At 38.0% G+C, this 72,089-nt stretch overlaps 4 protein-coding genes and 1 pseudogene across 8 annotated transcripts; 4 read left to right on the top strand and 1 right to left on the bottom strand.

Annotated features, from left to right (window-relative positions):
- The first annotated feature begins 4,724 nt into the window (after positions 1-4,724).
- LOC306864624 (3-mercaptopyruvate sulfurtransferase-like) lies at positions 4,725-9,264 on the top strand (annotated as a pseudogene). Its single transcript, XR_013785801.1, has 2 exons — positions 4,725-5,314; positions 8,419-9,264. The product of XR_013785801.1 is annotated as a 3-mercaptopyruvate sulfurtransferase-like (transcript).
- On the top strand, positions 9,226-12,623 carry LOC306864632 (SUMO-conjugating enzyme UBC9-like). Of its 3 annotated transcripts, none has more exons than XM_079408755.1 (7): positions 9,432-9,765; positions 10,008-10,090; positions 10,199-10,282; positions 10,675-10,747; positions 10,916-11,025; positions 11,637-11,716; positions 11,807-12,358. In XM_079408755.1, the coding sequence occupies exons 2-7, from the start codon at positions 10,025-10,027 to the stop codon at positions 11,868-11,870; spliced, it is 477 nt and encodes a 158-aa protein (XP_079264881.1). In that variant the 5' UTR covers positions 9,432-9,765; positions 10,008-10,024; the 3' UTR covers positions 11,871-12,358. The 3 variants fall into 3 exon arrangements, with proteins under 3 accessions (XP_079264883.1, XP_079264881.1, XP_079264882.1); XM_079408756.1 differs by having other exon boundaries at positions 9,432-9,787; XM_079408757.1 differs by lacking the exons at positions 11,637-11,716; positions 11,807-12,358 and adding an exon at positions 12,508-12,623 and having other exon boundaries at positions 9,226-10,090.
- Positions 12,624-33,975: 21,352 nt separating this feature from the next.
- On the top strand, positions 33,976-51,138 carry LOC306866167 (interleukin-2 receptor subunit beta-like). Of its 2 annotated transcripts, XM_079411239.1 has the most exons (11): positions 33,993-34,109; positions 35,507-35,757; positions 41,523-41,607; positions 41,872-41,983; positions 42,078-42,162; positions 42,246-42,333; positions 45,867-46,000; positions 46,195-46,414; positions 46,511-46,604; positions 47,127-47,211; positions 48,069-51,138. In XM_079411239.1, exons 2-11 carry the CDS (start codon positions 35,719-35,721, stop codon positions 48,789-48,791), a joined length of 1,665 nt encoding a protein of 554 aa, XP_079267365.1. In that variant the 5' UTR covers positions 33,993-34,109; positions 35,507-35,718; the 3' UTR covers positions 48,792-51,138. The 2 variants fall into 2 exon arrangements, with proteins under 2 accessions (XP_079267366.1, XP_079267365.1); XM_079411240.1 differs by lacking the exon at positions 35,507-35,757 and having other exon boundaries at positions 33,976-34,109.
- Positions 51,139-53,397: 2,259 nt separating this feature from the next.
- On the top strand, positions 53,398-63,845 carry LOC306866151 (complement C1q tumor necrosis factor-related protein 6-like). The gene is made up of 3 exons (XM_079411213.1): positions 53,398-53,460; positions 56,398-56,583; positions 60,578-63,845. The coding sequence occupies exons 2-3, from the start codon at positions 56,406-56,408 to the stop codon at positions 61,123-61,125; spliced, it is 726 nt and encodes a 241-aa protein (XP_079267339.1). The 5' UTR covers positions 53,398-53,460; positions 56,398-56,405; the 3' UTR covers positions 61,126-63,845.
- Positions 63,846-68,009: 4,164 nt separating this feature from the next.
- On the bottom strand, positions 68,010-70,535 carry LOC306868091 (beta-1,4-mannosyl-glycoprotein 4-beta-N-acetylglucosaminyltransferase-like; the record flags this gene model as incomplete). The annotated part of the gene is made up of 2 exons (XM_079414109.1): positions 68,010-69,239; positions 70,311-70,535. The coding sequence occupies 2 exons, from the start codon at positions 70,533-70,535 to the stop codon at positions 68,010-68,012; spliced, it is 1,455 nt and encodes a 484-aa protein (XP_079270235.1).
- Positions 70,536-72,089: the final 1,554 nt, after the last annotated feature.

The following is a 72,089-nucleotide window of genomic DNA, read 5'->3' as shown; positions in this document are numbered from 1 at the left end:
AACCATCGAATTTGCCCTTCAAACAGCCCTAACTCTTGGAGCACAAGTGCTCTTTCAGGGAGGTAGTAGTCCGGATGCAGTACAAAGAAGTGTCACTGCATTGGAGGACTGTTTCTTGTTTAATGCTGGCAAAGGATCCGTATATAACCGAGATGGGGTGCATGAAATGGAAGCCACCATTGTGGATGGAAATGGAAAGAACTCTGGATCCGTGGCTTGTCTGCGACGAGTGAAAAACCCAATAAAAGCAGCCCGATGTGTTATGGAAAAGAGTGTGCACTCGCTGCTGATTGGAGAAGGTGCAGAAGAGTTTCTAGATGGTCTTGGAGAGAAAGATACTACACTGAAATCAGAGTACTTTGACACTGACATAAGATACAAGGAGTTGCTTATGAAGTCAAGTGAATGCAAGCATAACCATCCTCAAACCGTAGGTGCAGTTGCGCTGGACAAGTGGGGCAAGTTAGCAGCAGCCACATCTACCGGCGGTTTAGTTGGCAAGTGGAAAGGCAGAGTTGGTGACACTGCTATAGTTGGGGCAGGAATATATGCTGATGAGAAACTTGCCGTGACATGCTCTGGTGATGGTGACGCTTTCTTGCGCCAATCAGTTGCTCACAAGGTAGCCAGCTTATACAACCTCAAAGGTTACAGTCTCAGACAGGCTTGTCAGGAAGTTATCCATAATGATCTGGAGGGAAAGTGTGCAGGAATTATTGCTGTGGACCATCAAGGTGAGGCCGTTATTGAAACCAGTGCTGGGGTCATGTTTGTTGCTTCAATGATCAACGGCATTCCTCGAACTGAAGTTTTGAGACCTATGAAGGGGTTTTCAAATGTGATTTGGGAGACTGATGAATTGGTAGCTCACCTACAGCCTAATCCTTTGACCCCAGTAGCCACTATTCTCACTCGAAAAACCATTAATGGACCTAGAAGCATCTTTCAGTTAGTGTTATCTGACTATGTAGCAATGATGCAGGGGGCACGGACTGTTGCTAATCTACTTTGCGAGAAACTTGGTGTGCATCGCTGTGCCCTTGTGTCCATGCCAGAATCTGACAAGCCAGCTTACATCAAAGTCTTGCCTCTCCATGGCCTAGAACCAAACTGGAAATCTCAACTCTCTGAGGAAATGGAGTTCAATCCTTATGACCCTGGATACTGTAGCTCCAAATGTGGTCCACGATGTGAAGATGTACATCTTGACCAGGTGCAGGCAAAGATTCGCGCTCTACTCCCAACACCCAATGCCCCTTCTTGCTTTGACTTCCATGGGGATCCCTCTGATGGTGGCCTTTTCCCCCGCATTATTCGTGGTGAAGAGCAACAGTGGCGTGTCTGGGAAGACAAAGAACATGTAGCCTTCCTTACTCCTTTTCCAAATACACCAGGCTTTACAGTTCTAGTGCCAAGAAAACCTCTTACAAGTGACATCTTCCGTCTGAATGAGAGTGACTATACAGCCCTAATTGTGGCCACACGAAAGGTTGCTCTCCTTTTGCAAGAAGGAATGTATGCCAATGGTGTAGCTCTCATATTTGAAGGCCTTGAAATTGATTATGCCCATGCCAAACTGATCCCATTAGTTCCTCAGCCTAATGCCCTTAAACCCCCATCCGTGGCTTTTCAGTTCTGCCCAACTTATGCAGGATATGTAACCTCGGCAGATGGCCCCCCAGCTAGCAAAGAGGACCTTACAGCGATCCACACCAAGATCACAAAGACTACACCCCCTCAGTCCTGGAAAGACCCCCAGACTCACGCTGCATCAGCCATTAGAAGCAAATGGTACCGCAATCTCTTTCAAATCCAAAACACCCTATTTCATAGCACAGTAGAGTACTTCAACAACAAATGCAAGTATGCTTATGCACTGACACCCATCACCACTGAAACTATCTCCTCTCCAATGGGTCTGGGGTCCGATTCGGAGCCTGTGTTGGTCAACATGCTGGGCCAAGATGTATATCTGGCAGACTCTATGCAGTTTGTTTTGGAGTACTTTATAAGGTTTCACGATGGTCTTCCCGGGGCTTACTACGTGTCTCCCAGTTTCAGAGGGGAAGATCCTGATGCTACACATCTCAACCAGTTCTACCACGTGGAATGCGAGGTCCTGGGCGACATGAATGTTGCCATTAGTATAGCTGAAGGCTACATTGCACATTTGACTCGGGCAATGCTAAAGCAACATTCCAGCATTATCTTAAACACAGCTGGCACACTATCTCATGCCCAAGAACTACTGAAGAACTTAGAAAAACCCCTTCCAAGAGTAACCTTGGATCAAGCCATTCACATTATGCCTTCCTCTGATTGCATTGAATGGGTTCAGGATGGACAACCGCAGTTTGGCAGGAAGGTAACTCGAAAGGGAGAAAAAGTTCTAATTGAAAAGTATGGAGGTGCTGTTTGGCTGACAGAAATGGACCATCTTGGTGTGCCCTTCTACCAAGCATATGTTGAAGGCTCGGGCAGGAGCAAAGCCAAGGCAGCTGACCTTCTCATAGGGTTAGGGGAGACACTTGGGCTTGGGGAACGTCATTCTACACCTGAAATGGTACAAGAGGCCTTACAGCACCATGCTGTACCAGAGGACTCCTACAAATGGTACATCAGCATGCGCCAAGTCCTCCCTCTTCTTACAAGCGGATGGGGTATGGGCACCGAGAGATACCTATGCTGGCTTCTGCAGCACAATGATGTCAGGGATCTGCAAATCATACCCAGACTGAAAGCCAAAAAGTTCTTGCCTTAAATGGTATATACTTGCCCTCAAATGTTATCTTGTGCAAGAATTTTCTACAAGCATCTGATACTCAGTAACTATATTGACGGTTATAGATTTATAAAAAAAAAAGTTTCAAAGTATAATAAAAAAAATTGCAGATAAATTACCCTTTGTGTCTTTTTTTTTTTTTCATTTAAACACTGAACTCCAACTCGATGTTCCCAGAAAATAAGTGTCATGGCCTTACAAAATGTGAAATTCAGTTCTTGTCATGTAGGCTAACAGGTCAAATATAAAATTAATTTTCAACTGGTTAACAGGAGAGCACATTAAACACTATAGTAATTAAATAGATGGTTAATTATGCTGATACCATAATAGAATGAAAACTACTGAAAAGATAATTATCAAGATCAGTGGGCAACAGATATGCCCTTCTGTCACCATAACTATTCAGGCTAAAACGGGATTAGAGCTGTGTTAAAGACTTCATTACAGACTATGTAATTTTATTCTCATGTCCAACACTTAATCTCACAGAGCTGCAAACCTACTAGAAGTCTTAAACTGACAACACTGATAAAGAAAACTGTGCCTCTTTCTCCAACTTACACAAGTCACAGTGTGTCTAACCAACAATCTTAAAATGCTTCTATAGGTTCTTTAAAGCAATGCCATTTTTTTTTTTTTTTTTTTTTGGATCCACAAAGTACCATTCAGTCAGTTTCTTTAAAGAACCATCTCTTTCGAAGCTGGAAAACCTTCTTTTGCCACAAAGAACCTTTTGTGACACACAAAGGTGCTTCAGATGTTAAATGTTCTTTATGGAACCATTTAGACAAAGGTTCTTCTATGGAGGCGTGAAGCACCTTTTAGTTTTAAGAGTGAACTAAACAAACATTTGGTCTCCCTTTAGATTGGGTAGCCTTATGTACTTGCATCTAAATAATTTGATACAATGCACTTATTGTGTACATGTTTTTACATGTACTTACATTTTTAAAATACCTGCAGGTAAATACATAATTTCTGTAATTATAATTACACTGTTGACCCATAACCCACTACCCATACTTCCATACCTGTCACTAACCTTACCTGTATCCCACCTCAACAGCAGCAAAAGTGTTTTGCAATACAATATGAACACCGTAAGTACACTGTTCTTATTTTTATGTAAAAACATAGTTGAGGCCATCTGATATAAAGTGGGAACAGAATTTCTGCTTCCAGATCATGCTATTGGGACATGACCGCTAAACTGAGATTAATCCAATGAATGAAACCGAGGGCTTTTGGAAAAGCTAAATCATATGTGTCATATATTCATTACAATGCAGACACTTAAGTAACTGTTCATTGATTTCAGAAACCTTGCACTATTTGCACCCATTAAAACAACATTTGCATGGCTCATGCTCAATTATTTCTAACATTGATTAGCCTACTTTAAGCATTTCTATACTGTTTAGGAAATTAGGCTATTTATGTTGCAATGGAGTAAACGGTCAAATCCAATCATGTAGCCTATGTAGGCTATCTGTCAAAAACACTTACAAACCAGTATTCCTATGCAATAATATATTAAGCGTGTCTTCTTTACTAAATAGCATTGCAATCTATAAGGCATCAGAAACGCACTGGTATCAAAATACAATATAAATACTGTTGCGAAGCCATGGAATTCAGTTTTGTACTAAGATAGATCCTAAAAGAGAAAACAGGGGGCACCCGGATTTGAACCGGGGACCTCTTGATCTGCAGTCAAATGCTCTACCACTGAGCTATACCCCCTTGTGGTGCAAGAATATGATTATGTCGTACCTAGAATACAGATAATGATGATTGTAAATCTTAATTTAAATAAAGATAAATAATTTATTGATATTTCCCCTTTCCCATCGCACAAAATATCACACCAACGTAATATGTGAGCTCTTGATTCCTTGCCCGGTATTTGCAACATCGACTGAGCGCCAGAGAGAGAGACATGGCTGCTCAAGCTGGAGCTCTCGTGGCGGCGTGGTGGCTCGCGGACGCTGTCAAAAGCAACCGAGTGGGACCAAATCTGCGGATATTAGACGCATCTTGGTATCTACCTGAACTGAAACGCAATCCCAGGGCCGAGTTTGAAAAAACCCACATTCCCGGAGCCTCGTTTTTCGACATCGACGAGTGTTGTGACACAAGCTCCAAGTTTGACCACATGCTGCCTACAGAGGGCGAGTTCGCAGACTATGTGGGTAACCTGGGAATAGGGAACAACACTCATGTCGTCGTTTACGATGCCAGCGACTTCGGCTCGTTCGCTGCTCCTCGGGTGTGGTGGATGTTTAGGGTGTTTGGGCACAACGCGGTGTCGGTTCTGGACGGTGGATTTAAGAACTGGTTAAAGGAGGGGTCATGCAGTTACCGAGCAATACGGTAAAGCAGAGCGTGCCGAGTTCAAGGCGTCCTTTAACAAGTCCTGGGTCAAAACTTACGAAGACGTTTTCAACAATATTAAAACCAATGCATTTCAAGTAGTTGACGCCAGAGTCAATGGAACATTTCGTGGGGTTGAACCAGAGCCGATGGAAAGTGAGTATGAATTGTTAGTTGCCATACACAAATTCTCTGTAAAACAGTGTAATATTGACTATGATCGTGAAGGCAGATTAAGTCTGGGAACGTATCCATGCATGTTACCCCATTTACTCTTTAGCAAAGACTTTGCACTTTGTACAAACAGTAATTTTTAACTACTGATAGCCTTTTAATTCTCTGCATTAATACAGTGAGTATGCCTACCGTCATACAGTGCCACTTCATCCAAAACACTTTTGTATACTATAAACTTTTTTGTATAATTATTATATCCTCCTGAGACCCAGCTATGGAGTTTTTGCCTCTGTAGTGGACATTATATTTTATTAAATTTCTCTGAGACCTCACATGTCACAGTTTTAAGTCAGGATGTCCTGTACAGAGCACATTCAGGGCTTTTTAGAGATACTAAATGTTTGGAAGTTCCCTCTCCTAGGTCTTTAAACCCTCTGATGGTTTTAATTTCTGTCCCCTATTGTTTTTTTTGGGGGGGTCTTAGACCACTAGATGGCTATAGAGCTCCACTATATGCTATTTGCGAGACCTGAAAGATATCTTTTCACAAGTTGGATTCAGTTGGATTCATATCTAAATATTATAAAATCACAATTATAACAAAAATAAAATATTTTTTGTCAAAGTTTAGTATTTTTTGTACTGAAAACCCCCCAGTTTTTCAATAATGTTACATTATGATTAGAATCAAACCTGAACAAAATGTTACAAAGAGAAATGTTGGAGTCTTAAGATTTTATTATCTATTTTTAATATAATTCTACAATTTTAATCAACATTTTAGTTACTAACTGTAGCAGAACGAAAATGAACAGAAATGAACAGTTATATTACATATGAACACATGAACTGAACAGCAATAACAAGTGAGCAAATAAAGCAGTAAAAATATACAATTTAGTAAAAGAAATCAGTAAATGGGGAAAAAATCAAACAACGAGGAACAATAAGTATGTGTGTGTGTGTGTGTGTGTGTGAGAGAGAGTGTGTGAGTACACATTGTCGGTGTCAGTGTCACCACTTTATATTTGTGTTGGTTCTGCATTTTGGATGATTTTATTTGACAAATTATAGCCTTACAAATGTGTGTGTGTGTTGTGAGCAATATAATTTAGCATTGTGGATGTTGTTTGCATTGGTGGAAGTGTGCCACTTTATTTGTGCCAGTTCTGCGTTGTTTCTGATTTTGATGATGAATTTTGTCTATTTTGATTTGCGAAAACCACGAGTGTCACAAATTTTGTCACGCTAACATAAAAACAGATATCCTTCCAATTTATTTATTTTTTTGTAGATCTAGAAAGTGTTGAGAGCCGTAGAAGGTTTCATACCATTTGGACAAAGGGAACATTTTTAAAAAATTGAGCAAAAGTCATTTGGGGTCAAAAAGACCCCGCAAACCATCAGAGGAGATGGCTAAATTTAATTTAGTGAAACATTTGACATCCTTATGGAAATATGATTATATTTTGTAATTGTCATTTAAATCAGAATAATTTTCAAGTTGTTTGTTTTAAAGCATCAGCTCAGGAAAATGTTATGGGTTTTCAAATTCAAATATGACTTTGTGTTATAAAATGAAACTTTATGTTCTGTGTTATGGGGGGTCCTCAGGAATATATGCTCAGGAATATATGCACTTTTGTGACCATATGGAATATCTGAAGAAGAAAAAAAGGTTACCAATAACAGCAGATTTCATGTACTACAAATGTATATGTGACCCAAAAATACACTGTATGGCTCAGAATTATCGATTTTTCTTTTATCCCAAAAAATCATTAGGATATTAAGTAAAGATCATGTTCCATGAAGATATTTTGTGAATTTCCTACTGTAAATATATCAATACTTAATTTTTGATTAGTAATATGCATCGCTGAGAGCTTCATTTGAACTACTTTAAAGGAGATTTTATCAATATTTAGTTTTTTTTGGCAAATATTGTCCGATCCTAACACAGCATACATCAATGGAAAGTGCATTTATTCAGCTTTCAGATGAATTGTGGTTTTGTCCAGGGTCACATATGTTGGCTTATCTCTTTGTTACACAATATCTCTGTGGAATGCGATATTGATTTAGCAGTGTTATTTAAATTTAATATAATTTATAGTTTCACTTTATATTTAGCTTAAGTGTTAGTGTTTGTGTTTTTGTCATTTATATAGGCCTACATTTTTTTATGCCTACAAAGTTTTTGTTAATCTTGTTTTATTGGTTTTAAGTTTATTTATTAGTTTTGGATATTTTAGTACTTCAAGTTAAACTAAATGGAAATGAGAAATGTTGCCAAAATAAAATGTTTTTTTTAAATATATATTTTGTTTGTTATTTTTTTAACTTTATTTCAAGTAATGAAAATGTTTTTATGGTTTTAATTTTAGTTAACTTGGACTTGTGCATACAGTCATTTTCAACTACTGATAGCCTTTTAATTCTCTGCAGTAATACAATAGATGGTAGTTAACATAAGCTCTGACAGCAGTGTCACACAGTGCCATTTCATACATACTTTTTATAATTAGTATACATGCATTTTGTGACCACATTCCTATGTGACCCTGGAGCACAAAACTAGTCTTAAGTCGCTGGGGTAAATTTGTAGCAATAGCCAACGGATACATTGTATGGCTCAAAATGATTGATTTTTCTTTTATGCCAAAAATCATTAAGACATTAAGAAACGATCATGTTCCATGAAGATATTTTGTACATTTCCTACCATAAATATATCAAAACTTAACTTTTGATTAGTAATATGCATCACTAAGAACTTCATTTGGACAACTTCAAAGGCGATTTTCTCAGTATATCGATTTTTTTTGCACCCTCAGATTCCAGATTTTCAAATAGTTGTATCTCGGCCAAATACTATCCTATCCTAACAAACCATACGGAAAGCTAATTTATGACTTATGACTGGTTTAGTGGTCCAGGGTCACATATAGATTTCTAAGCTATTAGTGAAGTACTCCTATAGAATATAACACACCGAAGATTTTATGTACCACACTGTAAGACATAAACAATGTTATCAAAAGTGCCATTAGCTTATTTCTGTATCTTTCTCTTTATCTTAGACATCGAGCCTGGTCATATTCCTGGATCGATCAACATGCCTTTTCACAGCTTCCTGGACTCGGCATCAGGTCTAGTACTTCCTGTGGAGGAACTCAAGAAGCTCTTCCAGCAGGCTGGAGTCGACATGCAGAAGCCCTTCTGGGTCACCTGTGGCTCAGGTGTGACAGCCTGTCACATCACCCTCGCTGCTCACCTGTGTGGCCACCCGGGGGTCTGTCTTTACGACGGGGCGTGGGCCGAGTGGTTCATTAAAGCTGCACCTGAACATGTGATCTCTGAGGGAAGAGGAAAACAGCCATGATGAATGGTTTCTTGGTGTAGTATAGCCTATACTACATCACTTCACTGGAATAAAGAATTGATGACGAACAGAATCACAAAAATCAACAAAACAAGAGTTTCAGTTGTATCAGAAATTATTGCGTAAAATGGCTATTAAGTACTGCACTATTCTGCTACTATTGCATATGCATTAAAGCCCCTTTTCTGGTTGAAATAACAGTTATATAAATCTAGGAAGAGCGTTACAAGAAGTTTATTATGAGATTACCATTTCATAACTCAAATCAGATGAAAACAATACTTCAGAATAAGCCTCTAGAATTATACGATGTTAAAATGGTATCATTATATTAATATAATTGAATTATTTTGCACTTTAATGTAATTGCAGACCACCACCTTTACGAGGGAAAAATATTTTAATTTGTAGGCAATAGAAATGTGATCTTTACTGTTTTAAGTTTAAAAATTTGCTAAATATATTTAGTGACTGAACTCAGTTGTTCCTGTTCTCTTTATATTTCTGAGTTTATGTAATAAATACACAATACTGTAAACACAAACTGCTCATGTCTTGTGTGCTAGTGTTTAAAACAATAAAAAATAAGCCCTACACCCATGAGGGGCATTTTTATATTGCCCTCACCGTTAAATTATCTCAACGTACACTTAAATATATATATAGCTTCTGCATAGATTGTCAAATGTCTGTTTGTCTGTCACACGTGCCACACTTAAAATGGGCGCCTATAGTCGACTGTGATATTGCCTGATGGTCCTGAGAATAATAACAAACAGACGCTCGTCTCCATTCCACCGCCTTCATGGATAAACGTTGTTTGTCTATTTCCTCGACGTTTTAGACCAAATCTGGATGTAATTTTAAGCCTATTATACGACAAATTCACTTGGATGCCGAATAACTTACAAGCTTTCATAATCAAACAGTTGAAAATCAAACGCTAGGTTGGGTCGCGAGGTCTTTTCCTATTTTTTAAACGTTTCCCGTTTTTATTCTAGAGCTCGTTTTTTTTCACTGAAACGGTTTTGGATTTGCTGGAAAGGTATTTTAAACATTTATTTAGGGTAAGACAGTAAATGTATTTGACAACGAGTGACATATAATGCTAATGGAGACATGATGTACGTTAGCGCTGAAAACACAAAAGTCGTTCACCTAAATCCTTGTGTGTTCTTTCTAATAACGTTGTATTCACACAAGCCCTCTTATAATGTGTATTTGTGTCTTTACGGACACGGTTGATGGAGTATATATATATATATGTGTGTGTTTTTCTGTCCGCAGGGTGGCGCTGTTGAGTCATGTCTGGAATTGCTTTGAGTAGACTGTCACAGGAGCGCAAAGCCTGGAGGAAAGATCATCCTTTTGTAAGGGACACATCAGCCCAATGTTTGAGCGTAGACTTGCAAATCAGTCTGTAATTGCGACTCAAAATGACTGTTTTGAGCTATGATATTTTGGTTGTTTCTCTGTAGGGTTTTGTGGCTGTACCAACCAAAAACCCAGATGGCACCATGAATCTCATGAATTGGGAATGTGCAATACCAGGAAAAAAGGGGGTTGGTATCCTTCTGATCAGTATTACACCCATTTTTAAATCTAGTTACACAGAGCTGTAAACAATGTCTCAATCTGTATATTTGTTTTTGGCTATTTTTTTATGCTTGTATGTATTTAACATTTATACTTGCATACTCTCATTCTTATATCATGCATGTAATCTTTTCACTTATTTCATTTTTATTGTCTTTCTCTTTTTCTGTACTTGCCAGTACTTTTTAAAATGCATAAATTATGCATTTTATGTTTTGATATAACATCTCCATCTAACATGACTGTGGACAAATCCGTGGTCTCTTGGATTAGTTCATAGATTCATATTTGAACTGTGAACCAAGTAATGTTAGACGACAGATTTTAACACCTGTATCTGTGTTTCTGTATCCTGTAGACTCTTTGGGAGGGCGGATTGTACAAACTGAGAATGCTCTTTAAGGATGATTACCCATCTTCACCACCCAAGTGTGAGTTTTCTCTTCTAAGAGAAATGTTAAACCCTATTTAATGCTTATCACTACACTAACACACACATTTCCTGTATGGCTCTTCACTAGTGCCTAGACACTGAAAAACTGAGAAATAACTGTTGTAAAGCTGAAACAGTATGTTTGACTTGTTCATTTTCTTCTCAGGCAAGTTTGAGCCTCCAATCTTCCATCCAAACGTCTATCCTTCAGGCACAGTGTGTCTGTCCATACTGGAGGAAGAGAAGGATTGGAGACCGGCCATCACCATCAAACAAGTATGCAAAAACACAAATGTGTGTGCTTATACGCTACTGTTCAAAAGTTTGCAGTCAGAAAGATTTTTGAAAATGGTTTTGATGTTCACCAAGGCTGCGTTTATTTGATCAAAAATACGGTAAAGAAATAATATTGTGAAATATTATTACAATTTAAAATAACTGTTTTCTATTTGAATATATTTTAAAATGTCATTTATTCCTGTGATGGCAAAGCTGAATTTTCAGCATCATTACTCCATGATCCTTCAGAAATCATCAAATTTGCTGATTTTGCTGCTTCAGAAACATTTCTTTATTATTATCAATGTTGAAAACAGTTGTGCTGACCAATATTTTTGCGTAAATCAAAAATCTGATAAACACGAAGTTCAAAAGATCATCAGAATTTTGTTACATAACAAATGTCTTTCACTTTTGATCATTTCAGTGCATCCTTCCTGAATAAAAATATGAATTTCCGAAAAACAACATACTGACCACAAACCTTTGAACGTGTACATTTTATCCATTATGACAGGAACGTTAAAGATCACAGTTGCTCATAAGGCATTTGAACAAACCTTTTAAGCAGTAAGCTTTCGTATCTCAATGTGTTGTTGTGGCTGTAGATATTGTTGGGCATCCAGGAGCTCCTGAATGAGCCCAACATTCAGGACCCAGCGCAGGCAGAGGCCTATACGATATACTGGTAAGTGCAGCCAAATATCGCCTGCACGCTTTTATATATGATTTTACTATTTCATCTGATACCAAAATTGATCTTATCTCTCTCTCGCAGTCAAAACAGGATGGACTACGAAAAGCGTGTGAGGGCACAAGCTAAGAGATTCGCTCCTACATAGAGCGGCATGTGCACAATCTAGTAAAGATATTCTGCACCGATGCCATTCTGATGCTCCAGAATCCTCCACCACTCAATGAAAACCCCAAAACTGCAGTTGAGAGTTGAAATAAAGATTTGTTCAAGCTGGCTTCAGCACAGAACTGAATGAGAATGGGTGCAAAACAATTGATGAAAGCAACCGAGACAAGTTAATGTTGGCCGCTGATCACTGACCAGTGTTTTATATGGTGATGGTGAAATCTTGTTTTGTTTAGTTGTTGTTTTTTTTTCCTGATGAGGAAAATGGTTGGTGATCAGTCGCTAAGAAACAACTTTTACACAGAGCAGAGATGGTAAAGGTTTCTGTGTATATATAGTATAAATATATCAAATTATTTACTTTTATTTACTTTTTTACGGTTTCATTATACTGATTAAAATAAGTGTGGCCATAATATATGTATTAAGTGTATGTATAATTTGAAATAAAAAGATAAAGTGGTTGCTAAAAACATTGTTTTTTGTGTAGTTTGTTAATAACACCCTGTATCGTCTTGTTTTTGCTGTCGTTATGATGTTTGTGTGATGTTCATCATGTGGTCACGATTTGTGACCACCGATACTCTGTAGAAGTCAATTATTTATTATTATTGCAGGTAGAGTTTCGCCCACACCAAACAAAACGTGCCCAACTGCTGGTCGGTAGGTACAAACGTCCTCTTACTTTATAAGTCTTGATTCTGCTAGTTTCACTTTGGTTTCAGGAAATGCGTCCAGTCTCTCTTTGATATTATGGGAATATCATTGGCTGACATTCCTAAGGACATTCCAAGGTCAAGGCTAACTAAACTTATCATGGCAAACCAAACCTGGCATGTTTTCATGTAGCCTCAGCAGTTTTAATGAAATTACTAAAGTGCTATGTTTGTATTCAATGTTGTTTGATCGTTTTAGATCAAATGTTAGATCCTATGTTTGATCGTTTTAGAGCACCGAAAGGCTGTTGCATGAGGATTACGGTACTATGGAACTCTTATCATCACACAAATGTGTATTTATGTGCATGTCAGGTCTGCAGAGTGCACTACCCGCAGGATTCTCCGCTTTGTACTCCTCACTACTCCGATACAGGCTCAGACTGCACAGATGAGCACATATATCTTATAATATATGATGGGCAACTATCTGCGTGTAAACATCTCCCAGGTGTGTCTATAGCACATAGAAAAACTGAATCTTGTACTGTATCGGTCCACTATTAAAGGGCCTCCAGTTGTGTGGTCATCGCTGGTTATGGACTCGTATGCTCATCATCCTCTATCATGATCCAGAGTACTGGCATGGGCACAAAACAGATCACTTAGGTAGGCTTGAAGACTACAATCCTATTCTCTCATTTCTCATGGGGCCACAAGATATCAAAAAACAAATGTTATTTTATAAATTATATATTTATTATATTAGTATTGTTTATTTTTGTGGGCTAACTCAAAAAGGTTGAAAACCTCTGCTATACATAATTTTTGTCATTTTTGGGAATAGTTTAATCTGTTCCTCCATTATAGGAATTGAATGAAGATCTGGGCCTGTATTCTTGAAGCTTCTAAGAATCCTCTCAGAGAACTCCCAATTTAGCTTAAAAAATTCTAACTAGGAGTCTTATTTTAAGAGTGATTCAGGACCAATCTGAGAGCAACTCTGAGCGAGGAAAAGAAAAACTTAGCGAGGAGGAGGGGCTGACCCCGTTGCTAGGTATGACACATTCTTTTGAAGACTGTGTTGTCCTAGATGAAAATAAATAAATAAGAGAGCTATTAAATAGGGTCTATTTTTTCCTATTTTACCCTAATACACACACATACACTAGTCAACATTTGAAGTGGATCAGAACCTTTCAAATTAGCTAAAACCAAAATGCATTCTTTGAACTTTTTTGATTCACTTCAAATGTTGAATACTGTATATGGTGTTGAAGAAAATTCATTTTGGTTGATTTTACATGATATTCTATATGCTCATGAAATATAGTGGAGTGTTTCTTTCTAGTTTCTTACTGTGAGTGGAAAAGTACAGCTGTGAGCTTGTAACCTCGAGTGCCTAGAGTGTGGATATAAGGTGGAGGAGCACCCTCCCTGTTGGTCACACTCTGCTGCAACCTGTGTGTCTGTATGACTGTTGACCTTCTTTGCAAAGAATAAAACCTTTTTAAAGACTAAGAGTGAGTTTGTCTCTTATGCTGATGAGAGTCAGTTAAAATTGCCACATAATCAGATTCCAAAAATCAAGTACCTGTAATTAGATTAAATTATATTTTAAATTACTCGTAATCAGACTACAGTTACTTTTTTATTGATTAAATGACTTCATATTATTCATAATTTATTGATTCTCCCTAATTCCTCCTTTTTCATCTTAAAAATATTCCTTCCTAAAATAGCCTACCGCTTATACATTCAGAAAGTCTTCCAGTTTTGTGGACATTCACACAAATACCAGTCATTAGTCAGGTGGATATAATTACACAGAAAATTGAGAGGCCACACAGCATTTGACCACTGGCTTTACAAAAATCTTTTCAGGTGTAAGAAGTGCTTCAACATTACATCAACTACTGATAAATCAATTTTTATTTATTTACTTTATCACTCAGTGAGTTATTTAAGTCTTTGGAAGGCCTTTGTCTTTGAAATACATTAAAATGCACAAATTCACACGATTGCTTTTTTTGTCATTTGAACCTCTTTCCCCTAATATATTTGAGTTTTTAAAATAAATATTTTAATAATTAGGTGTCACATTATCATGTTCACAGTTTTCTGACGTTGGTTTATGGTCACATGACATGCAGGTAAACAAATAAAGTGTTTTATTTTGATTGATATTATTTTCAAATTATTATTTTACTTTCACATTTTTATAATTTAATTATTAGCTGTTCATTAATCTCACAAACCCCCTGCAGAACCCCAGTTTGGGAAATCTTGACGTAATGTAATGTTTAATGCACATGTGTGGTTAATAACAATGAATGGAATATATCTTCTTACTCTGTCAGTGAGCTTCTTATAAAGGCAACATAGCAATAAACAGGGAAGCTTTATTTCATAGTAACACTCCATTCATTGACTGAGTTTATTGAAACAAAATTAGTGGATTCATGAGCTCAGTATATTAAGTGAAAGAGAATGCTAGATAAATAATGCATGGCACATCATTTGCTATCATCATATCATTATCACCAATCATCATAATTTAGAACAGCGAGCTGCAAGAACAGCTTATATTTTAAAAAACCTGAAATGCTCCGACAATAAAAAGTGCGTACGTCTGTTCAGACCCTGACGTGATTCTAAGCACTTTTCCATGTTTTTATAATTATGCAATTTGGTGTGGATTTAAGCGTACGCACACTCTAAGATCAAATCTGAGCGTACGCACAATTTATAAATGAGGCCCCACCTCTCTTTGTGATGATGGTCCAGAAAGTGAAATCCTTGTCCACAACTCTCCTCCCGGTAAGACTGCAATGGGTAGCCAGGGTCCACAACTGCCAAGCCCTGTTGGATTCCGGAGTGGAGGGTAATTTTATGGACTTCAACTTGGCACAAAACCTTCAAATTCCCATTGTTCCTCTAACCCATAACATCTCCGCCAACACACTCAATGGACATACTCTTCCTTGTATTACACACACTACTGGCCCTGTCAACCTCATCACTTCAGGAAACCACACTGAGAAGCTCAGACTTCTGCTCACAGAATCCCCACTGGCTCCAGTCGTTCTGGGCATCCCTGGCTGGTCCGTTACAATCCTAGGGTGGATTGGGGCCATAGCTCCATATCGGCGTGGAGTGATCAGTGTTATGCTTCCTGTCTTATGTCTGCCTGTTTGTCTGTGTCTTGTTCTTTGATGCAGAATGAGCCGGTGAACCTGTCTAACGTGCCCAAGGAGTACCTCGACCTGAAGGAAATGTTCAGTAAGTCCCGGGCTGCTTCTCTTCCTCCGCATCGTCCCTATGACTGTGCTATAGATCTAGTACCAGGTATGTCTCCGCCTAAGGGCAGGTTCTACTCGCTTTCTGCTCCAGAAATGGAGGCCATAGAGAAATATATTTCTGATTCTCTAGCAGCCAGGCTCATTCGTCCTTCCTCTTCTCCCGCTGGGGCAGGATTTTTTTTTTGTGGGGAAGAAGGATGGTTCCCTGCGACCTTGCATTGATTACCGAGGGCTGAACAACATCACGGTAAAGAATACTTACCCTTTGCCGTTGATGTCTTCAGCCTTCGAGCGGTTAAAGGGAGCATCTGTCTTCACCAAATTAGATTTGCCCAACGCTTATCATTAGGGAGGGGGATGAGTGGAAGACCGCATTTAATACCCCCAGGGGGCACTTTTAATATCTTGTTATGCCCTTCGGGCTGTCCAACTCCCCCGCGGTTTTCCAAGCACTCGTTAATGACGTGCTGAGAGACATGGTCGATCAGTTCATACATGTCTATCTTGATGACTTATTGATATTTTCTTCCTCTCTCCAGGAACATGTTCAGCACGTCAGGTGAGTGCTCCAGAGGCTGCTCGAGAATGGGCTGTTTGTCAAGGTGGAGAAATGCGCGTTCCATGCACAGTAAGTCCCGTTTTTGGGTTACATCATCTCATCCGAGGGGATGCGCATGGATCCCGACAAGGTTAAGGCTGTGGTGGATTGGCCAACCTGAGATTCCCGTAAGGCCCTGCAAAGGTTTCTGGGGTTTCCCAATTTCTACCGGCGTTTTATTCGCAATTTCAGCCAACTAGCCGCTCCTCTGACTGCCTTGACCTCCACCAGAATGATGTTCAGGTGGTCTGGTGCACCTGAAGCTGCATTTACCAACCTCAAGAGCCGCTTTGTTTCAGCTCCCATTCTCATAGCCCCTGATCCCACACGTCAGTTTGTGGTGGAGGTCGATGCATCAGAGGTGGGTGCAGGCGCGGTTCTTTTCACAGCTCGAGTTTCTCTTCATTGTTGCATAAATCTTTCACCTTTTACTAAAGATTTCTGTGGAGGGAAACTTTTGCGAGTGATCTGTATTTTTGGGGGCTCTGCACCTACATTTCACTGCTGGTTATACTCTGTATAATTGTGTATGTGACAAATAAAAAAAATCTTGAATCCCAGCGCTCCTCCTCCTTGTCCGCTGAACACAATTACGACATTTATAACAGAGAGCTGCTGGCAGTCAAGTTAGCCTTGGAAGAGTGGCGTCATTGGTTAGAGGGTTCGGGGATACCCTTTATTGTCTGGACCGATCATAAGAACCTCGAGTATATTAGATCCGCTAAACGTCTTCACTCCAGGCAGGCTCGGTGGGCACTTTACCCACTTCGGCCATTTTGACTTTTCCCTTTCCTAACATCCGGGTTCCAATAACATCAAATCCGATGCTTTATCTCGTATTTTTGATCATTCCGAGCGCACGTCCACTCCCGAGTGTATTATACCTGAGAGACTCGTTGTCTCTACACTCACATGGGAGGTCGAATCGAAGGTTCACACAGCTTTAGAAGGGGCAATGCCTCCGTCCGGGTGCCCATCGGGTCGGTTATTTGTGCCGGAGAGATTACGGTCCGACGTTATTCGGTGGGGTCACTGTTCCAATGTGGTTTGTCATCCAGGAGGGAATCGTACCAACTTTCTTGTTAAACAGCGATTTTGGTGGCGTTCCATGGCTCGTGACATCCGAGATTTTGTTTTGGCTTGCTCAGTTTGTGCTCATGGTAAGACTTCCAATCGACCCCCGGAAGGGTTACTTCAACCGCTGTCTGTCCCTTCGAGACCCTGGTCCCACATTGGGGCAATACGGTCGTTTTGACCATAGTGGACCAGTTCTCGAAGGCCCATTTCATTCCCTTGCCCAAATTACCCTCTACAACGGTTACTGTCGTTGATCACGTCTTTCGCATTCATGGCCTCCCGATGGACGTCGTCTCTGACAGGGGACCCCAATTTGTTTCCAAATTTTGGAAGGAGTTCTGTTGCTTACTGGGGGGAGTGTCAGTCTGTCCTCTGGTTTTCATCCTCAGAGCAACGGCCAAACTGAATGGGCCAACCAGGACCTTGAGAGAGCGTTGCGATGTTTAGTGGCTCAGAATCCCACCTCCTGGAGCCAGCAACTCTCATGGGTTGAGTACGTTCATAACTCGTTACCAGTGTAAGGTCCACCCATCTGGCCCAAAGAAGGTTTCCGATGGTGGATGAAGGTTTCCTGTGTGTTCGGTCTTGCAAAGTGTGCAAAGTTCTTCAATATAATCTGACTCCATTTTATTATTTAATCTGACTCCATTTTAGCTTGAAATACAAATTGATTGCTTGTCTATTTCTAATTTGTATTCTTCTGATATTTGATTATTCTAGTTAACTCTTGACTTTATATTTACTCGTTCATTCGGTTGCTCATGTCTTTAACAAGGATGCAACGTAATCTACTAGAGTCAATAATTACAGAGTAAAACAGAATAAGGTCAAATGTAACAATTTATTCTCAGTCAGGTAAATACTGTATGTATTATCTCAATTCCACAGCAATTCAAAGAGATCAAATCATATCAATACAAAACATCAAATTCTCAAAGATAAATCTATGAGTAAAGAATGCAAACCTGACTTTATAGAAATACATAGTGTGAGTATTGACACAGCACACTACGGGCTTCTGGCTACAGAAATCGCCCTGATCCTTTTGCCACATTTTCCTTAAGTACCTCAGACCAAGACCAACACCCCTGAAGTGTAGGCAGGAACTCACAATTTGAATTTGCTTTGATCAAGCCGAGTTAGCACCTTTTGGGACAGAAGGTAATTTGCATGAAAACCACTGGGAACTGACCCACCCTCTACAGTATGCAAAATATCTCTGAACTCTTAAGATCTGTATTACCTTTTAGTTTACTTCTTATAAGAATGAGACCATTGTACCAGTCGCCCTGAGACAATTCAAATGATACCAAACATGACTGTAAATATCACTTGCATTAATGTAGAACTTTACATTCTACTATCGACCATTCTGAGTGAGATGAGTGAATGAAGGATCAGTGGGGGGAAGAAGGGGATGAAAAGGAACTGATGCATATTTCAGAGAGGCATTTTCCCGCATTTTCTCTCAGTGGGATGTGGAGACAGATGTCTGTATGTTAATGCACTGTGTGTGTGTTGTCCATCTCATGAGTTCAAAGTGTCTGAGGTTCTGTAATTCTTACAGATTCCTCCCTTTGACCATGTGGGTCAATTCCAGATGATTCCCAAAGAGGTCACTTGTCAGACACTTGTTGTGGTCCTTGTGATGTAGTATTTGCAGCTGTGGATGCCTTTAGAAAGGCCTTTGTGTACACCAGTCTCAGCAGGTGCATGTAGCTTGAACTCAGCAGGTAGATGAACGGGTTCAGGGTTTCACCTGTCTGGTTGAGAACAACCTGTGTGCATAGTTCATTCAATCGATCCAGTCCTTTCATTACTTGAGTCGTTCCATCATGGAGAAACCTGTCTCTAGTGACACCTTCCCTAGGACTTCCTTGCCTCTTTTGTTGAATCTCGTCACCTCCAATTGTGCAGATTTCTGGGCAGACTCCAATAGGTGAAGGGTTCTCGCTGGTTACATACTGCTTTGTGTGAGACACTTAACAGCATCTTAATGGCTCAACGATTGAACAATGATGAACTCGATGTAGAAAGCTGTGAGATTTGGCACAAGAACATATAACAAAGCAAAAAACATAACATCATGTCAACAAGTGCGAATGGTACATTGGGTCTCTGGTGTCATTTGAGGTCTCATGTCATAAGGTGGTCCCATTTTAAAACAGCCAATTCCTCACTACCACTCTGATGGATTTTTAATGGTAGTGGAATTAAAGAATGCTTGGTCTGAGTGGCTTATATGAAAAGTAGCAAAAAGTCAGTGTACCTTACATGTTTATAAAGATGCTATGCATCATTAAAACATATGACAATAATAATAAACATTCAATCTCAATTACAAAGGTATAGACATATATATATAATTCTCCAATGCAAGTCACCTAAGATTTCAAGGTAGTGATCTAAAGTGTGCTTAGGTGTTTATACAAGAATCCTTTGTAATAGTGTGTGTGTGTGTGTGTGTGTGTGTGTGTGTGTGTGTGCGTGTGTGTGTGTCATGCAAGCTAAGTCACATTCGATGGCATAGTCAAGTTGTAAATTTTGTAGTTGATGAACAGAAGTGCCCACACTTCATATTTAATCATTTTGATAATATTTCTGTTATTAGTGATGTGTTGGGAAACCAGCGGGCCCTCTGGTTTGCCAAAACATCCCAATAACAATCAGAAAGTTTAAATCTTTTGAATTTTCATGGCAGATTTGACTCTGCATTCAGAATTATACATCATCGATTTGTGACAGTAGCCATGCAGATGTATTATGTTTTTCATGAGTTGGCAGATGGTTGTAAATCATAACTATTATGTGTGTCTTTCTGAGACAGCCATCATGGGATTAAATAAGTCCTATGTGTGAGAATCTATGTGTTTCTGTCAGTGTGAAGATGGACAATAGATCTTTAGTGGGGTACCACATTTGGAATCTAAGCCATCATTGTTTTCTGTGATGTGTAGTGTTCAGACTGGACAGTCTAGATGAGGTGATGATGCGATGGAGGAAGTTTGTGTTCTGTGCTCATGTCTGGGAGATGGGTGGAGTCTAATCTATAACAATCTGTGTTGCAAAAATTTAGTTCCGGTGCTAATCCGGAAGGCCATGTAGATATTTGTGTGGTAGTGTGCTATTGTGATGTGTGAATGGCCTCTTGAAGTGTTATTGCACCCATCTCCTGCAATTTCAGGTTATATTCTAACAATTCCGCCGTCCTGGCTTGATGTATCTGGAATCAGGTGCCTTCCTGGTATCTCACTTTCAAGGAATTGCAGTGGTCAACCTGAAACAGAGCCAAATACTGAGAGAACCACAGTTAATTTTTGAGTATTTTTCACCTCCCTTTCATTATTCTTCTAGCAAATTTAGAAGATCATGTGGTGTTATGTGGCTGCATTTAACTGTGGAATATTAATGCTAATCAGTCCTTCTGATCAGATTAACATTTTGGTTGGTGCTACCCAGCGACGAGTGAATTGGTTTGCATTCGCTTGTGCCACACTATTAAAATGAAAACCCAACTCCTCCCTCTTGGCACTGGGTAGCATATCAATCTGCAACAAGATCTAAGTTGTCACAAATAGAATTCACGTGTTAATTCATTTAAATATGGAAAGGCAGGTCAGAGCTGATGCAATGCACAATCACTGTTTTTATGTTTCAAAGGACTATTTATTTCATTTAGTCTTGCTGATCATTTTCATTAAGACAATTGTGAAATCACTCTGTGGCCACATGGCAATTCTATGCTCTTGTATCTGGTTTAACTGCAGCTATATGGAGAATAGCACAGTGTACCACTCAAGAGACAAACAAATTCAACATAGACACACACATGTAACTTAAATTGCTATGCAATTCCAGTATTACAGTTATTCTAATTTCACACAAGAGACACGGTCTAGCATGTATGTAGCATCTACAACCTTAAACCTAAGTGTACACTTACAGTAAATCAGTCATGTGTTTCATAAAGAATAAACTCAACTAGCCTATGTGCACATGTAGTAGCACAAACAACTATAATGTGTGTAACATACGCACATTGTGTTCAGCACAATTACAAATTTGAAAATTCAAACAGGATAATTGAAATTGGGATGTTTACATATTAAAGTCATCGCTATTAAGCTGCTAACCCACTAGCAAGTGAAGTCAACATCTGGAGGCCTTGCATGAGCAATGCAGTTACCTCACAAAGAGTTTTACATGAGGATGACTTGTTACATGTAAACAATTGATCTTCGCCTTTAGAAAGTGATATCCTATGTTTCAGAAAATAAGGTGGAGGTCTACCCCTTCCCAGTGACCAACATTTTTCCTCCGTATGGCCTGTTTTGAGACAGGAACTACAAAACCTGCTGTCTTCACCATACGGTTGTCTGCTGTGTTCTCCTGGAGTTTGAGGTTTTTTATGACTCCCTAATGCTTCCTTTACACCATGCATTCTGGTACATGACTCTGTGCTATTATGGTGTTACATCACCTTAAGGACTGAAACTGGCACGCTATCTTGAGCAGTAGCACATGTTTTCTCTGAACTAAAAGTTCTAGATTTCCATCTGTTTTGTATCCTTGAACCCCAACACACTATCGTTCTGAACGTGTTTTCAGCTGGATCTACTCCATTTGACAACGCATTTTGGACTGGAGTGCCAGCATTGTTCTTTATGAGTTGTAATAACGGTTCGTCATCACGGCTTGCATTTTCTAGACCGGAATGTTCTTTGTATGTCACCCACAGACGTTCAGCGTATGTTTCAAACGGCTCATTGCTGCCCTGTTTAATTTCTAGTATCCTGCCCCAATCCGCGCTTGTTGGTCCTCTCAGGTCTAGCAACGCCAGTTTTAATCTTTCATATATAGCCTCGTCAGATTCATTATTGTTTCGCTTGACTACGTCTCCAGATTTCATTTGAGGGGTTAATTTTGATCTGAGTTCTTCCGGAATGGTTAATAGTGCGATTTGCCATACATCTCTAGTTTCTAATTTGTACACTGTGGCTTGTAACATCAGTGCTTCCCAGTAGGGTTGAAATGGCCCTCTTTTGGGCATCATTCCCACGATCTGCTTATGTTTTGAACACTCTTCACATGTTAATGGGCGGCTAATCGTGGTTATTTCATCATTCGCGTTTGTCATGGTTTTGAGTACAGCAACTCTAGCTGACGTGGAGGGCTTTTCGCTGAGTTTAACGTTAGCTCTTGTTATAATCGGACTTCGCTGACTTTGTTCATGTCTCTGAATGGGAGCTCGGTTACGAGTTTCTCTCCGTGTTTGACTCTCTAATGTGGCTACATCATCATCGTCACTATCGCTGTTTTTATCAGCATCAAAAGTCTCATCCAGTGCTGCTTTCTTAACTGCGGCCACTGGAAATCCGACATTGTCGCAACATTCTTCAAGAGCAGATATATAATTACTGCCTGTTTGGAGTTTCTCCTGAAGCGCATCTATTTTTCTCGCCATGTTTTCACTTTTCCTTGCCCAACCTTGTCTTTCGTATGTAAACGCCTCGACCTGTGCTCTTAGCTTTTGCAATTCATCCGAACGCGCTTTCTCAATTTCTCTGAGACTCACCATTATGCGCTCATTTTCGGCTAATGTTTCTAGGTCGTTTTTCCGAAGTAAGTAGACAATGGCAGCTGTTGTTTCTTTTGATTTAGATGTCAATTTTTCTCCTGCCAAAAACCAGGATATGATTTCATTGTTTTTCCACGTAAGGTTTAGTCCTTTATCGTTTAAATGAAGAAGGATATTTTTTATATGCACAGCGTGAATTCCCATGATCTCCTGATCTGCACTGCTGCTGTACTGTCCCTGAAAAGCCATGTTTTCTAGCTAATTATTTTGCCCACCGGATTTTTCGGCTCTGGTCTAAACAGAGGGTATACCGACCCGTTCTAAAAATGTGTCTATATGTGAGATGCAAAAAGCTTTCCCTCAACACTCAAAAATAAAATGAAGGAACTTACCGCAGCAGTTGCAGACAGGGAAGAAGAAGCTCAAACCTCATGTCCTCCGTCAGTGAGAATCAAACCGAAATTCGCGCTGGAAAGACGTCACTCGCCTGAGTAGGGAGATCACGGAGGCTGGTCACCACTTTGTAAGGTCCACCCATCTGGCCCAAAGAAGGTTTCCGATGGTGGATGAAGGTTTCCTGCGTGTTCGGTCTTTCCAGTGTGCAAAGTTCTTCAATTTAAGTTAAACTCTAATCTGACTCCATTTTATTATTTAATCTGACTCCATTTTAGCTTGAAATACAAATTGATTGCTTGTCTATTTCTAATTTGTATTCTTCTGATATTTGATTATTCTAGTTAACTCTTGACTTTATATTTACTCGTTCATTCGGTTGCTCATGTCTTTAACAAGGATGCAACGTAATCTACTAGAGTCAATAATTACAGAGTAAAACAGAATAAGGTCAAATGTAACAATTTATTCTCAGTCAGGTAAATACTGTATGTATTATCTCAATTCCACAGCAATTCAAAGAGATCAAATCATATCAATACAAAACATTGAATTCTCAAAGATAAATCTATGAGTAAAGAATGAAAACCTGACTTTATAGAAATACATAGTGTGAGTATTGACACACCACACTACGGGCTTCTGGCTACAGAAATCGCCCTGATCCTTTTGCCACATTTCCTTAAGTACCTCAAACCAAGACCAACACCCCTGAAGTGTAGGCAGGAACTCACAATTTGAATTTGCTTTGATCAAGCAGAGTTAGCACCTTTTGGGACAGAAGGTAATTTGCATGAAAACCACTGGGAACTGACCCACCCTCTACAGTATGCAAAATATCTCTGAACTCTTAGGATCTGTATTACCTTTTAGTTTACTTCTTATAAGAATGAGACCATTGTACCAGTCGCCCTGAGACAATTCAAATGATACCAAACATGACTGTAAATAACACTTGCATTAATGTAGAACTTTACATTCTACTATCGACCATTCTGAGTGAGCTGAGTGAATGAAGGATCGGTGGGGGGAAAGAAGGGGATGAAAAGGAACTGATGCATATTTCAGAGAGGCATTTTCCCGCATTTTCTCTCAGTGGGATGTGGAGACAGATGTCTGTATGTTAATGCACTGTGTGTGTGTTGTCCATCTCATGAGTTCAAAGTGTCTGAGGTTCTGTAATTCTTACACCAGTGTCGTCCACGGGCCTCTCGCCTTTTGAGTGTAGTTTAGGTTACCAGCCACCTATGTTTCCTAGCCTGGAATCTGAAGTCGCGGTCCCTTCTGCCCACCTCTTCGTCCAGAAGTGCCGTCACACTTGGAGAAGAGCCCGTGAGACTCTCCTCCGGGTGGGAGCGCGCATTAAGGCTCAGGCTGATCGCCACCGGTCAAAGCCTCCCGTCTACGTCGTTGGTCAAAAAGTGTGGCTTTCTTCCAAGAATATTCTTCTCCGCTCCGTCTGTAATAAACTAGCCCCCAAATTCATTGGCCCATTTACTGTCACTAAGATTCTTAGCCCAGTGGCAGTCCGCCTCAAACTCCCTCCGGCGCACAGGAGAATTAATTCCGTTTTTCATGTCTCTAAATTCAAACCCGTTTTTCATTCACATATCATAATTATATTTTAGCATTAGAAACACTACTATGACTAAAGAACTTAGACATACCGGTGTGAATTAACTATTACAGAAACATAAATTATTTTGGTGGTAATCAATACTGTTAGTTTAGGGCAGCTGTGGCACAAACCTTACATTGGTGATGGTGGTCTAAAAAATTTGTTAAGCACTGTATACATGCATATATAGATTGTTGTGTCTAAGAAGATTGTTCACAAACATTATCCCTGCACGATCAAATCTAGCGTCTTAAGTCTTTTTTTCTTCCTCTTCATCTTTCGACCATTTACGCCTCTGCTAAAGAAACTCTTAAGCCTCTTAAAAGTCCTCCTTCCAACTCCTAACATTTTTTGACCTTAAGGGCTATTTTAAGGGTTAAGATACCTTGTAAATAACTTTTTATCTTTTTACGATCATCTCTTTAATTGTAATGGGGAAACATCCAATTGTCTTAGAATTTTGTCACTAGGAGGAACTCTTTGCACTAAAAAATGTTCATGAATATGGGCCCTGATCTAAATGTAAGTCAAATGTATGCAGAAATACACCAAATTTACAAATGTGGGTGAGACATAAGTTAGGAGCTGATAAACATAATTTGAAAATATTCCATAGGGAGAGCAGGGTATCATATAGATTTGTAGTTGTAATCTTTTGAAGTAGGCCAGTAAACAATCACTTAGCAACTACTCAGTACACCCTAGTAACTGCACAGCAACACACTAAAAACACTCAGAAAACTATAGCAACCACAGAATAACAGAAATTAAGTTTAAGTTCTGAAATAGAAGACTTAGAATACACACGCGTACACATATAATTATGGGAAGTATCTTAAATGGCCACATCTTTGTTCTTCCTTCTCGTCTCACCCTGCAGTGAAGTGTACAGAGCAGAACTTTCTCGATTAAAGACTGAATAAGCTGCTCAAGGAAATCGAGTTCAAGGGTGTGTCCAAATGAGCCCGACAATGTCGCTCGAAAACCGCAGCAAATAAACATTCGCACCTTCAGAGAAGTGTCATTACAACACCCACACACTCTTGGCATATATATATGTATATATCCACACATGAGCCTCTGTATTCATGTGTGGACCCTCCTATTCACACTCAGCTGCTAATTCTGTGTAATTTATATCATGAGTCAAATGCAGTGGCAGAAACTGACCCTGTAACAGCTGAGGGAAAATATAAGATGCTATCTGGTAATGGGTGTGGGTGAAATATTAAAGAAAAGTGTTATTTGGCACTTGATTACTGACTAAAGCTCTCACTGTTAAGTTGGTCCTTATATTGTTCACTGCAGTTAATTTCCTGTTGTTGTTTTTTTATGTACTGTATACCTGGAAATTAGAGTGTCCAAGAACTGAGAAATTTATATTTCTGTTTTTTGACATATAAACAATATTATATCTTATATAATTTAATTTGAAGAAGAACCAGAACTTAAACATAACCAGGCCATGAAAAACTTTGACTTGTTTCTGGCTACAGAATTTTGAACAATATATTTGATTTAGTCGCAATTAGCTGTACTTAGTAGTTTACTCTGTAAAATTAAATCAAACTCATGACCTTGGTCATTGTCAATAAAATAAAAATAATTATATAATTATATATATACAGTGGTGTGAAAAAGTGTTGGCCCCCTTCCTGATTTTTTATTTTATTGTATGTTTGTCACACTTTAATGTTTCAGATCATCAAACAAATTTAAATATTAATCCAAGATAACACAAGTAAACACAACATGCAGTTTTTAAATGAAGGGTTTTTTTTTATGAAGGAAAACACCCATCCAAACCCACATGGCCCTGTGTGAAAAAGTGCTTGCCCCCCCCCCCCCATTAAAACATAACTGTGGTTTATCACACCTGAGTTTAGTTTCTCTAGCCACACCCAGGCCTGATTACTGCCACACCTGTTTGCAATCAAGAAATCACTTAAATAGGACCTGCCCTGAAGTAGACCATAATATGCTTCTGCTGATGCAGAACCCGCATGCGCTGCACCTTGTTTACGAGCAGAGGAATGCACATGCATGCGTCATGGTGCTCTCGTGAATGGCAGCGGAGACTGACCCGGAAGAGAAGAGAATTGACAAATAAAGTCATTATTTTGTCACACAAAATGTATTCTCATAGCTAAATAACATTACGGTTGTCACATGGTGTCACACTCATGTCACATGGATGGATTAATCAATGTCCTACCTTTCTGGGCCATAAAACATTTGGGTTATGTTGCAGGGTCAGAAAGCTGTCAGATTTCATGAAAAACATCTTAATTTGTGTTCTGAAGATGAACGAGACATGAGGGAGAGTAATGACAGAATTGTCATTTTTGGGTGAACTATACCTTAAGTGCACTTTTTGTAGCCTTTGAAAAATCTTTGATTATTGCTATACAATTCTTGTAGTGTATACCGGGGTCTGGTCCGGTTTCGGATCCTGCAAGACTGAAAGGGTAGCACCATTTTACCGTTTCTAGTTTAAATTGTGCAGCGAGTCAAAGCAATGGAGCTGTACACTCCATATGTAATCAGGGTCGCGCAAACCTTTTTAACACCACAGGCCAGTTACATTTTGAAAATATTCTCGCGGACCAGCTGGAGGGAGGTGGGGATATATAAGGAGACATGAAAGAGGAACAGTGTTGCCAGACGTACTATAATCATTGTATTTGTACAGTAATTTTGACCTCTGTATTATGTACGATCAATAACGAAAAAATCCCGTAATGTACGATAACTTCAGAATTTTGTGGCACTTCAAATGATGGCAGTTGTAATCATAGGGCTTCTATACTCGTACACGAAATTGGCTCATTACACTCTAAATGGGCTTGTGCACACCGAGTGTGTTAATAATGCAAGAGGGTGCCCTGGATTTAAGCCAATGAGCACTATGTTGCGGCCCATGATGGTGCAAAACAACCCCCTCAACATCTGGCAACACGCAGGCTTCCGGTGACAGTGACTCAGAGGAGGAGTTTGGACCTTCCCACTAACATCGTCGATTTCCCACTAACAGTGTGCGATTTTGGCGACGATTTGGTCATGTGAGACAAATTTTGAAAATCCTAAAAGATTCCTGTAATCCTAGGCTAAAATCTGTAGTCTTTAATCGCTCATTTAACATGTTCACAGACAGCCGATTAGTGGCCGTTGTGATCCAATTTTACCTCCGACGAAATTCTGGCAGTGTCAGAAGATTTGGCGCACAGTCCTGTAGTGTGATTTCTCCTACGACGAGTGTCAAAATGTCTTCATTTTTCAACACTAGCCATGATCAGAATTAATGCTAGAGATATCTTCTAACCACCATAAACTCCGGCGCTCCCATCCTCTGCTTACGGAATTCCTATGATATGTTGCCTTTGCTACGATAAACACTGGCTGACGCCGCTGTTTTGGTTTGGGTGTGTAGAGCTGCTTACACAATTCTTCTTAAATACTCCAGTATTGCTGCCATTCATGTACTTTCAGCCCGATCTCACGGCAATTCCTACATATTTTACAAGGTGGCTAATTCGTACGACCTCACTCGTACAAATTCATACGATTTTTGCTAAATAGTACATATTTTACGAGTTGGCAATTCGTATGAATTTGTATGAATGACCTACACCTAACCCCGCCCCTAAACCTACCCCTCACAGGGGTTTATACAAATCATACTAAATCATACGAGTGAGGTCGTGTGAATTCGTACGAATTAGCCACCTCGTAAAATATGTACGAATTGCCGTGAGATAGCGTTGATAATTTTCATGATAGCTAATATTTCAGCCCCACGTGTAATGCAGCTCATAGTCACTGACCGTGTATGGGTTGATAATGCAAAACTCCGGACAAGTTTTCTTGCGCACATCTGTTTTTAACGCATCTTGACTGTCGTACAGTCAATGACATTAATGACAACTGAGATCCCACAGTGTGACATGGTCATCATGTTCATACTGTCTGACAAGCAACAATCGTTTAAAGGACTATTGAAAATCGCACAGTGTGCACCCGGCAAAGCGATTGTTAAAAATCATTTGAACTTTGTGTCAGTATATCATAAATAGAACGAGGTATCAGTTCACTGTTGAGGATTTGTCGTGTCGCGCCGTATCGCATCTAGTGTAGACATGGTCACTGATTATAATGGATTCTATAGTTTTTTGGCGCGTCGCTCGCATCCGTTGGCAAGCAGCAAAACAGATCGGTACTTTCGCTAAGACACTACAGAAAACAAGAATGCAGCAAATACAGCTATTTTTAACTGTCATACATATAGGATTCCAACCGTTTAAATAAACCAGGTTTGTGACAAGACTTTTTTTAGTAATATGAATCAGCATGTTAAGACCTATTCATAAATGAACACTGTTATAATTGGGGAAATTATTTGTAGATGGCAAGGAAAGCCAATTAAACTTTGAAATTACTAGTTAACTTTGTTTTCTGCTTATGATGAGAGCATTTAGATGATTATGATACTTATTTCAAGCAAAATATAAAAATATAGACTTAAAAAGAAAACCCTAAACCCCCGTAGTGTCTTTAAAATCACATAGTCCTCTACCATTCATAGGTATCTAAATATAAATATAAATGATAATACATGATCTTATGTTTTAATATTCATATCAAATTGGACATTTATTGGAAATTTATAACTATTCCAAAAAATATTGTCCTGACATAATACTGAGAAGGAAATATAGAGACCGGACCTCTTGAAACTTTAACTGAATACCCCTGCTGTAGAGCATGGTGCGATAGCAATGCCAAGATCATGGGTTCAGTTCCCAAGGGAATGCATGAACTGATTCACTTTGGCTGAAAGAGTCTGCCAAGTGTATCATTATATCTATTGAAATGGATTGTGTGGCAGCTGAAGCACTTTTGGATAAAAACAGATGATATATGTCAGATATAGACAACATTAAAGACATTTGGAGAGGTGTTGTGGGGAAAGTTTCTGCGACTGATGTCTTTTTTTGCTGTAAGATGTGGTATGAATGTAACGTAAAACTGACAGCCTCACTTGCGTGCTTTGATCTTAAAAACCACTGAAACCTGTTTTTTTTTTCCTCTACGGTTGTGATGGCTTGATCTTTTCATGTAGAGCTTCCTTAAAATCCTGAGTCAAATTGGAGGCATAATTAAAACAACACTTTTTTTCAAGTGCGCACTCAGCATAAAAACATAATAGTATAGTGCACTCCAATACGAAAAAAGTACTGTGGTAGTAGCATGTTTAAGAGATGATATCAGGTGGTACATAAAAAACAAAACAAACAAAAAAACATGTTAGTACCACAATAATGTTTGGTGCTAAACATGCACAGATGCATAAAAAGAAAAGAAAAAATGTTTGGTGTGTAGAGATTTGTGTTTGTGAAATCTCTACATGCTCACTTTCCCCGTCCTACCATTTTTATCTCTTTATCCTTCAGTAAACACCACAACTCATATCGGATCATTTTTTAAACAAACAACAGCAAAAATCACTATCACCACAGACTGTTTTTTTTCTAACTCGATAGTTGTTGAACCACAGGTTGTTTATACCTCTGTTTCTGTGGTTTGTACAACTCAGAATCCAGGACTGATTGACGTGTTTGCGGCACACGACGAGTGCATAAATACTATTGGGTTCAAATTTTTGTTTCTTTTTGTATGACAAGCGGTTGGTAAAAAGTTTCACAATGATGACAACTGTCATTTGCACTGAGTCTTGTCAAGAATTCAGTTCATTTTAGTAAATTGTGGTGGTTACGTATATATTATGTAAGATCTATGCTCCATTGCATCATATTTTCCTCTATTTTCTGTCTTCCTGCAAAGAGACAACTGCGTAACACCTCTGTGTAGAAAAGCACATCAGCTTTTTAAATCATAAAATTGTTGTTTTGTTTGTTTCATTATAATACTCAACATTGTTTTGTTTTTTTTCCTTAACCAAAAAAAAGAAAAAAGATTTTTATTTATTCTGTCTTTTTTCTATTTATTCTTTTAATATTTTAAGCCTGGTTTTTCTAATACAGCTTAGAATTTTAAGTTTGCGATATAAACAATATGTATCACAATTTACGAACAGAACTGGGCATAATCCAATCCATATTCTGGAATATTAAGTTTAAGGGTTTATTTGATAAAAAGAACGTCTTTATAGGCAACAATAATAATTAGAACTTAATGAAATCTCAGTCACATTTTGCTGTGCAATTGACTTTTTGGCCAAAAAGATTTATTATTGATCATTTAAACATATCACATTCCATATTGCTTAAGTATGGATTAAAATCACTGCAAAGTTTATGTAATATGTATTTTAAAAGAAGTATCTGCCATTCTGGAATAATTCCTTTGCTGGGGAAAGAAAGGTGAGACACAAAATCAAACTTAAATTTTTTTTATCAGTTTTGTTCTTTTATTTTATAGATTTTATTTTGATTTTTACAAGTATATTCCTGGTTAAATATAATATTGTTTTCAGAAAATAATTTGTGAAAGATTTGAGCAGTTATTAACAACTAACAAAAAATATTCAAACTTATAACAGGCATTTTTCATTCTGTGCATTTCTGTACATGTTTTTTTTGCATAATTCCGATGCAACATGAGTTTCTGAGGTAACGGACAGGATGTCACGGATGCCGTCGAAGTATGTTGTTTTCTGTTTTCTGTTTTGAGAGGATTGTACATGGAGTATTTCTTCATTTTCATTCTTGATTTTTTATCTAAAGTGTCATACAAATGAGGACTATAATCACAAGCAGTTTGTCGTAAGAGCCAGCAATATTTCTTGTAAGTATTAGCTAGATTTGTGCATTAGTGAAATGCAGAATAGAAAGAGAAAAGGTGTTGTTATTGATGTAATAATTAGCTAAATTAGATCATGAAGGCATATAAGTTCTTATTCAGATGGTGATACTTTACAGTAGCTTGGTTGAGTAGATTTAAAATTAGTTAATGCTTTAGGTATCTTGAACTAACAATAAACAGTCATTTGTACAGCACTTATAACCTTAATGTCAGTTCATGCATTATGTAAACTTCGAGAAATCTACTAAATCTATAACCAATCTATTAGTATAAATGCTATAAAGATATTTTTCTTTGTTACTTTATGGGAACGGTTGTGTTGTGCCTTGTTGAAAAGTGATACATAGATGATAACGTCACTCTAATGGTAATGTGCTGACACTTTTCCACTGTAAGTAGCTGTAAAAAGCAGGATTTGGTTTATTTTGGGTGTTACTGCTCAAGTTACAAAGTGCTTTGAATGTAGGTTGTAGTTTCTACCCACACATATGCACACACATTTAACACCTAAGACCCCTCAAACACCCTGTCTTTGCGGTTTTGCAATTTGAGGCTGTTTTCTTGTTTTGCTTGAGTGTCAGTCTCTCCCCCTTTCCTTCACCGAGACAACTGACCTTTACCAGATAAGCGCATCACGCGTCTCATCGGCCCACCTCACACTTTGAGTTCCTGTTCTGATATAGCATCAAATGCTGCTTGTAAGTTTTGAGTTTTTTTTAACTCTGTGCTCTCACCTGAATCATCTTGCATCATAGTACAAGACTGCTAACTGTAAGATACCTAACTGTTAACAAAAACAACCCTCGAGGTTGTGAATAGCTGTGGGCTTGTAAGTGAGGCTAAATTGTTGGGCAATCATTAGTGTTCATTCAATTTTTTCTTTCATGATGCAAAAATATAAATAATGACCTAATGTGGATTAGGATGTCATTACATATCTTCTATTCCAGCTAAATCTGCAGAGATCACCCGCACCTTAAAGAAAAATGAAAATGTCCTCACTCTCAGGTCAGCTAAGATGTAGGTTACCAGATTTGGAGAAATTTAGCATCACTTGTTCACCAATGGTTCCTCTACAGTGAATGGGCGCCGTCAGAATGAGAGTCCAAACAGCTGATGAAAACATCACAATAATCCACAAGTAATCACTCCAGTGATGGGATAAATTGTGTTTGTAATATTGAGATGCTATAACTTAAAACTGTTGCTTCTGGCTAAAATACAAAACCCCTTGAATACACTTGAAACCTTGTTTGATACAATGTGAAAACATCATTGACTTGTGGTATTTTAATCCTGGAGCCTTTAGCAAATTTTGTCATGCACACATGGTGTTGCTAAGTTTCTAAATTAAAATGTTCTACATTCTAAATTAGATGCATACTTATAAAAACAGATGTTTTTCCCTCAGTTAATTTTTTTCTATATAATTTTGGATATCCTTACACTTCAGCAGAGCCCTTTTGTCAATGCATGTGGATTCTTGCATGCATGCATGCATTTGTTTATATGCATGTTTATGTATATGTGTGTGTGTGTGTGTGTGTGTAGTCTGTGGGTAAAGAAAGCTTGTATGAAACAGGATGTGGTCCTCATCAAACTTTTGTGCTGTGAGCACTGCACAGGCACCATGTTGAGCCCAGCTTGGGGCCCAGGTGGCTAATATTTACTCTCATCAGAATCCAAGGAATTCAGTCTTTCCAGGCCTTCCCAATAACTTGTAAAAATCTACGCATGCTCTAAAATCAAACTTCAGACGGTCACAAAACTATGCATACTCAAAGACAACAGGTGATTATAAATAATAAGATTAAAGAATAACACCCTTTACATCAACGTCTTGAGCCTGTCTTATTTCTCTTTCTTATTTTGATTTTAATGTTTCATGCTTTGTAAACTTACAATATAACGAGTCATATAACGAGAAGAGAGGAAGAAAATGAAATTGTCAAAAGAGAGAGAGAGAGGAAGGAGGTCGAATGAGTAACAGAAAGGAAAGAGTAGAGTGTAAGAGAAAGAGATCCTCCTGACAGATGGAGGTAGAAGGGGAGGGGCAGAGAGAGCGAGAGCGGTAAAGGGAGGAGGATGAAGGTTTGGGGGTCAGATAGAGAGACAGACCTCCGTATCCATGGTGCCTGCGCAGACAGCTGTTTAACAGACAGCTGAAAGTGAAGGGTAAGTCTTATACTTCCAATATTAAATAACTGCTGGGCTGAGCAATGATGTATTGTCTGATAAGAGCTGACCTATACTGATGTAAAAATAAAAAATAACGTAATGTACACTGACCCTAAAATGTGTCTGAACACTTAAGCTGCTAAAAAAAAATTAATGGCATTGCATGTCAAACCAAGCAGCATTTATTTCAAATAAACATTTCACGAGAGGGAATTTGTTAGGTTTTAAATTATAAATCGATAGATGATCTGTTGAAGACTCGATGTGTTGTGACCTTTTGTAGTTCTAAATCATTCTGGAACATGATGAGAACCGACTTCATCTTCTAAAAATCACCCTGCTTCTTAAAAGTAATCGCAAAATGACTCAAGAAGTGAGTAGAAAGGTAGTTCTGAGAAATATTCTAGCATAATTTATTCCTAAATGTCACTTTTAACCAGATATTTTGTTGTCTAATGCAACAAACTACATTTTAAAGAGTGACTTCATGGCCTAGATACTTTCCGGTCACTTTATGGGTTGATTATTAGTTGTCGGTCGTTAGTAAATAAATGAGTGGTGAATACTCATTATGCTTTGATAAACAAACTTTTAACTGTGCACTTGGAATGTACAAGTTAGTTCATATTAATCTTCTGGTGCTAACTCAAAAGGTAGGAAATGCTAAAGCTTTTTGTGAAACCCAGAGTGTGAACCATATGTTTGCAGCGATCACTCAGATTAGGAGTTCAGGTTCAAACTTGTGTGTCAAATAACCATATCCATATTACTCATCGCTCACTTTTAAAAGTGTTAAAGTAAAACCGCACTGTCAGTGTTTGCTGTGGAGTGTCCTGTCACTGTTTGATATCTCTCATCGCTTTGGGCGTTAGTATACATGTATGCCTTTTTACAAGAAGTAACCAGCTGAGGGTTTCTGTTGTTGTCTGTGGGTGTCGTTTTGTAGTGTTAGTGGAAATTGCCTATATACAGGTTGACCACCCACTCACAAAGAGGGGTGCGCTGCTGACAATGGCCCACTCAGCAAAAGAGCCAAAAGTAGCTTGCGTCATATACGCACATCTAAAACCCATCTAAAGTTCATGTCAAGAATTTTGCAATGGAATTCAATATGCGTGCTCTGCAGTTTACCGTTTTCTTTGGGCAACATCCTGTCAGGTAAAAAAGCCACAGCGATGCCATTTAAAAGTGAAAGTCTGAATTTTAAAAATTAAAGCTCCTGTGGGTGACTAGCTGATTGCATTATTATGCAAAAATGCAACATAAACCAGTCAACGATTATGTACAAACATTAAGAATCACTTGAAGGGAAATATAACCCTAAAATTAAATTCTGTTATAATTTACTCACTCTCATGTCGTTCTAAACTTTTTTCACCTTTTTTTCGTTCTAGACATTGTTCAAAACATCATCTTCCTCATGGGCAGAGCGCCGACATATATCGCTGTTACGCTTCGGGCATCCCGAGTTTGAGTCCCGACTTGCAGACCTTTCCCGATCCTTCTGTCTAATAACTGTCCTATCATAATAAAGCAAAAATGCCAAAAAAAAATTTTTTTAAAAAGTAAGAAAGAAAATTGTACAGGTTTGGAACAGTATGACAATATGGAAGCCTGTTTAAGCCAGGAAATTAAAAATAAAAAGGTAATTGCGACGTTTTATCTCACAATTCTGACATTTTTTTCGCTCACAATTATGAATTTATATCTCAGAATCTGTATTTTAGTTTTGTTTTTGCCATTTTGTGAACAATTCTGTTAGAATTGCGAGATCTAAATTTGCAATCCTGAGAAGAAAAATCAGAATTCTGAGATTAAAAAAAGTTGCAATTAAAAAAAAAAAAAAAAAGAGTTTCAGAGTTGCGAGAAACAAAGTACGAATTGTACAAATATAACAGAATTGACATTAAATTAATAGTTAATCCAAAAATTAAAATGTAGTCAATTTTTTCCATACTTCTGAAGTTAATGGCTACCGTCAGCTGTTTGGTTACCAGCATTCTTCAAAATATGTTCTTTTGTGTTCATTAGAAAAAGAAACTCATACGGGATCAAGCCAAGCATGAAAACTATAACAATTACGACAACCAGGCTACTGGCAGCCAAACAGCATTTCAAGCGTTAGACGACATAGGCCTAAATGCGTGCACTATATTAAATGGATAAAATATTATTCTTTCATTGCATAGATTGCATTGTTTTACCATTCCAGTTCAGTGTGACTAACTTAGTCCTCCTTCCCGGGAACACTATGGTCTATTTTGTGCTTTTCTACATGTGTCACTTTCAGCCACAGGTAAAAACCAGCTACATTTGCGGTCACGCTCTTAGTCATATCTCCATAGCAACAGCTTGTGACCTCATAGCACTTTGCTTCTGAGTTATTAACAGATTATCTCATTACCATACAAGACATGATCATAGAAACTGATATTTAGACAATAGATTACGACAACCACGGTTGTGCTGCATTGAAACCAAGTGGTAACCTCATACGCTCTTGTAAATAAAGGGGATTTTAACAGTGAATGAAGCCATAGAAGCACCATTTGATTCCCTAAAGAATTGTTCGCTGAAAAGTTCTTAAAAGAGCAATTGAATCATCTAAAGAACCTTTTTCCACTTTCTTTGTACAGTAGAAAGGTTCCATGGATGTAAAAGGTTCTTCCTAGAAGAATAGATGCCAAACAGCTTTAAGAATGTAAGGCCACGTTCACACACAGCAGCAGAATACGGTTGTCAGTCCTTTGAGTTCTTATGGCTCTGTTCACACACAGTACGGTTATGACAACCGCATTCTGTAACCGAACTCACACACGTATATTTTCAGGACTCACAACCGCTGTGTGAACAGAACAGGACTGGACAACTATACTCGTCTGTCACGTTATACAGCGCGAGAGAGAGCTGCTCTGCTGCACAAACACGCGTTTACCATGTGTTGCGAGTTTTCATGTATGGTTTTTCAGTAACTTACAGTAATAGAGAAATGAGCGGTGTGTCATCTGAAAGATTTAAATTCAGTAAGTTTTTCTCCAGCGACGCCGCTCCCGTCAGTTTTGTGTTCGAGCGACTTAAATGCGCCGCTCTCCAGATTTGACAAATTAACTTGCAAACACCGACCAACTCTCACTGACTGGGGAGAAAATGGATGATCCTATATCTACAAGCATGTTCAGTCGGGTGAAAACAAACTCCTACAAATGCCAACAGGGGTAACACACTGATCCAACAAACTCCAACAGACTAGTTTGTTGGCGTTTGTCTGTGCGGTGTGAATTGGCCTTAAGCTGCTGCAAAGACTAGGGCTGTATCCCAAATCGCCCCCTATACCCTCATTCACTATTCCCTACATTAGTCCACTCATATAGTTCACTTGAAGGAGTGAATGAAAACGAGTGAGTGAATTCGGACACTGAATGCACCGGAAGAACTGCCGCTTTTGCATAGTTTGCTTCCTGTTAAATAATCATTTGAAACGGGCATCTCCAATAGTAAGATTGAAGGATTTATCTTGAACTCTGTCACGGAAATTATGTATAAACCCTAATAGTCAATTTACAATTAATTTTGTACCTTTGTTGTATTCCACTGTATTACGCCGTGGACCAGCGCTTCTAAAATCAATGAATGGATGATTCAGCTGCGGGCGCCATCTTCTGGTGAGACGCGGGAATTGACTCGGCGCGTGACTCTCGCAGTGCATTCTGGGGATTCTCTAGCCGTTGAGTGTACATCGGTTGTACACTCGTTTTTGCGGTGCATTGTGGGATTGAATGAGTGCACTCGAGCACATCCACTATGGTTTCGAACACCACTTAAAATGGCCGTCCCCTCAAATAGTGCACTATTTGAGGGTATAATAATTCATAATAATTCATTACATTTATATAGCGCTTTTCTGCTTTTTTTTTCTAAGCACTCAAAGCGCTTTACATAGTAAGGGGGGTATCTCCTCGTCCACCACCAGTGTGCAGCATCCACCTGGATGATGCGACGGCAGCCATAGTGCGCCAGAACGCCCACCACACACCACCTTACTGGTGGAGAGGAGACAGATTGATGAAGCCAATCAGTAGATATGGGGATGATTAAGAGGCCATGATGGTCAGAGACCAATGGGAAATTTGGCCATTATTATAAAAAACAAAGATCGTATAGGGGGCGATTTCGGATACAGCCTAGGGCTGGGAATCGATTCAGAGGCGTTGGGAATCGAGAGTCGATTCCAAAGTTTGGAATCCATCAAGAGGACTCGACTCCTCATTCAGAGGTTTTTTTCAGTTCAACAAAGCTTATCTATTGGTGCCTCTTAAACGGAGGGCTGCATCCTACGAAGGCTGCACACATTTAAATTCACAAAAATAAACTGAAAGAAAACTTGGTTGGAATTGAGATTATCTGAATTTGAGGATGCAGCCTTCCATTTGAGAAGCACCATTCGCCTCCCTCATGCTCGATAAAAGCCGTAATTACAAGAGTTGTGAGATCAAATATAATTATTTTTTATATATAAAAGATCTATATCCGGTGGGAAGCGTGCGTGCAATCTGTGATCGCGTGCAGTTTCTGACCCTCGCTAAAGCGTGCAATCGCTTTCTTATGTGCGCTGTTTTATCGGTTTCACTTTCGCTTTCGAAATCGATCACGTTCAGTAAGGAGGGGAAAGGATGGAAGGTGGTGGGTACAGTAATTCGTTTGGGGGGGCATGGCCCACGAATGCCCTCCCCCTTGGCGCCGGCCCTGGGTGGAACTGGCTTATGTTGTCCACAATTTTAAGCGCTATAGGAGAATAGATCATGATGTGATCGAGGGTCTTGATCTTATTTCAATCTAAAATACAAATTTTTATTTCTATCAGCCAATGATAATTCTAAAAGAAAACGTCACGAGCATCAGTGGCCGAGAACGTATCTGATTGACAGATAAACCACGAGCTCTGTTATTGTCAATGATCTGGTAATTTTGTTTCAATGTGCAGTTTGTTAATTTTGTGCAAAGCATACAGTCAAAGTAAACTTCATCATTCAGCTAAACTGTGCACATTTATTTTAGGCACTTCATGTCTTGTTCAGTCCATGCGATGTTCCTGCTGAGCAGTGAGCTATGACTAATTTCACGGGCAAAGCAGACAAAATTACAATTTAAAAATCAATCAGAGCTATAATAATATATAGTCATTTATTTTTTTTTACAAATAAAGCTTCATATTATGAGCAGATACTTTCTACGACCTTTATATTCTGCAGTCATGGCGAGATTAGGTTCCTTCATTCTAAAAAAAAAAAAAAAAAAAAACAAGAATCGAAAACAAAAGAGGAATCGATTCTTGGAATCGAATCCCATCGATTCCAGAACCAGGAATCGGAATCGGACTCGATTCCAAAAATTTCGGAATCTTAGAGATGGTCCTCACTGCAGAACACAAGATTCAGGGGGTGTGGTTGGATCTAGATCCAACTCCTCCTACCTTACATATACCTAAATCTACCCGTCTCCACCCCCTGATGCCTAAACCCACCCATCCCCATCTCCACCCTCTAGATGTGGATCCAACCCCGCCCCCTGGATCTTTGTTCTGCAGTGAGGGGCTACTGGAATCTTACAGCCCTAGCAAAGACTATAGAAATACAAAGATGGTTCACTCTTATACTTATGAATGGGAGAAACTGAAACATGCAATACTGCGAAATAGTCCCACCTTCTAAATCAAAGAACCAGTTGCTGATTGGTAAAGTCATGGCATCACTGTAGCGGCCACTCACAAAGAATGGAGAGATCTGTAATTTTCATCGTAGGCACACCTCAACTGTGAGAGACAGAATATAAAAAAAATCCATAAAATCACATTGTATGATTTTTTTATAATTTATTTCCATTTTATTGCATGAAATAAATATTTGAGACAATAGAAAAATAGATCTTAATATTTGGTACAGAAACCTTTGTTTACAATTACAGCGGTCAGACGTTTTCTGTAGTTCTTGACCAGGTTTGCACACACTGCAGCAGGAATTTTGACCCACTCCTCCATACAGGTCTTCTCCAGATCTTTCAGGTTTTGGGGCTGTCGCTGGGCAACACAGAGTTTCAGCTCCCTCCATAGATTTTCTATTGGGTTCAGGTCTGGAGACTGGCTAGGCCACTCCAGGACCTTGAAATGCTTCTTACGGAGCCACTCCTTAGTTGCCATTGCTGTGTGTTTGGGGTCATTATCATGCTGGAAGACCCAGCCACGACCCATCTTCAATGCTCTTACTGAGGGAAGGAGGTTGTTGCCCAAAATCTCGTGATACATGGCCCCATCCATCCTCCCCTCAATACGGTGCAGTCGTCCTGTCCCCTTTGCAGAAAAGCACCCCAAAGCATGATGTTTCACCCCCATGCTTCACGGTTGGGATAGTGTTCTTGGGATTGTCCTCATCCTTCTTCCTCCAAACACGGCGAGTAGAGCTTATACCAAAAAGTTCTATTTTGGTCTCATCTGACCATATGACCTTCTCCCATGCCTCCTCTGGATCATCCAGATGGCCTTTGGCAAACTTCAGACGGGCCTGGACATGTGCTGGCTTGAGCAGGGGGACCTTGCGCGCGCTGCAGGATTTTAATCCATGACGGTGTAGTGTGTGACTAATGGTAACCTTTGAGACTGTGGTCCCATCTCTCTTCAGGTCATTGACCAGGTCCTCCCGTGTAATTCTAGGCTGATCCCTCACCTTTCTCAGGATCATTGATACTCCACGAGGCGAGATCTTGCATGGAGCCCCAGTCCGAGGGAGATTGACAGTCATCTTGAATTTCTTCCATTTTCTAATAATTGCGCCAACAGTTGTTGCCTTCTCACCAAGCTGTTTGCCTATTGTCCTGTAGCCCATCCCAGCCTTGTGCAGGTCTACATTTTTGTCCCTAGTGTCCTTAGACAGCTCTTTGGTCTTGCCCATAGTGGAGAGATTGGAGTCTGATTGATTCAGTGTGTGAACAGGTGTCTTTTATACAGGTAACGAGTTCAAACAGGTGCCATTAATACAGGTAATGAGTGGAGGATAGGAGGGCTTCTTAAAGATAAACTAACAGGTCTGTGAGAGCCAGAATTCTTGCTGGTTGGCAGGTGATCAAATACTTATTTCATGCAATAAAATGGAAATTAATTATTCAAAAATCATACAATGTGATTTTCTGGATTTTTTTTTATATTCTATCTCTCACAGTTGAGGTGTACCTACGATGAAATTTACAGATATCTCCATTCTTTGTAAGTGGGAAAACTTGAAAAATCGGCAGTGTATCAAATACTTATTTGCCCCACTGTATATGGCCACTGAGTGAACAGACTTTTTTTTGAGCTACCATCTAACTTCCTTTCTTTTTATTTTATTTATTAAAGAATTCTGTTTTGCGTATGTGTTTAAGATCCAAGGAGCGATGAAGGGTTACTGGTATACCTCTCTCTTCATCTTCATCATATTCTATGGCCAGTACAGGAACACACAAGCAGGTAACTACTGTAGCAAACACAGAAGCTCCCTCTAACATTAGTAGGCTATAAGGTTCCCTTTCAGATATTATATATTTACAACCATAAAATAATGTTCCCAGAATGTTCTGAGAACCAAGTAATATTAGTTTGGTGTGTTTACGTCCATCTATTTTGTAGGGAACCTTATTGTTTGCTCATTTCGTATCGTTATAAATATTGAAAAACAAAAGATATGTCTTCTAATCTCTTATTATGTTTGTCTTTTGGTTCAACCATAAACAGCAGGTCTGACCTGTGTGAATGACTATGTGACCAACATTTCTTGTGTGTGGTGGAACTCTACAGATTTATCTGAGCAGCGATGTGTGCTTGAGGGGAAATGTGGCTTAAAAAGGTTTGAGGTTTTAGTTTCAAGTCTCAGGATGGACAGTTTTAACACTGATAAATAAACCTTTTCAAATCTGAATTAAACTGATATGTGTTTGTAGTTGTGTTCATAGATCGTGTAAACTGGTGCCACTGAGCAATCAATCACATTCTAAGAGAAGTTGTTCTTTAAGCTTTAAAAAAACTGTAAGTAGAAATGGATGAGAATTGTTACATTTCTATTCACCTTAGAAACACCTCTTTCTTACATTCCCTTCTCTTTAAAACAGCTCTTTTTTTTCTCCAACAAATTCTGGTTGAATGTAACCTGTAATGGATCTGTCATCACTAAACTGCATTATCAGCCTGGCCGACACAGTAAGTAGAATTAATTCTGCTATTAGTGGGTTGCAGATATGTTTAAAATGGCAGATCAATTTAAAAATAAAACACACACTCATATACATCACACAGTAAAATAAGCATTTGCGTGGAAAATTATATTTATATTTAAATGTGCAAAACACTACCATCAAAATACAAAATAATTCATTTGAATATAATTGCATTTTAAAAATGGGTAAAAATCAAGTTACGTTTTTGTTGTTGATTTTATTTGAAACGTTAAATTCTAGGATTGGAATAAAGGACAAAATATAAATTACCGCAAAAATAAATGATGCCAGTGTATTTAACCAATCACATAACCTACTACTAACCAGTGCTACAACAAAAGTGAAAAAAAGAACAGAGAAAATCTGTTCTCATTCAAAAAACAGTTATGCAAATAACTTTGCTTTGAAGAAGCGTTAGAACTGTAGTCTTTTGCCTTGATTATGGTCTTTTCAATCCTTGGCACAACTAGACAAACCTTTCAATACCTTTTTCAGAAAACATGGCATTTCGGAGATAAACTTGGTCAAAATCTATACTAGTTGACCTCTTTTTGTACGTTTGCTATGGTTACTCCATATGGTGATGCAAAAGGTGAAATACACACTCTGACAAACTTTAAACTTGTATTGTTTACATTTAGGCATTAATACTAATAATAATAATAATAATAATAATAATAAACTTTATTTATATAGCACTTTTCATACATTTTTATGTATCTCAAAGTGCTTCACAAAAAACACAATAAGCAATAAGGAAAAGAATAATAAAAATTTAAAAATGACAACAATTTAAAATCAAAATAAAAAACGGCACCACCCTAACTATAAGCCAGAGTATAAAAGTGTGTCTTTAACTGCTTTTTAAAAATATTAAGGGAGGAGGCCTGACGAATATTTATGGGCAGCTTGTTCCAAATCGTAGGAGCATAAAAACAAAAGGCTGCTTGTCCATATTTCTTATATTTTGGCATTGGGATGTTTAGCAAGGTGGAGCCTGATGATCTTAAGGGTCTATTTGGAATATACTCGGTTAGACACTCTGAAATATATGAAGGTGCTTGTCCATTTAAAGCTTTACAAACTAATAAAAGTACTTTATAATCAATTCTAAAAGAGACTGGTAACCAGTGTAGATCTGCTAAAATAGGCGTTATATGTTCAAATCTTCTAGCGTGAGTAACAACTCTTGCAGCTGCGTTTTGAACAAGCTGTAGTCTTTCAATTGTTTTTTAGGCAGTCCTATGAGGAGTGCATTACAATAATCTAAACGTGAGAGAATAAATGCATGAGTCAGCTTCTTAGCATCTTCAAGATTAATAAATGGTCTTACACGAGCTATATTTCTGAGGTGAAAGAAGGCAGTTTTCACAACATTATCAATGTGTGCCTTAAATGTAAGCTCAGAATCAAAAATAACTCCTAAATTTTTAACCTCAGTTTTAGTCTGTAGTGCCAGATTTCCCAGACTATTAAGAACCTTTTTTCTCTGTAGTTCATTACCAACAAGGAGAATTTCACTCTTGTCTTCATTCAATTTCAGAAAATTTCTATTCATCCAGCTAACAATGCTCGCTTGACAATTCACCAATTTATTTACCGCACCGGGATCCTCTGGCCCTACAGATATGTATAACTGGGTATCATCAGCATAGCTATGGAAACAGACTCCGTGCTCTGCAATAATTTTACCCAATGGCAACATATATAAAGAGAACAACAGGGGGCCAAGTACAGAACCTTGTGGTACACCAAAATTAATATCATGTACTCCTGATACATGGTCCCCTATGCTAATAAAGTACTTCCTTCCCTTTAAATATGTCTTAAACCAATTTAAAACAGTCCCTGTTAAACCAATATATTCCTTAAGACGATTTAGAAGTATATCATGGTCAACTGTATCAAACGCAGCACTTAAATCAAGGAGTACAAGTATAGAAATATTATTTATATCCATAGAGATTCTCAGGTCATTTACAACTTTCACTAAAGCAGTTTCAGTGCTGTGCCCTTGTCTAAAACCCGACTGAAACTTTTCATAGATATTGTTTCCCATAAGGAAGTCATTTATCTGTTTAAAAACTGCTTTTTCTAAAATTTTGCTCATGAAAGGTAGATTGGAGATGGGTCTATAGTTACTAAGAATTGAACTATCCAAGTTGTACTTCTTAAGTTGGGGTTTAACAATTGCTGTTTTAAGTGTTTCAGGGAAAACACCTGTTGCTAATGAAAGATTTACAATATCGAGAACCGTTAAAAATATATTTTCAATAACTTCTTTAAAAAAAGAAGTAGGAATAGGATCAAGAACACATGTGGCATTACCTAAACAACTTAATATTTTATTTAACTCAACTTTGTTTATTTTATTAAAAGAGTTCATTGTATATTGAGAGCTAAAAGGTAAAGAATCCTGAAATGGACCTAATGTCTTAGATATACTAGATCGAATATCAGTAATTTTTGTATTAAAAAAATGTAGTAAATTCTTCACATATAGACAGAGATGCATTGACATGTCCATTTGATGCAGGGGAACAATGTAAAAGCTGATTAATTGTACGAAAGAGAATTCTCGGATTATTGTTATTTCTAATCATACTTGAGAAATACTTTTGTCTCTCACTGCGTACTGTTTTGTTATAACTACCAATCAACTGTTTAAGAGCATTAAGATGAACCGTTAATTTAGTTTTCCTCCACAGACGTTCTGCTTTACGGCAAACTCTTTTAAGGTCTAGCACATGCTCATTTTTCCACGGTACTTTCTTTTTAACTGATTTTTTCCTAATAACTTCTGGTGTCACTATATCCAACGCAGTTCTCATATTACTGTTAAAATAAATCACCTTTTCATCAACAGTTAATGTCTCAGGGGGAACGGGCAATTCGTTCAAAGCAATGGCAAACCTTTCAGCAGTTGCTTCATTAATGTAGCGTTTTTTAATGAAATTGGGTTCTAACTCTAATTTAGAAGTAGGGGTCTCAATTTCAAAAAATATGCACTGATGATCCGAAACTGCTACATCAACTTGACGACTAATGTTTACATTAAGTCCTCTTGAGATAACTAAATCTAATGTATGTCCTCGGTTATGTGTCGCTCCAGTGATGTGTTGTGTGAAGTTCATAGAACGTAAAAGCTGCATAAAATCCATAGCGTTCTCATCAGAAGCATTATCTACATGCAAATTAAAATCACCAACTAATAGAACCTGATCATACGTGGTAATACATATAGAAAGCAATTCTGAGAACTCAGTTAAAAAAGCATTTGAGTATGTAGGTGGTCTATAAATTACTAAAAGCATCATTTTTGACTGAGCATTCATCACAAGCACTCTATTATCATCATTTTTGACTGAGCATTAACTTACATCACACTCAAAGTGTGCATCAACTGTTGCTGCATTCCTTATGAATTAAACCCATGTCTTTGCTGTTGCTAGCACCATGCTCATTTTAAATGTTCTTCATGATTGTTTGTTTTTTATTTTTGTTTTTATATGACAGTTAAGACCCAACCCCCAGATATGCCCACTGTAAGTGGGGACACAATAACTTGGAGTAAAGGCAGTAACTTTCCAGACAACATACCATTTTATGAATTTCAGCTGCAGTTTAAAGCCTTAAATATAAGCTGGGAGGTAAGCAAACACGTTTTCTTTAACATTTACCTAATTAATTAATTAATCAAATAAAATTGCATGCATTTAAATCTTCAGTAAGCTGCTCACAGTGACTCTGCAAGTCAAATGCAGCATAATGTTGGGTGTTATTTTTGTGAGCTTATGTGTTCATGTATGATTTCATATTTTTGTATGCTTCTGTGCTGTACAAGACAGCACTTGTCATTATCACTCAGGAAAATTACGTGCAGCTGGAACAAAATAAACTGAATATAGGAGAGGAGTACCAGGGCAGGGTGTGTGTGAAGCCTGTTGAGCCCATCGATGATGGTTATTTTCGGGGGGAATGGAGTGACTGGAGTCCTGCTGCGTCCTGGAGATCTGAGGTTGGAAAGCCACCAGCGAAACCAGGAGATTATGTATCTCTACCAGGTGGGCCTCTTGCCAGCCCAATAATATAATAATATTTGTCTGTGAGATAAGATGATAATATATTTCATGACAGCAATTTTTCTTTTTTGCTTTTAGATGATATACGTATTGTTCTGATCATTGGATTCCACATATTGCTTGTTCTTGTTGGTCTTTGTTTGGTCATCTGTAAGGCAAAGAAAAGCAAACAGTGAGTATCACACACACACACACACACACATTATCTATCTATCTATCTATCTATCTATCTATCTATCTATCTATCTATCTATCTATATATATATATATATATATATATATATATATAATTTATTTTGTTATTTATATTTCAACAAATGAATGAAATCACACAAATCGGAGTTCTAAATTTACAAAGTTTGGTAACAGAGTTCTAAACCCACAGAACCATAGCAAAATATATTGTATAAATGTTTCGTTTGAACTCCTGAGGTGGATGAAACAACATTTTCTGAAGGTTAAAGCCTTGTTATTGAACAAACACATATCTTTGTTGGAGTAGAACAAATACTTGACCTCATTTTTTAAGACGTTCAAGCCCTAATTTTTACTCTATTTGTGGAAAGTGTGGGTGTGTGTAGGTGTGTGTGTTTCTACCTACAGTATTTCTGTGTCAGTATGTACCTGTTGGTGTTTGTACCTGATATTTGTGTTTGTTTGTGCATCATAATCAAGCAGTGTTATTTCTTTGCAGGTCAATAAAACCAAATATTCAACATGTTCCAGACCCATCCAAATATTTCCAGCCTCTTCATACTGTTCACGGTGGAAACTTCCGAGTGAGTTCAGCTGTATTTCCTGCATATGAACTATACTTGTTTCCAAAGTGTTTACACTACCGTTCAAATATTTGAAGTCAGTAAGATTTTTAATGTTTTTGAAAGAAGCCTCAAGGCTGCAGTCATTTGATCACAGATACAGTAAAAACGGAAATACTGTGACAAATTATTACAATTAAAAATATTTCTATTTGAATATATGTTAAAATGTGATTTATTTCTGTGATGCAAGGCTGAATTTTCAGCATCATTACTCCAGTCTTCAGTGTCACATGATCCTTCAGAAATCATTCTAATATGATGATTTGAAACATTTATTATTATTATTATTATTATTAATGCTGAAAAGATTTGTGGTGCTTGATATTTTTGTGGAAACCGTGATACTTTTCCCCCTGGATTCTTTGATATTATCAAGTATTTAAAAACATTTATTTGAAATATATATTTTATAATTATATTATAAATGCCTGTAATGTCACTTTTGATCAAATCAGTCCATCATTTCTGAACAAAAGTAGTAATTTCTTAAAAAAACAAAAACATTTTACAGAACTTTTGAACGGTACAGATACAGATATTGCTATTTTCACCAGCTATTTTTACATTCTCTGTAGTGTATTCACACCAACACATTCGAGAATACACAAGTGTATAAGAATAATAATAACATTCTCAGTTTCACACATTTTTCTTCATATGCAAAATCTTACCCATACAAACTCACACACACACACACACGTTTAAAGATGTGGCCGAAACCTGCATTTCTTGCAAATGCCTACTCATATCTTCTTTCAGCAAGCCACAGAGCACACAGACTGATCACATATGCATTTCCTCTAACCTGTCCACAGAAATGGCTGGGCTGTCAGAATTCTGTTGGGCCTTTTCTTACCCCTCAGTCATGTGACGATATCTCACCTGTAGAGGTCTCGGATTTTCGGGACATGTCCTTGATGGATCCCGACGCCCAGATGTCTGCTGCTGCGTTCGTTCACTCTAATCAGGTGGACTCTGGGCTGGAGAACAGCGGCACTAGTCATGCATCCTCATCCGTTTTCTCTAACATGGGCTACTTCTATAGCAAATCCAATAGAGGATCTCTTTATCTCGAATCCTGCCCCGTGTACTTCAGCTACCACCCTGAGCAAGCCATAAGCTCCACTGGCTCATCACCCGGGTCTTCATACGACTGTTTGCAAACCCCAAGTTACCAGACGGATCAGCCCATGAGCCCGGATTCAGGGTTCGACATGCCTGAAGAGGAGCTTTGTGAGGATGACCAAGGAAATGAAGATAGCAGTGGCGCCGAGACATGTGTGGCGGAAGGACAAGCGCTGATTTCCTTCATTATGTCGCTGTCACAGGGTTCCCACAATGCTGTTCGCCCAGCAGAGAGTTTGGCTCCGGTGGCAGTCATCACACCGTGGTCTGAACCTGTGAGAGCACCCAGCTGCAATTCCAGCTCTGAGTCTGCAGAGGGCGCCGTGGCCAGACCCTCCTCCATGATTGAGCCCTGCGGGAGTGGGTATCTGACCCTGAAGGAGATGCAGAAATACAGCAACAAATCCATCTGAATGTAGGCCTAGTCCATCTCTGTCTGTATAGGGGAGACCGTGGTAAAATACAACTCAGGTTTATTTTTGAAAGTCAGTTTCTATACCGACACATACAGTACAGTTAAAATGTTTGGGGTCAGTAATTATTTTAATGTTTTTAAAAGAAGTCTCTTGTGCTCACAAAGGTTGCATTTATTTGATAAACAATACTGTAAAAATAGTAATATTGGGATTTTTAATTTTTTTATTTAAAATAACCTTTTTCTATATTGATATATTTTAAAATGTCATTTACTCCAGTCTTCAGTGTCACATGATCCTTTACAAACATTTTTTATTATTATCAGTGTTGAAAATGGTTGTGCTGCTTAACAATTTTGTGGAAACCATTTTATTTGAAATAGAAATACTTTATAGAATTATAAATGTCTTTACTGCCACTTTAATGTGTCCTTGCTGAATAAATGTATTCATTTAAAAACATATATAAGTCTTACTGACCCCAAACTTTTGAATCACAGTGTACCTTAGAGGCTTGGCTAAGATAAAATGCTATTGAACATTTTTATAGTTATTATTCAGGGGAAAAGACAGTTCATCGACCATAAAACTGATCACATTTACCTTTGTGACAACATGCCCCACTCTATAGGGGTGAGCTGTCAAAACGGGAACCTGACATTAAACAGTCTATTATAGGCAAAAAATACAATTGGAATATGAATAGGATTAGTAAAATTGAACAAAACCGGTCATAAAGCAGCAAATGTACACGAGATGGTAACATAGCTCACTATCATATCAAACTATTTTTTGTTTGTTTTTTTTAAACATGTGACAACTTGCCCTGTCCAGACATTTATGAAATCTAATTCACAAAATGATTCTAGGTTAACAGCCACTGCTAGAGAAAACAAACACATTTGTGTAATTAGACTTTTGACTCAAACCCTTATAAGTGTGACTGCTCTGTCTTGTGACAACTTGCCCCGGTCTCCCCTAGAAAAAGGTATTAAAAAGGTCAATGTTTCACAACAGATGCATTATAACAGCTTTAAACGTATATTTTAGATAACTTTGTAAAGCATCATGATAAGCTAGATTTGAAGGAATGCTCTGAGTTAAACATGACTTTATTTGAATGCCAGTGCCACTGCAATAAGGATGATATAGAGAAATTTACAGCTCAGATAACTGTCAAGTGATTGCTACACTTTAGTTTGATACACATGAAGCAAGCAGTACATTTAACTTTAACATCTTATAAGTTTGTTTGATTGATTTAATGTTTCATTTAGCAAATGTTAAGGCTGAATATAGCTTATACAACTTTAATTGTTGGAGGTTATGTCCAACACTAACCTTTTATGTTGCTAACATTTCGTATTTTAATTAGAAATATAATTGGTTAAAATGATTTAGTTGTTAAAGTTTCCAAATTGAACATTTTTAATGTTCAAAATCAAGCGCAAAGCATTTGCTTGATTTTTAGCTGCTATTAACTGTTATTTCATGTTTATCTGACTGCTATGAACATGGTATAAGTGCTGCTTTTCAAATGTGAATTAACTGTTTAGAAATTCAGGGGGTTGTTTTTGTCTGCAAGGCATGAATGCAGAAGCCTCAAGGTTGTTCAAGGTAAAGCATCTCTTGAGATATTACAACACTCCTATATACTGATATCTATATGTTTTCTAACAAAGCTTTAAAGCAATTGTATGTAGTTTTGTGTATTTTTGCTACTATATCGCCCCCGAAGGTCAATTAAGTACTGATAAAAAAAAAACTGATACTGATAAACATACTGATAAAAACAATGTATAGCCTGAACGGACTGTAAGTCGCTTTAGATAAAAGCGTAAATGTAAATGTGAGTGGAATTCACTGTCGTAAAACATCTTAATTACAGCTGTACACGTGCATTTGTTGCTGCCATAAAGCAACCCGGAATTTCCTACCCACTCACCCATAGATATCTATACTGTATCTATATCTATGCCCACTCACCAAACTGCATACTTCCAGATGTCTGGGGGAAATGTGGAAAAGAAACAGAACTCGGTGTAGAGAGAAAACTGAAAACTTTGAAATCTGATTTCAAGGTTAAATAAATAAAAACGTAGGCTACATACAGTTGCTATGAGGACAATAGTTGCATTATTTGAGCATTTGTGGATGTAGGCTGCCTTTGAGAATAAGCGCACCCCCCCCCCCCCCCCCCCCCCCCCCGCAAAATAAAATGTATTAACTTTTATAAAATATGTCCTTGTTGCAATTGCTCAATCATTGTTTTATGTTTGTTATTATTATTATTTTTTATTATGTAGGCCTATTCTTGTGTTTCTTACAGAATTAAATAAATTCCAAAAAATATAATGAATATCTTCTTGTGTAGCTACACAGAAATTAATTGTGTGTGTGTGTGTGTGTGTGCGTGTGTGTGTGTGTGTGTGTGTGTGTGTGAATGAGTGCAGTTATGCAGGTTGTAGGCTATGCGGTCTGACATTTATAAGTGCCAGCTTGTTTCCGTTCACCGCCGTGGAGCGAGCGCGGCTTGTGTAACCAGACAAGTCAACTTTATCTCCCCTGCGTGGCCTGAAAAATGAACTCAGTGAACCATAACCAAAAATATATTTTTCTAAAGAGGAGAAAGAACACCATTAACATGCTTTTTAACTTGTTTGTGTGAGATACGTTCTTGAGTGTGTTGTTTATGATTCCTGACACAGTTTGGCATCCTGGTCCTCACAGAGTAGGTGTTCCCGCCTGGATTTGACCATATTTCAGGAAACATGGTGTAACTGTTCATATTTCCACCAGGAGACGGCAGTGAGCTCATGACTGAGGGATGAAGTAACCAGAGATATAATATCAAGGAAACAAACCGCTTTTATTAATATGAATGGGATATAGTGCTATATAATGCAATACAATTATTGTCCCACCTTTCATACTAGGCCACTGTTCAAAGGTTTGTGGTAAGTAGGATTTTTTAAAGAAAGAAGTAACAGCAAATGATGCTGAAAAGGCAGCTTTGACATCACAGGAATAAATTACAATTTATATATTAAAATAACAAACAGTCATTTGTAATTGTATTTTATTTAATAGAAAATAGCAGCACAATCATTTGTGCTTCACAGAGGAAAGAAATCCATATGGTGTTTGAATGACATTAGAATGGGTGAGCGTTTTTCTTTCTTTCTCTCCATTTATTTACTTAATCAGGGACAATACACATTAATATTACATAAATCAATGTAAAATGTGTCAGATTTAGACAGTGTGGCTAACTTTCGTCTGAAGTTACAGAGCAGGTTGATGTGGAAAAAAATTATAATAATTTTGTATACCTTTTAATTCGGTTGGAAGTCGGTTCATGGGTTCCTCTCAAGGCAAATGATGGGTGAACTATTCCTTTAATTTCTTAAATATTTAAACATTCTAGAAAGTTCTTAAGCCAGTAAGAAAAGCTTCATAATAATGTTTTTCACAGATCCTGATGTTAACGGAGAATAATTATGAGTGCAAAGCTGCAGAGGAGAATGTTGGACAACAATATTGAAAGGAAAAAGTGGCAGCAGATGGAGAGGAATGCAGTACGGGTTGAGTAGAGGACAAAATCAGCCTTTTGTCAATCAAAGGTCAATGACAGACTTTAATTTTCTTTCCATATGGAGAGAATGAGATGATTACTATTGCATAAGTAACAGGAATTCAACCAGTGACCCAGACATACTAATGCAAAACAGATGAGTTTGTGAATTCGAAGAAGGGAGTGTATTGCATTTAATATTTACAGAACCGCAAAAGTCCTCCTTTTATTACACTAGATTTTTTAATGATCCATATGTGCTGAAACATAAAGCCGAACATGCAGCATTGGCCATCATTTGTGAGCTCTATTATTAATGTTGACTTTTAAACTACTCCAACCATATTCTCTTATTGTTTCGAATTACCTTTGATTGCCTTGCAATCTTAGGTTACATTGGAAAACTTCATTTTTCCAAGTAGGAGTAAATAATTTCTTGAATGAGAAAAACTGCTTAAGCATGCAAAACAGAAAGTTTAAAAATGCATGGGTTTGATAGGGTTACAGCGTAGAAAACTAATTAAAAATCAATAGAAAATTCAGCAGATGTGTGTGTTTTCAGGGAAAATACTATCATTAGTAAGTTGTGCTGACATTATGCCTGAAATTCCTTCATTGGAGATGAACACGGGACTCCAAAGACCAAAATCTGGGTTCTTCATGTAACAAGCCGCATCCTGCAAACATGCATGCAACAGTTCGTATTGAGTGTCTGTTTGTGTGTGCTTATAAATGTTTATGTTCACAACTATTGTGGGTTTTCACATTGTTCACTCAGTTCTAATGTAGAGCAGGGAAACTTTTGAAAGAAACAGCTTGTTTGGACTCAGAAAGTTTTCCCTTCTTTGAAACACTTCTGGTTGTCATTTTATGTTAGAAAACAAATCAAATAAATAGGAAAGTCTGTCTCAGCTGGCACGCTGATTATGTGTATGTTCAGGAAAGGGATAGGGGAAAGACATTGAGGGTGAATGAGAAAGCAAGATAGGGAGGGAGAGAGAAAGAGGGAGGGAGAAATAAACTGACCAAGGATTTTTCCTTTCCTTTTCTCTGCTCAGCTCACTGACCCAACTGCAGCTGCAAACGCAACAGGTACTGTAAGCTTTGCTTATACACACACACATGCACTTACAATCACATCTGAAAGATCAGATTGTGCTTCATAGTTCATTTAGGCGTTTTATAAAGTAAAATGAGTTTTGTAAAAATGGCACTCTTGTAACCAAAATGTGCAACTTCCTTGAGATGATCTGTAAGTTACAGTGCTCAAAGGTTTTTTGCGAGATAGTTAACATCTTGCTAGCTGCCGAGATGGAAAGCATGTGCAAGCTTTCTTGCTCTGCCACGCCTGATGTGTCCCACATGCCTGCACAGCATCTTTTACAGTTTTACAATACAGTAATATAGGAAGACAGACTTCATGCATTTTAAGCCTGGTTTAAAATAATCACATTAAACATTAAAATAACAGTCATTGTACATTACTTTTTAATTTTGCTTCATAACAGTTGTATTGAATTGACAGTGAAACATTACATTTAAATCCATTTTAAACATTAAACCAAATTTTAAAATGCATTAATTTCATAATAATAAGTCATGATCTCATCTTCAGCTTTGGTATATTCAAAACATGTCCATGCATGTCTATCACTTGCACTTTTGCAATGGAAATTGCCAGTATTTAAAGTTTTCAGACTAACCACTTTAGACATTACTTTTTATGCTAGTGTGTCAAAAGCTTGCCTTTTTTTATGGGTCTCAACATGTCAGACCCAGCAGCCTGTCTGATGTCATACAGATCCTACAGTATCTGCAGATCATAAAAATCCTCTAGATCAAACTAAAGTTCAGCACAAAGAAATGTGTTTATGAGTTTGTATAGCATGTGGTCCTGCTGATTTTCAAGTGAAAACAAAGCTGTTAAAAGCTCTTAACTTAGAAACTCAGATGTGGTGGTGACGTTAACCATGTGCTTCTGTTTCTCAGTTTGTATTTGGTTTTATGGCTTGGTGAACATGACCAAAAGCATTTAAAATTGATTTGAGCTTCTGTTTCAAACTTCTTAAAAAGATAATTCACATTACTACGTTTAAAATAACTGCTTAATAATTTATTATATGTAATTTATTCCTGTGATGCAAAGCCGAATTACTCCAGTCTTCAGTGTCACATGATCCTTCAGAAATCATTTTATTATGCTGATTTGGCTCAAGAAACATTTCTTATTGTTATCAATATTGAAAACAGTAAAATTGTGGATTTTTCAGCATTCTTTGATGCATAAAATGAAAAGAACAGTATTTACTTGACATAAAAATATTTTGTAACTATGTAATTAGTCATTTTTGATCTGAATCTGAATAAAAGTACTGATTTCTTTAATGGCAATAGTAGTGTACTTCACATTTTGAGTGTTAAAGCAAATAAACATGCAAAATCTATGCTACAGATTTTCATTTCATTTTCCATTTTGTCTTATGATGCTGGTTTCAATATTTGCTGGTTAAATACATGTCTTCCACCCACAAGCAGTGATCTTTTTAGGCTTTAATTATATGATGTTTTATATCCACTGTTTTAAGTCATAATTTAAGGTCCTCTTGCAGCTTTTTTTGGCCAAGAATTGCTCACTTAGACAGGAAGAGATGTTTGACCTACATGCAAAGCAACCAGTATAGGTTTTATCTTTTATCTGCTGCTTTGGGACAGTTTGTCTGAAACAGATTATACCAGATTATATATACAGATATATAAAAAAAATATTTAAATAATTGCACAGTGGTCTCCATCTGATATGATCCATGGAAATGCAACCCAGCCTCATTGTTTACACTTTTGGGGGGACTCGACCTATGAATACTAATAGTATCTGTAAATTTAGCTGGGACATGAGAAAGTATTATAACATAATTAAAGGGTTAGTTCACCCAAAAATTTTAATTGTGGCATTAGTTACTCACTCTCTTGTCGTTTCAAACCTGTAAGACCTTCGTTCATCTTCAGAACACAAATTAAGATATTTTTGATGGAAACTGAGAGCTCTCAGACCCTCCCATAGACAGCAATACAACTGAAATGTTCCCAAGTCCAGAAATGTAGTAAGGAGATCAGTAAAATAGTCCATGTGACATCAGGGGTTCAACCGTAATTTTACAAAGCTACGAGATTATTTTTTGTGCGCAAAAGAAAAAGAAAAAAACGACTTTATTCAACAATTTGTCTCCTCCACATCACCCTAGCACCATTTTGGAGAATATCCACTGAACGCAAACAGCAAATGCTCTTCTCTGTCAGATGCGTATCTAGCAGATACTCTCCAATATGGTACTAGGGCCTAGTGCCCTATTGGAGAGTGTCTGCTAGATACGTCGTTACTTCTTTTTCTTTTGTGCACAAAAAGTAATCTCGTAGCTTCGTAAAATTACAGTTGAACCCCTGATGTCACATGGACTATTTTACTGATCTCCTTGCTACATTAAAAAAAATATATCTTAATTTGTGTTCCGAAGATGAACGAAGGTCTTGCGGGTTTGAAACAACATGAGGGTGAGTAATTAATGACTGAATTTGCATTTTTGGGTGAACTATCCCTTTAAGATTAAACCTCAGCACATATGAATTTGGAAGTGTTCTAAAGTCTCATTAGAGTTATCAGATGAACTCTGGAGGATACGAGCTGGATTCTGTTGAGTTGAGAGCAGATGTACTGAAATCTGTTAGTTTAGCTGTAGTCGTGTGCAGGTTGGACTCGGACCAGGAGAAACACTCATATGTGTCCTGAAGGGGCCTAGATTTGTCAGGCTGCATTCCACTCTTAGCATTACCCAGAATCCCCTCTCTTTCTATTTTTCAGGATTACACTAATCCAGTCTGCCTTAATGATCCCACTAATAAATACAGAGGTGCTTTCACAGTCTCGCATTAGAGAAACAATAACAGTGTGTGGAAAGTTATTATAGGGAGTGGCTGAAAAACACATGAAATGAAAGCCATTACTCTTATGAGTGCATGTTTACTCTATCTCAGATCGCACAATGTGTGGGTCCCTCCTACTTGCCTGTCTGTTTCTACATCTGGTAGTCTCGATACCTCAACCGGCCTGCCGTCGATGCTGTGACCACCTCCCACCACTAGATGATGCTGCAACGCTCAGAGAAAGCATGCCTGCAATGCCTGAGGTCCGCACATACATCAACATGACCATTCTCAAAGGTACCCATAAAAGTGCTTCAGCTTACATGACAAAAACTAATTGTGTAGCTCATAAAGCTATCTCTATTCTTTCGGAGTAAACCCTGAAAGTACTTGCAAAATCAGCCATTTTTACCAAAAATTAAAATGTACTCAAACTCAGGCCATCCAAGATGTAGATGAGATTTGTATTTTTTATTATTTTTTTTCATCAGAACGGATTTGGAGAAATTTCGCATTACATCACTTGCTTAACAATGGACAGTGTTGGGTGTAACGCGTTACTAAGTAACGCGTTACTGTAATTAAATTACTTATCCACTGAAAAAGTAAAGTAAGGGATTACTGTTCATTTTTAGGTAATTTAATTACAGTTACTTATAAAGTACTTGCGTTACATATAGTAAATAATTTCAACAGTTCTAAAAGCAATATTTAATTTGAAATCTAAATTTTGAAGTCTAAAGATATTGAATGCAGCGGCTTTAACCCTTCGCGTGCGGGTGCGTTCACTTTCAGATTTTCCTGATTCACAGAGAAACCTTAAATACTCAAATCAGGGCCGGCACCAAGAGGGGGCATTCGCGGGCAGAGTTACGGTGCCCCCCACTTTCCATCCTCTCCCCTTCTTGCTGAACGTGATCGTTTCAAAAGCGAAAGTGAAACCGGTAAAACAGCGCACATAAGAAAGCGATTGCACGCTTTAGCGAGCGTCAGAAACTGCACGCAATCACAGATTGCACGCTTCAGATGTAGCCTAATTAGCGATTTGAATAATTAAGTTACTTATTGAGTAACTAAGTTACTTTTCAGATAGAGTAATTAGTAAAGTAATTTAAATACAATATTGATGAAGTAATTAGTAACTGTAATTAATTACTTTTTGAAAGTAACTTACCCAACACTGACAATGGATCCATTGTCCAGTGAATGGGTGCTGCCAGAATGGGAGTCCAAACAACGGATAAAACCATCACTATAATTCACAAGAAATCCAGAACATCTATTAAAGGGTTTGTTTACCCAAAAATAAAAATTAGCCTGTGTTTTACTCACCCTCGATGCATCCTAGGTGTATATGACTTTCTTCTTTCAGATGAATCCAATCAGAGTTATATTAAAAATTGTCCTGGCAATTCCAAGTGTTATCATTGCAGTGGGTGGGTGTTTTTTTCAACAGTCCAAATCAAATAAAGTGCGCACATCCATAATAAAACATGTCTCATGCGGCTCCAGGGGGTGAATAAAAGGAGATGGTCCTCACTGCAGAACACAAGATCCAGAGGGCGTTGTTGGATCTAGATCCAACTGCTCCCACCTTACATATACCTGAACCTACCCATCTCCACCCCCTGATCCCTAAACCCACCCATAAACCTACCCGTCTCCACCCATAAACCTACCATCTCCACCCCCTAGATGTGGATCCAACCCCGCCCCCTGGATCTTTGTTCTGCAGTGAGGGGCTACTGAATAAAAGGCCTCCTGTAGCGAATCCATGCATTTTTGTAAGAAAAATATCCATATTTCAAACGTAATAAACATTTCTCTCTCACTTCATCTAACTGTCATACGCGGAAGCAGTTCCGGCGGATGACATAGGAAGTATGCGGTGTGTGACTAGTGACGAACGCGAAGAGAGAACGAAACAAAACGGCGGTCACGAATTAGAAGTACAAACCGAGGATTCTTAAAGAAAAATGTTGGAGGGTTTGGATATAAGCCAAGAGGAGACTGGATTTCCTTTGCTAAAGTAAGGAACCTTGGCTTCCTTTGCTCCTGTAAACAAACTCTCAAGACGAACAAATCTCAGAGGCGCGCGCGCTGTGCATACGTCCTACGTCATCCGCTGGAATGGCTTCCGTGTACGACAGTCAGCAGAAGTGAGAGAAAAGTGTTTATAACATTTGAAATATGGATATTTTTCTTACAAAAACGCATGGATTCACTACAGGAGGCCTTTATTCACCCCCCAGAGCCATGTGAGGCACGTTTTATTATGGATGTGCGCACTTTATTTCACGTCTTCTGGACTGTTGAACAGAAACACCCACCCGTCTGAAAGAAGAAAGTCATATACATCTAGGATGCCTCGAGGGTGAGTAAATCACAGGCTAATTTTCATCATTGATGTCATCAAGACATTCATAATATTGTTTTCTCCAATGAAAAAGTTGTCTCGTCTCAATCAGGAGAGAAATTTGCACAGATCAAGCCCCGCTTACAAGTAAAAACACTGTGAACTAAAGTAAATAAAACATGCAGCGTTTCACTTCACAAGGTCTTAATTGATGGACTGAAGTTCTGACGGCACCCATTCACTTCAGAGCATCCACTAGTGAGCAAGTGATGTTATGCTGAATTTCTCCAAATCGGCATTTTAAATTTTCAGTATATATTCATGTTTGGCTGAACTATTCCTTTAAACCACTTAAAGCATCCACAGGTGCTGTACATGATGTTTCAGAGTCAAATAACATTAGCACAAACTTCAGCAAATATTGACCATCTTACTGTAGCCAAATTTTGACCCTAATGATTTTAGTTTTCCCTGTTTCCCAGTCTATTGCTTGTCTGGCACAAGTGCTGTGGGATTTTGGTTCTGAACCGCAAACTAAGCATAAATGTAATTCAGCTGGGAAATAAGGCATTCATTGGGCTGAATGGTGTGAATATGTGTTTTCAGCTGCTTTCTTCCCCTCTTTGAGCCTCAGTTAACCTCTCTTGGCTCAGAAATATCTGCTCCACTGGAGGCCTACTTGGTGGACAGGAAGTGACAAACCTGGCAGGAAAGGTGCTGATGTGGCGGAAACTGCATGAGAGTTGTTTTATGTGTCTGTGCATGCACATATGTGCATGTGTTTGTTGCATATATGGGAATGAAGCCTGGAGCAAATGTGGTCTGTGGAAATTCTGAGCTGAGGCCACAATTAGTGCCAAAAGTGTATGTTGACAAAAGACAAGGAACCTGATATAAGTGTCTGAGAATGTCTTTTGTCATTTTAAAAGGACTTATTTTAGTTTGCCAGAATTTTTATTTAGAGGCCCAAAATAAACAAAAAATATCCAATTTTGTGCAGTATCTTATATTTTTATGGCCATAAACTTGTTTTTATATAAATCAGTGAGAACTTTATAACAGTATAGCAGGCTACTTCTATAAATTGCATATAAATATCAGTTGTCACACTATTTTTCCCAATAATATGTCTTATTACGATGATATTTAAATGCTTAGTGTTACATGCAGAGCTCTGTAGTTTATATTGTAAGTACAGAACATATAATGCAATGCAATTAAACAATGATGTTCCTCAAAAGCCTGATGTATCATGTCCGATAATCACATTTTAACATGATTTTTCTAAAATATTATGAATGGATAGTCAAGTAATGTTGATTCAGTCCAGTAAGTGTTCATCTTGAAATATTGCAAAAAAAAAAAAAAGCCCATCTCGCATTTTAATAAACTTACATTGATCTTGTTGATAATTTAGAGGCCTTAGAAATTTGTGTATCAAATATTATACAGTAGGCTGTATAGGTTGAGCTGGGTAGATTACATACAAATTGTAGTCCGTAACTGATTACAGATGCATGATGAAAAATGTAGTTAAAGTTATACTTTAAAAAAAAAAAAAGAAAAAGTTGAGCCAACTTAAAATTTTAAGGCAACCAGCTTCAGCAGATTTTTGAGTTCTCTCAACTTATTTTTGTAGGAGATTCTCAACTTTTTGTTGTATAAACTTAAAACAAGTTGAGAAAACTCTACTGAAGCTGGTTGCCTTAAAATTTTAAGTTGGCTCAACTTCTTTTTTTTTTTTTTACAGTGTAACTTTAACCCTATAAACAGTAATTATTCATAATTTATTGATTCTCCCTAATTCTCCTTTCTAAACATCCTACTGTGTGTCATCCCCATACAGCAGAAATATTTACAATATCTACCTGAATAATCAGTTTACTTTAGGCCCTTTCTGCTTTTTCCTTACACCTTGTTATCTGTCTTTTAAAGGTGACAAAGGTGACCGTGGAGAAAGAGGAACTCCTGGGAAGCCTGGGATTGAGGGTTCCCCGGGACCACGGGGGACTGAAGGCCTCAAAGGAGATAAGGGACAGGCCGGAGCTCCAGGAGACGCCTGCAAATCCCAGCATTCTGCTTTCTCAGTGGGCCGACGGAAGTCCCTTCACAGCATTGACAACTACCAGGCCCTGATCTTTGACACCATCTTCGTGAACTCCCCCGAACACTTTGACATGTTTGCTGGGAAGTACCGCTGCCAAATCCCAGGAATCTACTTCTTCAATGTGAACATCCACACGTGGAACTTCAAGGAGACGTACCTGCACATCATGCAGAACAACAGCGAGAAGGCCATCGTCTACGCTCAGCCCAGCGACCGCTCCATCATGCAGAGCCAGAGCGTCATGCTGCCTCTGCAGGAGGGCGACGAGATCTGGGTCCGTCTCTATAAACGTGAGCGTGAGAACGCCATCTATAGCGACGATGTGGACATCTACATCACCTTTAACGGATACCTCATCAAACCAGAAACTGAGTGAGACCGGAAACGGCAATGGGAAGGAGCGAAAGGGATGTTTATTGACATGAAGTTTGAAAATGTGCCAAAATGTCTGATCAGTGGAGCAGCTTTAACAAAAATGAAAAGCAACCAAAGATTTCATATTAGATTTCTGCAGTCCAAACAAAATTCCTAATGTAGAGAAATCTGCTTTTTCTACTTCAGTGTGCATGGGGTCTTGTATTAAGAGAACCGGGAGAGTTGTGGTCACATTAGCAAAATTTCATTATTTCACATTAGGACATACAACTTACAACGCAAGTTAGTATAGAAGAATAAAACTTTATCAGCATGCGCCAGTGGTAAACAAATAGAACAAGATGTTAGCCGCTTTGGCAGTTGTGTATTCCTTCTTTTCCCCTGTTTTAAGCTTTAGCGTCATGTCATGTTGATCAGTACATCATTTCATGTTGAATTTTTCTTAATTTCAGAAAAATTTCACAGTCTGTCTTTGGTCACAAGACCGTGACAATGGCCATCTTTGAACCTCTTTCATAGTACGACATAGGACCAACATTTAGAAGCCACACCAATGAAATTGACACGATTGTTGCACGTAGTCTAGGACAGCATAAAATTGTATAGCCTAGTGTATATCGGATATTACAGGGAACGTTCTCAGAACTTTGGCTAATGTTTTGGCAAGATTCTCTCAACGTTCTATAACATTAACCGAAAGTTTGTTCAAATTTTAAAATGTTAGCACAAAAATGTTATTTATAAATCCATAACGGACCATTTTTTTCTGAATGGTTTTAGTTGGATGTATGTCTAACAAGTTATTGTTTCAGAGAGTTCACCGTTCACATAAGTAGGCTAACCAAGAAAAAAACATAAACTCTGGACATTTTGAATGTTTAGAAACAGTCCATTAGTCCATTGTCAGTAGTGCAGATATGCATGAAGCACAGAAGTCACTTTACAGATTTCTTTGGGGCTGCGCTAAGAATTCGCATGACCAGCTGAACCTGACTGAAATCTGCATGGGGAAATTTTTGGCCCTAACATGAAACTCCCAATCACACAGATTCTGACTGGATTTCTACTCGCAAAATGTCGCAGAGCAACGGTAAATATGACCACACCTTAATAGCATCCAAAATGAATTCCTGTGGTTCTTAACTGATGGATCAGGATCCAAAAAACAAGCTGAAGGTCTGTTCTGTTGGTTTGTAACCGTTCTGTGGTTGTCACTTTTTGTGGTTGACATCAAAATCTGTGTGTACAGTATAGTCTGGTGTATTTTTATTTCACGTGGTAGAAGATAGTCAAATTAGGCAGATGGGTCAATATCACCATAGAGTGCCTTTCAACCCTCACAATGCTCAAAAATTTTGGTTTTAATTTCCCATTTGCTTCATGTCATATCATCAATAGTAGACATCAAAAGGCACCCTACAGTGATATTGACCCAGATGCCAACATGGTCAGGTTGTGTGAGGTGTTGTAATCTTCAAAAAACAATGAGCAACTGTATGCAAAACAAAAGAAAATGCCTCTACAGACTAGGCATCAGATTTGAGGTTTGGTGCTGACCACGTGCTTCACAGAAATGCTCAAATCCGTGGTGAGATTAACCAAAATGTTTGACATTAGGGACATCTGTGTTTAGTGTTGGATGAACAGTTCTGACCTCCAGGTTATCTCCAGATCTGAAGCGAATCCAGTTGAGCACCATTGATGTAGCCCAGATATTTAGGTCTGTGTAGGCTATTTCAAACCAGGCAGGGTCTTCTTAGGATCCATCAGCAGCATCTGGGAAGTGGTAGCTGGTTTATGTTAGATGTGATAGGATGTTTACATGACGTGACTGACTACTTCGACTGCTGTTGGTCCATTCAGACATTAACAGGCAACTGGAGTCATAACAAACCAAAATTCAAATTGAAGCATGTGGTTGCTAAGGCTGCATTTATTTGATCCAAAGGACAGTACATATTTTTACAATTTTAAATAACTTGTTTCTATTTTTATATATTTGAAAATGTAATTTACTCCCATGATGCAAAATTCCAGTCTTCAGTGCCTCATGATCCTTCAGAAAAAGTCTTTAGTGTCACTTTTGATCATTTTAAAGCATCCTTGCGGAATCAAAGTGTTAATTTCCTTTAAAAAATCCAGTTGACTTCAAACTTTTAAATTGTAATTATTGTTATATTTGGCTTAAGAAAATGAAATGAAAATCAGCTATTTGTTGGTTTTAGATGGGTCGGGTCCTGATAAAATCTGCTTTGAGTGTGTGTGGTTGTGTCTGGCTCTGTTTATTAAGGGGAGGGGGCTTTTTGTTGCTGTTCAACAGGATGTATGTGGCTTTCCTTTTTCAGTAGCAAGATTAAATGTTCTGAAACCACAAGGTTATCTCTGCCCCAATCAGTGACTTAAAAGAGTCTTCAATAAAAGCTGGCAGGGTTTTCTTTTTTTTTTCTTATCTTAAAAACACTTCAGTCTTAAGTAAAGAAATGGTGCTGAGAAAAAAAAAAGTCTGCTTGCATTGTTATCAAATAATATGGTGCTAATAATTAAAAATAATTTGTAATTTGAACACATCAGGTGCTATAAGTTACATACTTGACCATCATTTTAAAAGGTTTTTGTTTGTATATGAATAACTCAATGGTGCTTAATGTTAAAAAGTACTGTATGGATGTCTAGCATTTCTTTGATTATTTTAAATGCCATAATAAAGGTTTGTTTTCACTGATGTCTTTTTGAATAATTGATGAATGCAATCATTGCTACACACACACACACACACACACACACGTGCGCACACGTGTCCAGGGAGACCATTTGATGTTTCCATCTCAACACATTCAAAACCTTGTTTTCTTTTGTCTGTAAAAAAGAACAGGGTTCAATCTCAACCCTCAGGCAGGATTTGTATGGATTAGATTTGTCCTGTATAAATCAGCATCTACTTTAAATTTCTACTAGAATTTTGTGTTTCACCTTTAATATGTGTAAAGTATTCAGACCATATTTTTATTTTTGAGAGAACTACTCTTTTAACCTTACTTCAATGTGATATCTGCCACTGAGCTCAAGTTTTTTTATTGGATAGAGCTTGTGTTCTATCGCTCTCTAGTGGTGAGAGGGAAATGTATCTCATTATAATCACAATAACACCACATTAAATAATCATATTGGTCTTTAATATAGAAAAGATGACTTACAAAGGACATCATTTCAAAAAGCAACTATACATATCTCTGAAAAATATTTGACACATACAAGAATAATCAACATTGTGTAAAATTATTCACATTTTTACAGTAGTCCTGTGCAACCCTAAACACAAAAACAAACATGACAAATACAATCTCATTCCCATTCGTTCAATAAACATAATGAAATATCAGTAATTGCACAGCAATCATTAAACAATGAAAAGACTGCAGTTGCATAAAATCCAGTGTGCTGACTGACGAATATCTGAAAAACAAAACAAAAAAACTGCCCTATTTGATGTGTTGGACAGTAAAACAAGCATTTACTGATCATTATTCTACTGTACAGATTATGGCTTCTAATTTCTCTAAAGTAAGTGCAATAGTTTAACCTGTTGGCCCAAGTGCATATTTCTCACATCTCATGTAAACGTCAACTTGATTTTCTCTGCAGGGTCACTGTCACCTCAAACAAAGACAGTTGACAATTCTATCATATTTAGAATAAAAGGAGATGTTTAGCAATTTTTTTCCACAAAGAAACATCGCAAGACATGCAAAAAAAAAATCATGTTGATGAGATGAGTTTGTTTCTTCATTGGAAAAAAAGATTTGGATAAATTTAGCATTACACCACTTGCTCACCAATGGATCCTTTGCAGTGAATGGGTGCCGTCAGAATGAGAGTCCAAATAACTGATAAAAACCATCACAATAATCCACAAAAAATCCACACAGCCATGAGTCCATCAGTTTACATCTTGTGAAGTGAAAGCTGCATGTTTGCGAGAAAACAAAACAAAACAACATTAAGGCATTTTTAACTTCAAACCATTGCTTCTGGTCCTCTATCCAACACTCAATAAATAAACGTAGAACACACAACTAATTCATTATCCATTCACCACACTCACTTATTTTATTTTTATTTTCTCATTTCTAATTTGCACATACTTGACCTGTACATACATAGTCGCCTATATTATATATTGTGTATTTTTTATTTTTTTTGCTGCTTTGTACATTGGTTATTGGCTATTTCTTGTTATTTTGTTTTATTACCTGTGTCCTGTCCTGTTACTGTCTTTCTGTTGCACTGTGGAGCTTCTGTCACTACAACAAATTCCTTGTATGTGTAAACATACTTGGCCAATACAGCTCATTCTGATTCTGATTCTGATTCTGATTCTTTCTTTCTTGAGTGAAAAAGTTGTCTTGTCTGAATCAGGAGAGAAATATGCACAGATAAAGTACTGTTTACAAGCGAAATCAGTTCTAAACAAATATGTCAAAGGATTTTGATGCGAGAGGACAACAGGGAATGGGAACGTTATTAAGGATCATGGACTCATATTTTGGCCAGAAGCATCGGTTTGGAGTTAAAAATGTCAAAAGGATGGATTTGTTTTTTATAAACATGCAGCTTTTCATGTCACAAGACATTAATTGATGGACTGGAGTTGTGTGATGTTTTTATCAGCTGTTTGGACTCATTCTAACGGCACCTATTCACTGCAGAGGAACTATTGGTGAGCAAGTGATTCAAATCAAGTAAATTTAGTACTTTTTAATTTTTGGGTGAACTATTCCTTTAACAATACATTCAGAGTGTACAGAGTGTTTTCCTCAGTGTATTTTTCTGAGGAAAACAACTTTGCGCACTTTAGTCTTTGTAAATACTGGAAAAAGTCTGTGTGATTCTCATAAGTGACTGTCTATACATTGGCCGCGTTACATGGCTTGATTGGCAAATATGTTTTGTCTTTCATGTCCGAAACAGTGGCGCTTGGAGTTCTACTGTACGTCAGAAATATACCGGGGCATCAGTTTACTGTCCGCACCCACTGTAGATAGTATCACAGATTATAATGGGTTCTTTATTGTCTTTTGTCGCGCCGTTCGCGTCCGAGGAAGACACGGATCCAGCGGCAGTACCGCGGGTTTTGCCCACGAGAGTGGAAGAGTTCCGGAGAACATCTGCGCTGTGTGTCGATGCACCTTACGAGAGAATAAGATCAGCAAGCAAGGTAAAACTATATGTACGTTTGTCTGTGTGTTTTTGTCAGATTTTTGCACACCAGTTTAACCTAGAAACATTTACACGTCAACATGAAGGCAACAAACTTTACTATGGTAAACTGCACTGCCGTTTCAAACGACTTTCGTCAGCTAACTGAATTAGCCTACCGAATTAAAATTATTTTTAACGAGCAACATTTATTTTATATTAACATTAACTTAACTAATGTGAAATTTTGTTCAGGTGTTAGTTAATGTTGGCCCTATTGAGAAAATAAAATCGTATGTTAGCTAGGTTAAACAAGTTTTAAGGGTAGGTGCCTTTCTAGTTTTAGAATTATTTGTTTTAGTTTTTAATGGAATTTAAGATTTATTGAATTTTTTGTATTTGTTTTTTAAAGGCAACTGCAATGACACATCAAGACATGAGACTGATAATTCACGGTAAGAGAACAACTATGGTTTTGAGAGGTTTGTGTATTCTGTATGGGGTTTGCCTTTTAAAAGTGTGCCATTTCTACTTCTTGCTTTTCAAGGAACACAGTTCTGTCACTGTGGATGGCGAGCAAAGGTGATGGCCACGTTTTGGAGCAGCACCTGGGTTTTGCAGATGGTTATGTATTTTTTTCCCCATTATGTTTCTGTTGCCTAAAGATTCTTTGTGAGGATAAATCCAGAGGATACAACATAATGCACTGCAAAACACCCGAAAACAGGTGAAAATGCACTGTTCCAGCATTGGAGGACTGTATTTTTAAGTGTTATACATGCAATATTTTAAATAAAGACTTGCCAGTAAGTTACTGTAAAAACCCTTTGAAATGTCTAACAGTGTAGATTTTTTTTCAGAGAGGGATGTTAACAGCAGTTCAAATTAAAATGGCACAGAGAAAACATTTATGGATTCAATTATGGATTAGGCTAATATTAAAGATATTTTAATATTAACATTTAATATTAATATTTAACATTTTACTTGCAAAATGTTGTAAGATAACAACTTTTTTCACAATATATCTTAAAGTTAGTTTTTTTTACTTGTTTTAAGCATAAATCTAACAAATTAGAAAAGTATTTGCCAGCAAAGTAAATAATAATAATAATATAATAAAAAGTCAGATTCAAGGTATATTCTCTGAAAACAAGCCTTAACATATCATTTAGTATATTATTATATTATTTTTGTATTTTTTATATTATTTATCTTGTTTTATTTTTACTGGAAGATAAGGTGAAATAGACATTTAAAATATATATTCTTCCAGTGTAGATTTTGCCTTTATTTTAGATAGGACAGTGTGATGACAGGAAGCGAAGTGGGAGAGAGAGGGAGAGAGAGAGAGAGAGAGAGAGAGAGAGAGGGGTGGGATTGGTAAAGGTCTATGAGCTGGGATTTGAACTCGGGACGCCAGCATGAACAGTAGCGCATTTACCCACCTCGCAAAGCACTATTGTTCTTGTTAGAGTTTAAAGCAACAAATTTGATTAAATAGTAAAACATATTCGTATTATTTTATTTTATTATGGTCTGTCTGTGATATGGTGGGAATTCATAAGAATTGTGGAACTTGAAAACTGAATCACGAACCACAAAAGGCTGTGAAACTCCTTACTATTATTCAGTTTCACTTCTCGCTTAAGTTTATTAAGCTGCCCATTTGAAACAGACCCGTTTCTCTTAATGTTTCTCTTTTGCAAATGGGTTCTCCAGCAAGTAGCGATATTTTTCATAGTTGTCCAGCAGGTATTTGGGAGCATACATATGCTCTTTGGGGTCTGAGGGTGGGTAGTCTGGAGCAGACCCATCAAACCAACCCCCTGTCCCTATTAACTTTTTAATATAACTCATCTTCCGTTTCTCACTGTAATCGCCCCAACGTGGAAAGTCTCCATTTTGGGCCGATATGAGTTTGTAATAAATTCCTTCTGGTTTAAAACACCAAGAACAGTGCCATCCAGCATAATGAACTGGACTTCCAATGGCCCACGGCACCAGAATGCGTCCCGTGGAGTTCTCGTATTCCCGGAATCCCGACATGGAATAATACGACCGGCGCCGGAGATAAATGCCATCACCCTTGTAAACCTTAAAGAGCATAGCTACCGTGCAAGCAGATAAAACGTTCAGCGATCCAAACTGCCTCCAGTAGAATCCGTAAAGGGATTTGCGCAGGTGGATCCCGACCGGTTCCGTCCAGCCGTCGTAGAGCTTGAGGAAAAGGATTCCATCTCGAGCAGGAATTTCATCCGCGTCATCGATGACGAAAACATCGTCTGCTTTGAGGCCCTCAAGCCGTGACATTCCGTTTTTGGTTAAATATGTGCGGAGGTAATCATCAGCAATCCACCCATCCGCACGACCGCCATCAGGAAAATGGTCCAGGAAGATGTACAAGATTTTATACTTTATGTAGTCAAACGTTCCGTTTAGGATCAGCTGCTGGAATAAAAGAGGTCTTGAGTCACCGTATGCAGTAAAACTGGATTCGCAGATCAAAAACACATCCACGACATCTCCAAGTTCGTGGAATCGAGCGTGTAGTAGGTCAAACTCATGGTTGATGTTGATGGCATTGATGACCCGACGTGGAACTTTTCTGGGTGTTACTTTTGACTTGGACGGGAGATTGGAATGATACACGATGGTAGGAATGCCACAGTGAGGGCCGTGCCAACCCTGCCGACAGGGGCACTGAACCACCTTGTTGTCTGCATTGATTTCTCTGCGATGTTGCAGTAACCTACGGTGAGATGGAGAGGCGGTCAGATCTGTCCCCTCTCTGAAGCACACTGTTCCAGATTTGGTGTGGATGAAAAAGGCTGTGGGATCATCATGGAGTACAAATGTACGTTCATGAAGTTTCCTATCTGGACTATCTGGCAGGATCACATTAGAGTCAACATTGACCTGTTTGGAGGAAAATAAGATTATTATAAATACAGTTTCATACATCTATGGTATGAAAAAGTGACGTTCTTGTATTAGCTTTGGCACTTTGTATTATTAGTTGTTCTGTCAGTTACTGGGACACCCAAATCTTAAATATGACTATTCCCTTCAAACAAACAAATAAATAAATATAAACACAAATATTAAGCATGATATAAGTTTCAAATGTTGTAACTTAAATGTCCATTCTGAGTTGCGTTGTGGTAAAAATAGCAACAAGTAGCGGCAGTAGCTCACCGAGTGCAACCATTTTACGTCATCAGAATAATGGCGCCCCCCCCATAGTCCAAAACATGTATAAAACGATGTGATTTTTAAAAATAACATAAATGGGTTTTCTACTACATATTTCAGTAAGAGATATAATTTACGTTATATTAAGCCATTCAAGTCTTAATACCCAGGGATCCCTTTAAAGTCTGGTAGTGCTCTTCAGTCCCGTAGTGTATGATGCCCAGTTTTCCTTTGTCACTATTTACAAAGTCGGTAAGTGTACGATGCCTAGTGTTTTAAAAATCTGTTCAGATTTTAAAAGTCGTGTAGTGTATTCCAGCCATAAGTTTTCTCAGTGCGTTCTGCGCCATCGGCTGAAGTTGGTCCTTGTTGGCTTTTTTCGGCCGATTCGACATGTTGAATTTGCGTCGTGGCTCATCGGTCAGTCAGGCCATCTGATCATTCTGATTGGCTGAACTAGTGACAACGAAAGCAGACTGCGGGGTCGGCTCATGTCAGCAGCGTCTGGGTCCAAAGTTGCCCTGACACACCAAGACGACGCTCAACACCCGACAGCCAAGTAGCACGTCCGTTCTGTGCCTTTCTTGCACACTGGTTCGCCAGCTGAACAGTCAATCAGAATGATCAGATGGCCTGAAAAAAAGCTGACGAGGACCAACTTCAGCCGACGGAGCGTAACGCACTGAGAAAACTTAGTCGGCCGACTAACAAAAACTGCCCGACAGCCGACCGTCGGCTCGGTGTGTACCGGGCTTAGGTCTCTAGACGTTCTCTTTTGACCCTCATTGGCTCTACCTTCAGGTGGCTCTGTTTGTGAAAGTCTTGCTGGGGGTGGAAGTCAGCAGCTGGAAAATTCCAGAAGATATCACTGAACATCTTCAGAGACATTAGATGATTTGAGGAGGTGGAGAGCTCCTGCAGCAGCGAGATATTGTACACGGCTTTGTAGTAATGAAGGAAGGAAATGGCACAAATCCCCAGTATGCACAACAGGAAGAATTTATGCCTTCTTATTCTCATCCTGTAACACAGAGAAAACTCTGTTAATGTACATCATAAGCATGTCACTCAAAATCATCTGGCTGTCTGAGTGTCCTCTCAGTTCAAAATAACAGCTATTTCAATAGTGGCAAGCTAAAGCAATGACACTTAGCGATCTCTTTTTGCAGCAGATCACGGGTTGTGAGACGAACTAACACGATTTAGTTCTTAATCATATTCTTCTCTCTTTACTGGGGTGTTTTTGTTTCATCCACAAATAGATGAGCAATGTTGTGCAAAATTAGCGACCATGGGAAAGACTAGCAAACTGACTCGAGCTCTGTGTGAATAGCACCTTACATTGTGTGCACAAGTTGATGCAGTAAAAGATGCAAATCAAGAGATATTTTATCTGATTAGCTTGCAGTTTGATTTGCATCATGCAAACTGGAATGGTGAATTTTGATAGACATATTCATCAAACATTAACACAAAACAGCATATTATTCAAAACTCTGTGCTAATCTTTACGATAGTTACAGTGATAAAAAATCATCGTGGGGTCAGCAAAAAAGTACAGAGCAAGTAAAAAAGAAAAAACAAACTGACGAGGCCAGCAAAACAAGCCCTTATTGTTGAGCCCTCTATCTTATATTTTCTTACTTTATGGCCTTACTAACAACCTGGAGCAAAGATCTGACTTGAACTGACAGTCACAATACAAAAACAAACACAAAAACTTTGAGACAAATGGACCTAGGTGGAGACAAGAACAATCATGGAAGTGGTTTTACTGCTGCAACATGATACATTCAAAAAAAGGAAATGAAAAAAGGAGAAAAAAAAAACACAGACATTGAAAAGTAACTAAAACCATAAAAAAACAACTTTTTAATTACGGCGAAACACTGCAGGTGAATAGGGTGAAAAAAATCACTAATAGTTACCTACACTCTTAAAAAAAGGTGCTTTGGGACCCTGTATGGTTCCATGAAGAACCTTTTATATCCAAAGAACCTTTCCATTGCAAAAAAGGTTCTTTGTAGCACAGAAAGGTTCTTTAGACTAATGGTTTTTCACGCTCAACATGTTGTAAATATATTTATATATTTTTTATTTTTTGTAGAACTAAATTGTCCTCTCTGGTCAAGAACTCATTCCAAACTCATTTTCTATTAGTTGCGTTCAGTTACAGTGTAATATAAAGTATTAATTTAGAGTTATATAAATAGTGTGTTTATTAATTAAATAAAGACCAGTAGATCAGTCCTTTTATATCTATTATCTCTATTTTAATGCTGTTTTTTGTCAAAAAACTTTATTAGGCTAGTTATTTAACAAAAGCAAAATTTGTCTGCAATCATGTTTAGTATAGGCAACAAAATCTTAAAATATAAAAGTTCCACTTTGTCTCACTAAATTTTGCATCTATATGAATTACAAAATTAGATTAATTAGCTGCTGATGATATGACGCACTGAATGATTTAATCATGATGGTGTGACTGTATCAAAAATAGAAAATATAATTCAGCTATTTATTAATTTTTTTTGTCTTTTGGAAGCTGCTTTCAAAATCCACTTGACTCAAAAA

Source organism: Barbus barbus (genome assembly GCF_936440315.1).
Source record: "Barbus barbus genome assembly, chromosome: 4".
Classification (NCBI taxonomy): Eukaryota; Metazoa; Chordata; class Actinopteri; order Cypriniformes; family Cyprinidae; genus Barbus; species Barbus barbus.
The sequence above is the reverse complement of the archived record's forward strand: the minus strand, read 5'-3'. Positions and strand labels throughout refer to the sequence as shown.

What these genes read in the sequence shown, in the direction of transcription:
- LOC306864632 (XM_079408755.1), top strand. Translation starts at nt 10,025, where the DNA reads ATGTCTGGAATTGCTTTGAGTAGACTGTCACAGGAGCGCAAAGCCTGG. An exon ending in GGAGGAAAGATCATCCTTTT is followed by an intron (nt 10,091 to 10,198) that starts GTAAGGGACACA and finishes GTTTCTCTGTAG; the next exon opens with GGTTTTGTGGCTGTACCAAC. An exon ending in CGGCCATCACCATCAAACAA is followed by an intron (nt 11,026 to 11,636) that starts GTATGCAAAAAC and finishes TTGTGGCTGTAG; the next exon opens with ATATTGTTGGGCATCCAGGA.
- LOC306866167 (XM_079411239.1), top strand. Translation starts at nt 35,719, where the DNA reads ATGGAAGCCTGTTTAAGCCAGGAAATTAAAAATAAAAAG. An exon ending in AGGAAATTAAAAATAAAAAG is followed by an intron (nt 35,758 to 41,522) that starts GTAATTGCGACG and finishes TATGTGTTTAAG; the next exon opens with ATCCAAGGAGCGATGAAGGG. An exon ending in CCTTAAATATAAGCTGGGAG is followed by an intron (nt 46,001 to 46,194) that starts GTAAGCAAACAC and finishes GTGCTGTACAAG; the next exon opens with ACAGCACTTGTCATTATCAC.
- LOC306866151 (XM_079411213.1), top strand. Translation starts at nt 56,406, where the DNA reads ATGTGTGGGTCCCTCCTACTTGCCTGTCTGTTTCTACATCTGGTAGTC. An exon ending in CAACATGACCATTCTCAAAG is followed by an intron (nt 56,584 to 60,577) that starts GTACCCATAAAA and finishes TGTCTTTTAAAG; the next exon opens with GTGACAAAGGTGACCGTGGA.